The sequence below is a fragment of the Notothenia rossii genome (genome assembly GCF_949606895.1).
Source record: "Notothenia rossii genome assembly, chromosome: 8".
NCBI lineage: Eukaryota > Metazoa > Chordata > Actinopteri > Perciformes > Nototheniidae > Notothenia > Notothenia rossii.
The window spans coordinates 45,550,567-45,621,007 of record NC_136906.1 but is presented as its reverse complement, the minus strand read 5'-3'; the positions used below and the strand labels follow the sequence as shown (position 1 = coordinate 45,621,007).

Below are 70,441 nucleotides of genomic sequence, written 5' to 3'. Positions count from 1 at the left end.
CAGAAGATAGTGGGATGGCTCACTTGTTGATGTTGAAAGATGCTATTGATGACATTGTGAAAGACAGAGAAGTAAGTGTACCGGGTTTGCCACATGTAGAACCACACTTAGAGATAAACACAGGTAACAACACTAAGCAGATATCTGAAGCTGAGACAGATCTCACCGCTTCTCCAGTCAGTTTTAATGCTGTAGGTGATAACACAAATACTGGGTTACTGGAAATGCTCAATAGCTATGAAGACCTGGGCAAAAGGTTAAGACAAAGCATTTTGGCACCTGCAACACAGACACTAGAACCAACCCCACTGTCACCAGCACACACTAATAAGTCTCATAACAGCCCACACTCAACAGCTCAGTCTGCTGCCCAGTCCGGCCCTGAGACAATGATCTCCTTAAGAGAGCTCTCCTACCTCCAGAGGAGGGAGTTTAAGGTGCAAGGGGGTCAGGTTGGTGATCATTCTTCGGACATAAGCTATAACAATGTCTGTAAGCAAATCGAGGAAGGGATTAGAGAAGGTGTCCATGACGGAGACATAGTTCGTGGTGTGCTCCGAATCATAAAACCTGGAACTTTCAAAGACATGCTAATAAATAAGGATGACCTGACAGTGATGGAGCTCAAAGGCTTTCTCCAGGCCCACTTAAGAGAGAAAAACAGTACGGAGTTATTCCAAGAATTAATGTGTGCTAGACAGGATGATAATGAAACACCACAACAGTTTCTCTACCGAGTGATAGGGTTAAAGCAACGTGTCTTATTCACCTCCAAACTGTCAGACGCAGGCATTAAATACAGTCCAGCTACTGTTCAAGATGTGTTTCTACATACGGTCTTGCAGGGACTTGGATATAAACACAGTGATGTACGCAGAGAACTAAAGCCTCTTCTGTCAAGTGGTGAGGTGAGTGATGAAACAATATTACGCCATGTAATGAGAATCACCAGTGAGGAGAGTGAGAGACAGAAGAGGATAGGTCCTTCTCGTCGGCAGGCAACAACTAGTGCTCATAGCGCACAACTTGAGCTTAACACAGTCCAAGAGTGTGGCAACAAACAAGAGAGCACAGCACACAAAACAAAAACAGACCCAATAAAAGAGCTTGCAGCTAAGGTAGATGAGCTAACCAGCATGGTTGAGGCTATGAGACAACAAAAGCAGCCACATCCGGCAGACATGATTAACCATAATCAATACTCTCAAAACAGAGTGAGACCCAGGAGAGAGAAACCTTTTGGTTGTTCAAAATGTGTCGAACAAAACCGGCCAGATTGTAACCACTGTTTCTATTGTGGGGATGGAGGGCACAGGGCTGTGGGCTGTTTAAAGAGACAAGAGAGTCAGGGAAACTCAAGCCGGTCACTGCAGCGGGGTTGCCAGTGATCGGATCCACAATACGACCCCAAGCTGAACATTCTGGTGAGGCAAAAGCGCAAACCAGTTGTGAGGGCAAAACAGTTGAAGTAGCTAGTGCACAGAATAGTTACCAGCAAGATGAATCCTCGACTCAGTTTTCTTTTGGTTCACCAGGGGTGAAACGTAGAACTGTTGCCAAGCTGATAGGAAAAAAATCGCTAATACAGTGTAATCTAAACGGATTGGCAGTGACTGCATTGCTTGACTCCGGTGCTCAAGTCAGTATCATAAGCCGAGCCTGGAAAGAACAATATCTGCCTAATCTTGATGTTCGACCAATATCGGAGATTATCGAGGATCTGGACGAGCTAAAGGTGTATGCAGTTAATGGCGAGCTTATTCCATTTGATGGCTGGGTAGCCATTATGACCAACCTGCCAGGAAATGAAGAACCCAGTCTTTCCATCAGTGTTCCATTCCTAGTCACAAGCTTGACCATGGAGAGACCATTGGTTGGTTTTAATGTTTTGGAGGAAATCATTGAGGGGCAGCCAGAACGATTGATATGCACTCTGGTTAAACTGCTTCGTGATGCCATCAGTGTTCCGGTGGAGAAAGCCGAAGCAATTGTGAGCTTTATTCAGGCAGTTGAACCAAGTGTGTCGCAGGGACGCCTAAGAACAGGTGTAAATGACATCGTCATTCCGGCTGGTCAAGTCACCTGGGTGAGGTGTCGTGTTCCCCAAACCCTGAACCCCTCTGATCGTCTGGTGTTGTTTGAAGCTGATGAAGACAGTCATCAATTATCGCAGCTGGATTTAGGGACAGGTTTGTTTGAGATACAGAACCCTGCAAAGCCTTATGTCACAATTGCAGTAGGCAATAACACCAAACATGATGTCACCTTACCACGCAAGACAGCCCTGGGCGTATTGCAGCACATTGAAAGGTTTGTGGATGCTGAATCTCCTGACAAGACAACATGTACTACAACAGTCAATGAGGTCTCAACTCAACCCCTTGAACCAATCCAAAAAGCTGAGCCGATTCCACCCCTGTGGCACCCCCCAGTGGACCTCAGTCACTTGGAGGAGGAACAACAAGAGATTGCCAAGAGAATGTTGTACGAAGAATCAAAGGCTTTTGCGAGGGACGGAAATGACATTGGCTGTAACCCTAGCCTACAAATGGTGATAAATCTGAAGGACGATATTCCAGTGCAAAGGACGTATACTTCCATACCAAAGCCGCTGTTGAGGGAGGTCAAAGAATATATTCAAGACCTACTGGTGAAGGGATGGATTGTTAAATCCAAGTCTTCCTATTCTGCCCCTGTTGTGTGCGTGCGGAAGAAAGATGGCTCTTTGCGCCTTTGTATAGACTATCGCCTGCTCAATCAGAAAACTGTACCAGACCGACACCCACTGCCTCGGATACGGGACCTACTGGACACCTTGGGGGGATACTCTTGGTTCAGCATCCTTGACCAGGGTAAGGCATACCACCAGGGTTTTGTGGCTGAAGGTTCATGCCATCTGACCGCCTTCATCACACCCTGGGGGCTTTATGAGTGGGTGAGAATCCCGTTTGGTCTTACGAATGCACCAGCAGCTTTTCAGAGGAGTATGGAGGAGATGTTGAGTTCTTTGAGAGATGAGTGCTGTATACCTTACCTGGACGACATCCTGTGTTACTCCCAGACCTTTGAAAATCATGTGGAGGTGGTTCGGAAAGTGCTCCAAGCGATACAGAGTCAGGGAGTGAAGCTCCGCCCTGAGAAGTGTGAGGTGTTCAGGGGAGAAGTTCGCTATGTCGGACGCCTGGTCTCTGGTGAGGGTGTTCGAGTCGACCCCAAAGATCTAGAAGCTGTACTGGCCCTGAAAGCGAAAACACCGAAGACCGTAGGTGACCTGAGAAGAGTCCTCGGCTTTCTCAGTTACTACAGGTCGTACATACAAGACTTCTCAAAGATAGCAAAGCCATTATACGAGTTGCTCCAAGTGAAAGTCTCAACACAAGCTCGACAGATCAAAGCTAAAGGCCCCCAGCTGTCATCCAGGGCGCCTATAGAGTGGACTGCTGTGCATCAGACTACACTTGAGGAACTGGTTGACATGTTAACTCATCCTCCAGTTCTCGGATACCCCGACTTTGACATGCCATTTGTCTTGCATACCGATGCATCGGAGCAAGGACTGGGAGCAGTTCTTTACCAACAGCAGGACGAAAAGCTGCGAGTCATTGGCTATGGGTCACGAACCTTGACACCGGCTGAAAGGAATTATCATTTGCACAGCGGCAAATTAGAGTTCCTTGCGCTAAAGTGGGCAGTGTGTGAGAAGTTTAGAGATTACCTCTTTTATGCTCCTCACTTCACCATCTACACTGACAACAATCCACTTACTTATGTTATGAGCACGGCCAAACTCAATGCGGTCGGTCACCGTTGGGTGGGGGAGTTGTCAGACTTCCGCTTTAACATTAAGTACAGACCTGGAAGAATGAACATTGATGCGGATACACTGTCCCGTATCCCTCTTGATATTGACCACTACATGTCAACGTGCACAGAAGAGTTGTCGCAAGATGTGGTGAGTGCAACCTGGGAAGGAGGTCAAGCAGCTCAGAGAAAAGATGTTGCCTGGGTAGCTGCCCTCTCTGCCTCCTCCCTTGATGTTATCCCACAGCCGTGCACACCTCTACAGGAAATAAGTCACAATGAGTTGGTTCAAGCCCAAAGGGAAGACCAAACGATTGGAGAGATCGTAAGGCTAAAAGAAGTTAGTGATAAACTTTCAGATGATATGAGGAGGTCAGTCAAGGGAACCGCGTGTAAGCTTCTCCACGAGTGGAACCGTCTACACCTTGAAGATGGAATCCTATATCGGCGGACACCAGAGAGAAAACAGCTTGTCCTACCTCTGAAATATCAGTCTTTTGTCTTGAAGCACCTTCATGATAACATGGGACATGTAGGCACAGAGAGAGTCATTCAACTAGCCAGAGAAAGGTTTTACTGGCCTCATATGAAAAGATTCATAGAGGATTATGTGACAAAGAAATGCTGTTGCATTAAACAGAAGAAACCAACGGTCCATGTGCGTGCACCAATGAGCAGCATGAAGTCTAACTCACCCCTGGAACTGGTCTGCATTGACTACTTGCACCTTGAGAAAAGTAAAGGAGGCTATGAATATATCTTGGTGGTAGTCGACCACTTCACAAGGTTCGCACAGGCCTATGCAACCAAAAATAAATCCGGACGGACAGCAGCAGAGCGGATTTATAATGACTTTATACCCCGTTTTGGGTTCCCCAACAAACTGCACCATGATCAAGGAAGAGAATTCGAGAATGATCTCTTTCGAACACTCGGGCAGCTAGCTGGAGTAGGTCACTCTCGAACATCTCCTTACCACCCACAAAGTAATCCAGCTGAGCGGTTCAACCGAACTCTGTTACAGATGCTGCGAACGCTGACAGACAAAGAAAAAGAGACATGGAAAGAACATCTTCCACAGGTTATACACGCGTATAACTGCACACGTCACGAATCGACCAGTTATTCGCCTCACTTTCTGCTCTATGGTCGTCAACCTCGTCTCCCTGTGGATCTCCTATTCGGCCTATCAGAGGAGACAGATCCAGTAACACACAAAGGATATGCTGAGAAATGGCGCGACAGGATGACAGAAGCATATCGGATTGCTACTGATAACAGTCTGGCGTCTAGTGCAAAGGGCAAGTCCTATTATGATCAGAAGGCGAGGGGAGTGGTTCTGAAGCAAGGGGATAGAGTGTTAGTCAGGAACCTAAGTGAGCGCGGAGGGCCTGGTAAGTTGCGTTCCTATTGGGAGAAGAGGATATATGTGGTAAAGGAACAGGTTTCAGATAACCCAGTATATGTCGTCCATCCAGAAAGTGATGCAAAAGGGAAAATCAGAACCCTGCACAGAAACCTGCTTCTGCTTGTCAATGACTTGCCAGTGGAATTCCCACCACAGTTAGTCAAACCAACCCCAAAGCCATCACAGAAGCAAGGAAGCCATCCAAGGAGACAAAGGGATGTGAGAGACCAAAATGCTGAGACATCTGATTCAGAGGATGAGTCAACAGGAGGTTACTGGTTGCGGGTACCAGCAAATCGGGCTAGGCCTATCATAACAGGTACTCCAAAGAGACCAATTATGTTAAGAAGAGAGCAGAGACCAGTGTTGGAACAACAGCCTTCTGAGGAGATGTTTGGAAAGACTACCAGGAACTCTGGTGTAGAGAGACAGTTAGAGTTCCAAACTTTACCTGACATGGACATTGCGCAACGGGAAACTGGAGGACAGGCTAGAGGTCTTTGTGAAGAAGAGTACTCTTCAGACAGGGGTGAACTTCAACTTGAGGATGAACCGGAAATCTCTCATCAAACTGACTTAGAGGAGGACAATGAGCAGACAACCCCCAATGTACCTCAGAACGAAGATGAGCAAGAGTTGCCTCAACGTGCATGTCCCGAGGAACGGGTACAAGACCCTGAACCTGACTCACCTGTCCCACTGAGACGGTCTACTCGGGAGAGACGACCAGGTCACATCCTCACCTACTCATCTCTTGGCCTCCCAACATACCAGTCGGGTCCAACAGTAAATGCTATGGATACATACCTCATGCCCTACACTCACCTTTGGTATTCACAAACATGCCCACCATCATTCCACTACACACCCCTCATTCCATATCCCCATTCACCATTTACATGTCCCATACAAGGTTATTGAAAGGTCACACACAGTGTTAGTCCTAAGGGTCATACATTTTGAGGTGTGATAGTTTGGACATTGTAAATATTTGTGTTTTATGAAGATGTTAAAGTTATCTTGAATAGGAATATGTGATTTCAAGTAAGTGTCGGGAGCCACTTTTGTTGTCGGGGAGCGTGTGGCACCCCTGGGATGTGTGACCACATTAATATAATTATTATTATTATTTAGAGTTAGAACATGCATTTATTTTGTACATCTGTTATTTTCATGTCATTAACGGGGTTGATAGATGCAGTGAGTAGTGAGGCGGAACGTTTGTGTTTGATTCAATGGTTCCGGGGTACCGATTAAAGCGACGGACGTTCCCGGGGTTTCCTCAGAAGTAATCTGGAAGGAAACCGAACACAACGTGTCCTCATTACTTCTGTTTCACCTGCACCATACAGGTTGGTAAACTGTGCATAAATCACAATGAATCCCCCATAAGGTTTGCAAAGATAATATGTAATGGCCCGCTAACAGTTGAAGACTTTGTAGCGCTGTTTACATGTGTAAAACTGTTATATAGTGTGTGTGTATTAGCCTAGCTTCCCCGGTACGGCGCCATTTTGGGGACAACGTGATCTGACGCAGTAAGGAAACAAGTTTGTCAGTATATCTGAAGGCTCCCACACACTGAGTATTTACATGCATGTATAGTGATTGTGAGTTTGTAATAAATATGTACTTTGTAAGGGTTATAAGTTAGTTACTGTTGATAAAAGAGTAAGGTTGTTTGTTACACTTAAATATGTTTCAGTAATGCATTTTAGTGACCTGCCATTAATGGCAGAAGGTAAATAGTCAACATGACAGGTTAGAGGGGTCATGAAATACTACTTTTAAGTGAAAGTAAAAAGAAGAGTAGTATTAAATACAGGTTAATACTGTATACAAATGTATTTAAGGTACAACAAGTGTTATTGAATGTGAAATTCAATTCGAAATATGTGTTTATCACATAAAAGAATAACATACAGACAGAGTGAAGGTATGTGAATGGTTATCAAGGAATGTAAGTCGAAACTGAAATGTATAAGATAAGTAATATGTTTATATGATTTTGTGTAATAAAACAACCGCAGAAGTAATCTGGAAGGAAACCGAACACAACGTGTCCTCATTACTTCTGTTTCACCTGCACCATACAGGTATCATCACTGTTACTGTGGTCCTCATATTGGGGACCCGTAACACTTAGTTATAAGGAAATGATGAAGAGGAACAAATTAATTGGTTTGAAAATTATCTCTATGTAGGTGCTGACGCTGTTGGCTGTTCGAGTGTTCACAGAAATGTCAATTAAATATGTGTAATGGCAAATGCCATATAGGATTTTCTTACCTGGAATCCTGCCTTTTTGAACATACTTTTTGAGTCCTAGCTATATTGTCTACAGTTCTGGGGTTAATATGAATCTAATATGATTGTCATCAGTCTAAATTAGATTTCAAATGATTAACTGTGTATGTAATGAAGATCATAGAGTGGGTTGAATCCATTTTCATAACCACTGTCTTTTAACTGATTTAAATGCGGAAACTGGGCTTATTCATCAGAATTTCGTATGACTTGACTTGACTTGCTTGACCTGAGCAATGACTTGACTTGACTTGCTTGACTCTTACCACAGTGACTTGGGACTTGCTTGATACTTGTAGGTCAAGACTTGAGACTTGCACATGTACAGATGTAGCACTGCATTTCAGACTCCAGCTTACAGCTTCCTGCCTACGACCTGCCAAAGACCAGTATAGAGGAATGTTAAGCCCTCCCACTATTTTCCAAGAGGGCGTTGCCAGATTTTCTATTTCAGGTTTTAACCAGGAGATGGCGCTTCATTCACAAATACAGAAAGGATGTTGCCTTTCGTAGTTGACAGAAACTGCTTTGAAGAATATTTGAAAATATAGTCTTTATATATTAAATAATCATAATAATAATGTAAATGTTTACATTACATTAAACCATGCATTTTGTAATGTCAGCATTTCATTTAGAAGAAAAGTAGTGATATTTGATATTTATACTCTATTCCAACAGATTAAACCATTTCCGCACTGTAGGCCGATGCATGAAATTCTTACATTTTTGCCAGTTATATTATGGAGCCGCTGTAAAAAAGGATTTGATCATTAAGTTATTGAAACTTTTGTCTTTAAGTTACTTTCACTTAACATATCAATTTATGCAATTTCTACTTAATTTCATAAATTGTTATTATTTCAACTCAGCTCTGTAAACCAGTTCAATGACCTCTACATTCTATGAAGTCAATTTGACTGAACAGTGAGTTGTGATGTGTAATAATGTTCTGAAACTTTCCATGGCCTCTTAACATAGCAGTAGTGTTGACATATTCCTGCCCGGTGAAAATAGTCCTGGTCTCATAGTTTTTTTCATTAATTGAATGCATTTAACAGAGACATGAGTTTTTTATTTTTTTACGATATAGGCCTACAGCAAGTGAACCACAGAGTTTGATTCGCCATTATCAAAAGAAGAACTTCCACCGGACAGATTGATGACTACGAAAAGCTAAGCGGCGGATGAATACGTTTTTGTGAAGCGATATGTCAGTGATTTCGGCTGATGAACCACTGACGGACAGGCAAAGTCAGGTGAGTGGTTGCATATTTAATGGTTTCAGGCAAAACGAAAAGTAGCTAAATGGAGTTAAATCCACACCTAACTGGTGTTTGAATGTTTATAAAAGAGATTTTATTTCAGGGCAGTGTTATGAAAATGTCGGTTAACCAAGCTAACTTTACAGGATTATGATTATCTAAACTTTTATTAAATAAATAAGTTTCAAGTATTCTTCCTCTTATGTATGACGCTTATGAATTTTTAAAAGGTTTAAATGGTAACTGCCTATATTTGTAGCTTAATTTAGAGAGGTTTTGTTTGTTAGTTCCAGTAATTAGCCTTGTCCCGGCTCTGTTCGGCTAAATATTTAAGCTAAATTAACGTGTTTTGGTGAGGTTGTGTGTGTTCCTGCCAGTAATTAGCTGTGTCCCGCTGTTGCAGTATAAGTTGAGTCATGACAACTGGCGACATTCTATTATTTTCGTCATAGGAATCCGGGGCGGGTACATTGAGGACCCATTGTTGATTTACCAGGAAAGAAACATCGTTTGTCGTTGACGTTCATCTTTTGCTATATCTGCCTTCCTAAGATCACTTTGCTGCACATTCAGTACTCGTATGTGAGGTTGTGGGTGAGAGGCCGATATCGTGATGCTTACAGGGAGGTATCGAACATTACAAAGTAGGTGACTGTGTGGATGCCTGTTCAAAACATTGCAAACTTCAATAAATCATTTAAATTATATATTTGTGTCCGACTTTCATTTGTTCATCGTTCTTAATGTGATGTATAGTAGCTTTGATAGCTGTCCATACCTTCAGACAGCCTAAAAGTAAAACACAAGTTGTTTATTCACAGCCCGAACGCTCATCGAGATGACTGGATCAGTCATGACAACTTGTGATCAGCTTCGATTAAATTGTGATATCAATTCTGTAGCTAACCTCCGGGGAGCACGTTTATTTTATGAAATACCTGTATCCCTCTCATCACAACAAGACTCTACACTGTGCAGGAAAAACAATTACATACATGAAAATAACCTTGATGCATGGGAATTAAACACACAAACTATCTTACGTGGCTATACTGATATGTCACAGTCACGTAAAACCACAGAAAAGTAAGTCCAGCGGGGCACAAGTTGAATACATATAATACGGTAGTTCTATTATGCCTTTAAGCCTATACGTTTAACCCATAAGAACCCGGCGGACCCATTTCTACTTTTGGGGAAATTAAGGGGAACGTCATTTAGACAGCCTGTCCTCCTACAAAAAACGACCAAATAGGTCGATTGTTTAAGCAGTGTTGATCACGATATTACGACCCATAGCCACGTAGCTTTCCCATTATTCATTTCTAGCAGCAGTTTATTACAACCTTTTGTCACGTTTTGTCACGATCGTAATCCCGTGAACTTTAACCTTGCGCATCAATAAAAGTGCGACGAGCCAAGAAGATGAAGATGAAGAAGAAGATGAAGAAGAAGAAGGATTGTTAAAGAGCGTCAGAGCTTTACAAGTGGTAAATCTGATTTCTGTATTTCATTTGATTTGTTTACGCTTTTAATTAATTCTGTCGTTTTTCTACTAAGCATGTTTAACCACGATATTTCAGTTTTACGTTTTAGGGCTGGCCCGTGGCATAGGCAGTATAGGCGAATGCATGTTGTTAGCAATAGCATGGCTGTAAAGGTTAGCGCTTAGCGCTTAGCTTATATGCGCTAACGGATATGTATTGCAATATAAGAAGGTTCGTCTACAACAAGTTGTAGGGAGAGTTTTCTCCTTCGCACAAAAGGAGCTAAAATCTTGCCTAAAAACAAAACCCTTGGTAGCACGTGACATAACACATAACAATGGCAAAAGTATGTATATTCAGCTAACCAGACCAGGACATGATATGAACGTAAACAATGCGAAAGGAAATGGCACTTTAATAATAATAATAATAATAGTTGACATTTACATGGCGCTTTTTATAATGCACACACTTTTTCTTTCTTCGAAATGTCACCTAACATGTTGCATTAATGATAGTTAGGGTAAGTTCAACACTTGAATATCATCAGGTCATAGTTGTTTTACTACTTTAAACATTCGCTAATTCAACTTAAGTTTTGTGAAAGCATCACATCTAGTTAAAAAGAGAAATATATTTCCCTGTAATTACTGATTTACCTGGGACTTGATTGATTTTGGTGCCTGTAGTTTTATTTTGGCGAATGCTTATTTATGAAGCAACAATTAAATTACATGGTAGCACAGCTAATCTGAGTTCATCTGTTTGGTTTTTTTCAGGTCATCTATCAATTCAATTATATGAAGTAGCCTATTATCATAAAAAAATCAACGGTTCTTTTCAGAGCCATATTCCTCTTCCTACTCTCTTTCACCCCTCTCGTTTTCTTGTCTTTTGTTTTGTTTTTCTCCCTCCCTGTATGTCAGTTCATCCTTTGTTTGTTGTTGCCCTTTTTATCCTCACTTAAAAATGGCATCCAAGCAACTGAATGAATGGCTAGAGATAGGGAATGCCCTCGCAGATGAGTTGGCAAATAAGGCAAGTACAACATTATCCAAAAATGTATTATAACATTTACTCAAATGATAACAGACACACACATTACAAAGATGTGTGTGCAACAATTAAGGGAAATATATAATCTCTTTTATATATTTATATATTAAGATACCAAAGAAACCAAAGAAACCGAAGATACAGAAGATACCAAAGAAAATAACGCAAGGATCAAATGTTTCCTGGAGGAAGAGGGACCTGGATGGGAACATTATAGCCCAACATTGGAATAAGAATCGATCTGGTCTGTAAAATATAATCTAGTTCTAGTGTTTCATTAAGTTTTAATATCGTTGGTCGGTCCTCAATAATGTTTCCCATAAATTCGTACTTTGTTTTATGCAGTTAAACCTTCCAGCTCTCAGAAGTCCCCAGAGGTCGAGGAGACACATGAGATTCCTCTACAGGTCCCAAGTCTTGGTATGCACAATGAATTCTTAAATTATCCTTCAACTTGAAATGTAGGTAATTGTTTGTAGTATGTAATAGCTTTGTTCATGATACATTGTAAAGTGAAAAGCCATGTATGGAATATCTTTTTTAAATTAAACTAAATTCCATGATTTGTTTTATATTTTGTTATTTTAGATCAACATCTTCAGACACTGAGAAACCTGTTGGGTTCTCTCACTGTCCCTGCATCATCAGAAGAAACACCCACTGCATCAACATGGACCCAAAGACAGTTGAAACGTGAACAAAAATTCAGAGCTGCAATGCCAGAGCTCCTTAATTTGAAATTGGCTGCAGAGATTGTCACTACACGTTCCTGTCTCCAATGCAAAACTGCTGATGCTGTGGTCCGGTGCTTGGACTGTGTTCCACCAGGAACTCCCTTTCTTTGTCCGGCATGTGACCCTATTATCCATGGTAAACATGTCTTCCATGACAGGGAAGCCATGTTTGATGGGTTTTACAGACCTATTCCTCCCACATCCTTAGTGGTTGTGGATGAAAGTGGCCAATATGGACTCTGTGAACAAGGTGGGTTCAAATAAGGTATTACATATTCCCTTACCATGGTTTCCTAATGTGCACTACATATACAGCGGCATCATTTTCACCATGTCGGAAGTTTGCTTTAACAGTTAAAATGTCTTAATTTGTATTGACTACATTTCCTAACATGTCCTAACATGCATATGAATCTCTGAAATTGTCTTTGCTGCAGTGTGTCTGCTTCCAATTCCTCCGCCATCCCAAATCTGCTTCTGTGGTCCAAGCCAAGATTTCACCATCATCCCAGGAAAGCAGACCGTGTTGGTGACTATCAATGGTTTGTTGCCACCAGAAGACGATCAAGCAGAAATACAGGATTACTATTATACTTTTGTCCTACATTGCATAGATAGCTGTCAAATTGCACATTTATATTTTTTCTCAGGTCCATACAACGTTCGTCTGCCTTCTGTGTGCTGCCCAATTTGTTCCGCCAAATGGTCCCCGAGCATAGGTGACTTGCTGGGATACAAATACTGGCCAGCAACCGACAGCTGCAAAATTATTTTTAACTTTGATGTGTTCACATCATTCGAGCAAATGAAATTGGCCAGCCCAGCATTATCCCAGCAAGTATTTATAAAAATGCTTGAACATCGATCGTTTTCCACAGGAAGGGTAAGAATAAAATGTGGTTTTCAAGATTTTTGAATACCAAACTTTTAATTAACCAAATGAATACCATTCTTTTTTCCAGACAGGCAGAATCTGTAGCGATATCTTCCACAGAGTCTTTCGGGAGTTTGCCTTCTGTAATTACAGACAAGAAGATCTATGCCTGGTGGAGCCCTTTAAATGCCCAGCATGCACACCTGACATGCTGGCTATTGCTGTAGATGGCAATAGAAAGCATTATCGCTTCAAGAAGTCCAGAGGGTCAGTGAAATCATATTCTCATTTTAGTTGTTGTTTTATTGACTAAGCTGAATGTCTTTGCTGAAATGTCTAACTTTCCCCAACTCTGCAATTTCTTTTTCCAAAGTTTGTAGACCATCAGAAAACAATAGTTGGTTTGAAATTACACATAATTATATAAATCCAATTCATAAAAAATATTATATATGACGCCTGTAAAGTTAACTCAACTTTAAAATGTTAAATGGTTGACGTTAGTTGGATATGTTGGAGCTAAGAACCAGTTTTGGATATAATCGCTTCATGAAAAATGTATTAAATTGCCCAGGAACCTTTTTCTATGCCTTCCTCTGCCCTATTCCATGCCCATCAATATAAAGGATGTACTTTTATTTTTACCTTTTTACAAGAAGTCAGTAAACTTTTCACTAATGTTAAATAATGGTGGCAAAAGACTTTACACAGAATTACAGATCAAATTCACAAAGACCTTTTCCACATTTATGAAAATGTTATGGCAAAAGCAAATTGGCCACATTAAATAGAGGACACAATCAAACTTATGTATGTATGATAATGTTGCTTACAATGTCTTTCTCGAATTTCGCAGGACAGATGAACCGTCTCTATTTGATGGACTGTTCATTGCCCAGGACAGTAAAGTGTCTGCCTTTGTCGACAAAATCAGGAGCCAGATGACGATTGTAAGAATCTATTCAATCCCTTAACCCTTTATTTATTTTTCTTAGCACAGGGTTAAATGTAACAGATTGTGTCTATTTCAGAAAAGTGGTCGTGATGTTTGTGGACCGGCAACATTCACAGCTTGCAGAGAAACCTCACACAAGTCCAGGGCCAAGGTGGATGAGGAAGGACTGCAAATAGCTGTGTGCAGACATGGCATCTTACTACAAGGCCTAAATCACTACCGTGGTGAAATATATGCCTACCCAATGTTCCTGCAGAAGGAGCTGGCTGAAGTTGCGAATGCAACATTCTTTTGTATGGATGTTGCCTGCAGGTAGTTATAACTATTGCAAAATTGGAAGTGTTTGTGGGAAACGTGTTATCTATTTAATTCTTGCACATCCAGTAGATGTAAAGCAAAAAAAACATTCATTTGGATAAATGCTGATGTTGGTTACAAGGATTGTACTGGTAATTTTAAGGACCTGGTTTATCTTTTTACTATTATGCCATCATGCAACTGGAAAAGCTAATTGATTTTGTCATTACAGGTACTGGCCTTATTTGGAGAAGATGGCAGCAAAGTTGCCTGAGCTCCAACCACTTACAGAGATGAAACCTTTTCTCTCTGTAATGCACGCCAAGGCCCACACAGGCAAATGCGAGGTACAGTATGCAAGTTAAACATTTGTGTCACTAGATTCAAATGTTTTAGAAATTGTAGTGCACATAAGAATATCATGTAGTATATTCTATTCAAGCCTGTGGAATAATTGTAATAGTTACAAATGTTGACAAAATTGTTACAAAACAGACTGTCACAAGGATAGGCTTCCAAAACCCATTATGTTTATTTTAGTAAATATATCCGCACTGTAGAAATAATGAATGAATAGAGCTTCAAATAACTGCAGTTGTGACATTGTAGTTCAAAGCATAATTCAATATCAGAACATTTTAACTTTCTGAAATTGCTCCTGACACTGATGATAACTAAAGATGTACAGTACAAGAAATTATAATATTGAACTAAATAGCTAGATCTCATTGTTTATGATTCTGAGCAGGTGAAGTGGGGTGGCAGAAGCCAGGAAGGTGCTGGAAATACTGTCGGCGAGGAAGTGGAACAGGTTAACAGCTTCCTCTCAAGGGCAGCTCTGACAACAAAATACATGACCAAATCAGGTTGGTAGAGGAAAACAAATAGTTTTAAGTAGTGCCACATTGTAAAGCTCATATGAATGTTCATGTTTTTGTGTTTACAGCTAGAGCAGATATGATAACCGTGCTGGCTATGCAATGGAACCACAGGAAGGTGGAGAATCTCCACAAGACACTCTCAAAGAGATTTGTCAAAGTAAGACGTCCATGCTGCATTTCAAAATGTATATTAAGACTATCCGAGTTTGTTGTTGTAGTAATTTAACACCATCCTTAGCTACATGTTGTTGAATTGAATGTATTCTGCAATCATTTCATTATGATGGTGCTGCCATGGCACACTGTTCTGCCAAGAGAGTCTCTGTTCTGTTTGTTTTTAATAAAGCACTATAGGTTGATTCATCTGAATTTCTGGATAATAATAATAATAATAATAATAATAATAATAATAATAATAATGTTAATCCTGCTTGATCTTGAAAAAAAAGGGAAACTAAGGTGATACTTGCCAACCTTGAAGAGAAGGTGTTTAGCATTTCATGTTGTTGTCTGGTCAGTTAATGTGCATAAAGGAATTCAGTAAAAAACAACCTTCTCAACCAACTGGAACGCATATTCACTTTTTCCTTTTAAACATTCTAACCAGACTACACAGAGAGCACAAACTGAAGTGGACAATCTTGAGAGTCTCAAGCAAGAGCTGAACATCTCCCTGGAGGACACGGAGCAGTGGGTGTTGGAGGTCAAGCAATGGGCAGCCACTGGTATGTTATATGATCACTGTGGTATAGATTTGGTTCCATATTTCCAAACATTTGGCTTCATGTTTTATGATTACACCTTGTTGTTTCTGTTTTCAAGAGAAACATGGAGCCCAGAGTAGCCAAGAGGAGCTCCAGAGAGAAATAGATGAAATTATTTATTCCCTCCGAAGAAAGAAACACGACCTCTATCGACAAAATGGTATTTATTATTACGTTATCTAGAAACAATATTTGTTTCTTGTTGTTGTTGTTTGTATTATTAATATTAGTTTATTTGTATTTTGTTTTACTTTACAGACAGCAACCAAACAAGGCAACGCAAACGGAGAAGACTGACAGAGCTCAAGAAGAAACTCAGAGAGAGGATACTGCAGTACAACACCATTGATGCCTGTTCAGAGAAAATTGACACAGAAGCAGCATGCGGTCTGTCTGAGGATGTCATTCTGCCCTGGGAGGCGCAAGGAGATGGTAAGAAACAACTTGTTTTTGTTTGCCCTAGATATTCCATAAATTCAGTTGAAGTACTAGAATACAATCACCAATGTAACACAGAGCTATCAACATAGGTGTCACAAATCATCATGATCACAACAAATCATTTTAAAATAATTATATTGAAAGGTCTGTATGATGTTGCCCTATCAAGTCTTAATAGTCTAGTCTCACTGGGACAGGCATATCTATGGAAACAGTAAAACCCTTCCTGACCACCCTGAACTGCATACTAATGTTGAATCTCAAGACATACTGAATGTAATTCTGCCAACATAGACAGAATTGAAAAAATTCAGCAAGCGGCGAGGTTGAATTTTTTTTTACCAGATTTTAAGGTTTTGGTCAATTTAATTAAAAAAGATTGAATACAAACTGATATTATTTGTTTTATTAGCCTTACCATTGTGGTTGTTATATTTTGTGTTTTTTCCATTATAGTGGTGAACCTGCGCACAAAGAGGCGACTTTTTGACCAGGTTATGCTGGTCAGGCGTATGGAAGAGGAGAAAGTCATCATTGTGAAGGAGATGACCCAGCATTGTCAAAATCTGAGGCAGGCACTGGACAAACTGGACCGCCTCCTTCATCAGACAAAAGACGACATCAGAAACCAAAGTATGTTCCACAAATACCGATTTATAACATTTGCCACTGCCCCCCTCCCAGTGTCAAATGTCTATCACTGAATAGCATCTGTAATGATTGCATTTTTTCTGAATCACAAATCTTTTTAGCTAATATACAGCCTCGGAGTTAAACATTCAAATTGCTTATATGGAACCAACATCAATGCTAACTAAAAGTTGCCTTACATAGACTGTCATTTTGTCTTTTTATTTTAGTTTCTCCAAGCGATATAACAGAAGAGGGATACAGGGGACTGCACTGCTGTATTTTACACCATCAATATCTTCTGGAGCAGAAACTGAGCAGAGTCACCAGCACCTACAGCTGTATTGGCTCGGACTCGTCTTTTCTCATGATGGAGGAAGACATTGAAGACGGTAATGAGGACGACGAACAGGACGGTGATGAGGACGGTGGTGAGGACAACGAACAAGACGGTGATGAGGACGGTGATGAGGACAACGAACAAGACGGTGATGAGGACGGTGATGAGGACAACGAACAAGACGGTGATGAGGACGGTGATGAGGAAAACTAACAGGACGGTGATAAGGACAACAAACAGGACAACGAACAGGACTTAACAAGTCTATTGTGTTGTATGCATGTCAACGTATTAAAACGAGTATTACGATTGAATGGCTTGTTTATTACCTTTTTTTTTATATGATCCTGCTTTGCATTTACTATGTCTGGTATTCAAGTAAATGCCATTAGCAGTTATCAGTCACCTTCAGATCCGAGTTACCTCGAGGGCCAGAGGTTCCCCACCCCTGGTATAAGGTTTTGGTGATCACCCTTATTATCATCATGTCATTTAATCATGATCTGTTTAATTAGCCAATGCTTACATCCAAAGAATGTGTCTAGACTTTACTCCTACAGACACACACTAACAATACAAATTGAGCTAAGTAATACACTCACGAGCCACTTAATTAGGTACACCTTGCTAGGATGGGTTGGACCCCCATCTGCTTTCAGAACTGCGTTAAGTCTTCATGGCATAGATTAAACAAGGTACTGGAAGCATTCCTCAGAGATTTCACTCAATATTGACCTGATCGCATCACACAGTTGCTGCAGATTTGTCGGCTGCACATCCATGACGCAAATCTCTCGTTCACCATATCCCAATGGTGCACTGTAGGATTTGGATCTGATGACTGTGGACTGTGACATTTGAGTAAAATTCATTGTCATGTTCAAGAAACCAGTTGGAGAATATTTGAGCTTTGTGACACGGTGAGTTATCCTGCTGGAAGTAGCCATCAGAAGATTGGTACACTGTTGTCATAAAGGCATGGACATGGTCAGCACAACCCGGTATCACGGCAAGACGTGAACATGTGACGATTTACCATGATGGGAGACGTGAAGCTGTCACGATTTCGTCCCTTCAAACGTGACAATTACACAGTATTGTTAACGTGGCCCAACCAGTGGAGATATACCCGGAAATGCCAAGCAAATGCTACCCCGACGGTCGGTTGTTATTATTATCAATATTAATATAATAATGATTTCATTTGTAATAGTCACACTCAATTTCGCCAATTTTCTGTTGCCCCAGCTGGTCGGCACCTCTTTTAGCAGATACAAAGGCTATATTCATTTATTAAATCGATGTGTGTGGATGTGGAATTAACGGACGTGACGTTGCACGATTGCGTTACCAGGCAACAGCTTCGGTTCATGTTAATTTATAAACTCTTCAACTCGAACCGTAGTTATATTTTAAAACATTTTAGAAAGCCTCATGAAATATTTTAATGTACATTTTAATTTAAATGTGAAGGAATGTGTGTATAACAAAATACATCCGTCAAAAACAATACCGGAAACAGACGTAGGCAAGATCCTCGGTTATGGCTAGAAAGGATCCTTCTATTGTAAATATGACGTCACGTTCTCGTTGTAACTCTCGTTGTAATCGGAGCGGCTCGGAAACACATCTACAGCAGTAACATGATGCAACATACACATTAATGCAGCAGCAATATTAATAGAGAAACATCAGACATAATAGTAAAACACTGCAAGGGAACATTTTATTGCACCAGGAGCTATCTTGGGACTTTTACTGCGACAACGTTGACTTGCCTGTGAATAAAAAATAAACCATAGTGTTGGTGATCTACAGTGTTGTCATTCTTCTTTGAACACCAGCAAGACCGCTTTTCAACGATCACACTCCCTGTCATTGACATAATTAATAGATAGTTTAGCTTCTCACCATCATTTGCTGTGGCCAACTGATGTTAACGATCCTAACTGAAAGGCTGCCTGCCAAACGTAAACATTCAGCCACGTGACATTCAGCCGAACTCTCGCGAGAGTTTTACACAAGACGGATCCTTTCTAGCCATAACCAAGATCCTCAGCTCGGTGATTCATGGTTTAGCCGCAATGCACGTTGGGAAATGGTGTTTATGCGATGTGAAATCCGAAAACATTTTAAAAAATAATAATAATACTTTATTCCGAGTTTGCTTGCTTTTCTCTTTGGAGCTAATCACATAACGGCATTGTAATACATGGTTCGGCTGCATTACATATTACATATCTGCCGTAGTTATCTATTTATAGAGCCCTGATGAGAAGACTTCTATACAAACAGGAAGAACTGCCGCCAAAACTGAAAAAGTGACGTGGATCACAAATATATCAGCCATTTAACAACATCTTAGATTTATTTTCACACAATATGTCTCCTTGCAATATCAACAGTAATTCGGCTGACTTTTATATTGGATCCAATTGGTAGATAGGCAGTATTTACACCATAACGGTGCACAGCTGATAAACGGGCACCTAGTGGTTAAAGCATGTTATTGAATTTTATTATTATTATTAACTAACAGAATAAGAGACCTGACAGGTGATGGTCAGACGTTGACCTGGCTGCACAGTCACAGAAGCTGGCTTTGTCAACTGTTCACACTTCACACCTGTACAAATACAAAAAAAAGTTATATGACAGATTATCCTGTTAAACAGCAGTATAATAAGTGTTGACTCACTTCCAGCTGCCAGCAGCAGCAGCAGCAGAGAGAACATGATGATGATGACTCTCATTTCATTTAATTTCAAACCTTTATTTATACAGGTGTATCCCATTGAGATCATTGATTTCTTTTTCAAGGGAGACCTGCTCAAGTAGGTTCCACACGAAACATAAAAACATAAACAGAACAACAAAAGGACATCATACAGCACCATTTACATAACTATCCACATAAACAGGTACCAATAGCTTCCGATTGAGTAGCATCCAACCGAGCTTTAAAAACATTTAGTGGCACCAGATTGCTCAGTTTCCATTTAATTTGCAGACTATTCCAAGACAGAGGAGCTGCGCATCTAAAAGCTGTCTTCCCTAAGACAGTCCTAGCAGTTGGCACATTTAATAAAACCACAGCATTCGATCTCAGGCAGTAGCCACTTACAATTTTCCGTGAGATCAGGGAGCAGATATAAGATGGAAGTTTCCCTAACATGGCTTTGTATATAAAAATGTACCAGTGACTGAGCCTCCGTACAGTTAGTGAAAGCAAACCAGCCCTTGCATACAGGGTACAGTGATGGGTTAATGCTTTACAGTTTGTCACAAATCTCAGTGCACTGTGATACGCAGCATCTAACTTGACCAGGCAATTGGCAGGTGCATTCATATAGATCAAATCACCATAGTCCAGCACAGGTCAAAAGGTCACAGTGACTAGCCTTTTCCTGGCCTCAAGCAGAGAAACAGGACTTGTTCCTGTAGAAGAAACCTAGCCTAACCCTCAGCTTTTTAAGCAGGTTATTGACATGAAGTTTAGAAATGTGAGACAATCATCAAGCCAGATACCAAGGACTCTGAGAAGACGTGAGCTCCTGATCCCCTTTAATCTCCACTGACAGTCTCTTGTGAAGGCCTTATAACTGTATCACAATGGATATTACTGAGTTTGCATAGAACCAAACGTGTTCACGTGTGAATGTGAACATTAATAGAATATCACCTCCCATCTTCAGAGCAATCTGACTATTATAACATTAGCGTTAAGAAAGCTTAATTAAATATCTGCCACAACATAAGTAACTGGATCAAAGTAACAGTACAGTCCGCGGCATCACATCATAATGTATCATATATCTCCTTATCTGAGTCAGCTGAGCCGTATCTGGCCGTGCAACACTTACAGTGTCACATACTGTATGCAGAAGTATTATTTTAAGCAACACATTACGAAACACTCGAGTCAAATGTAATTAAAGTCAGATCGTGTCTTAGACGGGGCATATCATAAACCTGTTAATGTACGCATTCAAACACTTTTTCTTTTACCAGCTGTGTTCACCTTGCAGGTGCAGCTATGTGGCTTTTATCCTGGATAAAGTGTTTGAGTCATGGATGTTTAAAGTCTTCATATTTGTCTAATTATATAGTTGACTTTTCATTCAGGAAGTATACGCGCTGCGCTGTCAGTACGCTTCTCCATGTTTGTGATTGGTCGAATGCTCCAAATACTACCCCTTTTATGTGAACGCGCACCTAACTAGATAGGCACGGCTGGCTTGAGCGATCCACTTGATAACCCGTGTCGTAGTGCCGTTTAGCGAGAGGGCGTATGTTTTGGATTAGGCCAACCGGCTAACTCAAACATATCCAGGTTAGGTTGAACCAGTTTCGTGGAATACCCCCCAGGTCTTGTCCTGACTGAGCACAGGCACCTGTAGCCTTGGCTACTGTGCTCTCAGTGTTTTGTCTCCCTGTTCCTGCCTATTGGCGTCAGCTGATAGAGGTGTTGGTTTTATCTTGTTATGCACAATGTTGATTCTTCTCTCAGAACTAGCTAAATATGGGTCTGGGGTAGAGATCTTCAGAATTGGTTTGGCATCTTTTGTGTCAATTCGTGGCACACAACATGTCTTGTGAATAAACCATCAGTTTGCCATCAAAGTTCCTGCTCTCCTCGTGTCTCTCTGACTCCTGTTTCCATTGCTTCAGAAGTTTCCATCGCATATGAAAGATTTTCACATGTTTGTAAATTATTTTGGTTTCAGTGTGTGTGTTTCACATGGGTGAACAGTATATTTATATGTTATGGAATGAAATACAATGTCAGATTAGGGGAAAGTTAGGGGAGTGCATGTTAATGTGTCTGGAGGTGGCGTGTTCCAAAAGTGTTTGGGTTTGTCTGCCGTGTGTGGGCTGCGTTCCATTTCAAATTGCCGCCTGTACAATGTATGCACCAGTCTGTGATATGCCGATGTGCAGGCCCGCCCCTCCATACACGCCGATCACACAGACTGCGTCTGCCTCTCGCCCTCATCTTGTGGAGGGAGCCTCATCTGATGCGCAAATGCGGCGCAATTGAGCGCGCCACAGTTTCTGCTGCGAGGCTCCACTAGCTGTAATCGGCTTGGTGTGTCCAGGGTTTACACACCACTCCCCCGTCGACGCTCGCGAGGGCCTCATCACATCACAGCCCTGCCGATGTGATATAATGTATAGGACCTTTTTCCTCATGGGTGTCATTCACAACAGACCAATCATGACAGTTTTAGAGAATGAGTTTGTATGGATACACTTAAAACATATTTGTATTTGTCTTGGCTTCAGCTCACTGATAACATAAGAACACAAATAGGCACAACACTTACATAGATGTTTTTTTATATGTATTTTATTACTCCAAAATAGAAAAAAAAAAGTCAGCCATATTTAACTGGAAAAGTTTTCCTTTGGCTCCCAGGAATTTTTCCACTTCGCCCCACTGTAAAACAGAAACAGTCAATCAATCAATCAATCAATCAATCAATGTTTATTTATATAGCCCAATATCACAAATGTTACATTTGTCTCAATGGACTTCACAGTTTGTACAGAATATCAGTATGACAATACTGACACAGCAAAAAGTATTACTTTTTGGAATATGTAGTTCTACAGTATGTTGACAATGCTATTTCAAATGAGAAGATATACTAAGTCACTCAAAAATATCATGATGAAAGTGCAGTATAATGTATATATTTATATATAACACGTACATCATATATAATACAAGGTACATTTTTTATTTCAAAGTCAATGTTTCATTTGACCAATTCTTTGAATTTGCTGTCTTATCAATGCCCAAACATACAGCACTAAACTTAGACAACTGCCTGCAAGACTGCACACAGAAATAATACTACTTACTACTACTAACTATACTTATAGTATAATTGTTAAGAACAAATGTAACAAGTCAGTAATTACAAAAGAGATCAAATACCATCCAGCCTCACATATCAATCATTTAACCTTTAGTGATATTGATCAATGATAAACTCTATTGTATATTTTAATTTCTATTTCAATGTAGGCTACTTCCCTGCTTATGTGTTACAATCAGACAGCGTTTCTAGGGCGCGATGTCTGAATGACGAAGGGCAGAGAACTTGGATGTCTTACTTTATGGCGCAAACGTCTGATAGAGCCATTGATGACATGGCTCCCCACCCCCATGTGATCAACTAAATTCAATTTACTGCTGAGGAACCCAAAATGTTTAAGTTAGTGATCTCAGGGTTGATGAAGTTGGTTGGTAAGACTACTTTGTGGCCCCTGTTCTGCCAGACCCATCAGCTACACTGAAGGAAACTTCAGATTAGATACATACCATCCAGAGCAAGACTGCCACTGCACCAACACCTCGGTATGGCCCTGAGTAAAGAAACACAGATTTTAGGTAAACTTCATTTTTTTCAAATGTCATACATGTAAATACAAAAAGTCCAGTGAAATCAAATGATAATTTGAAATAATAGTAGGTACGATTAACTCAAACATATGAAGGACTGTAACATAGTCAATAGCATTTTCCCCATCAGTTTAATATTTTGGAATACTATTATTATTTAAAAAAATATTTGTACTGCCAAGAATAGGAATTCACCTACAAAGGATTACAAGAAAAAATGTAATATATAAATAAATGGCTGGACATGATGCATTAATGCGACATGAAGCATTACACAAGTACCTCAACCTTAAATTAATAATAAATTATTGTTACTGTAATTTCAATATTTACATTAGCAGTCATGCTTAAGACTGAAACACTCCTTTTAAACAAAGTATACGAAAATCCAATAAGATAAGACTTGGTTCCACGGAAACATTATTGTCATTGTTTATTTATTTAAAAATATTTTCTAAACAAACCTCCCTGATTCGTTCCCTCAGTAGTTTTTTGTAGGGGAAAGTGTCTGACCCTTGATGAATGGGACATTCTGCAAGGAATTAAAAGATGGTAATAAGTCGAAGTTCAGCAATAACCTCCTAAACATTGCCTAACATCACATTGTGCTCAATTAAACTGTTCAAAATGGCACTGAGACTTTTGATACTGCAAAGTCTTAAACAAAACAAAAGGTGGTGTATTCTAATTGTACCGATGATTGTTTTCTCTCTCTTTAACTAATTCAATGTGCAAAATCAAACACAGTTTCAGTCGATGTAAATAAGATAATTACTAATTAACCCGCACATACCATTAATTGCCACTTTATTCCTCGTTGGTCTTCTTTTCTGTGAGGAAGACACTGAGGAGAGAGCAGGAGTCAGCCCGGAGGAGAGAGCAGGAGTCAGCCCGGAGGAGAGGGCAGGAGTCAGGCCGGAGGAGAGGGCAGGAGTCAGGCCGGAGGAGAGAGCAGGAGTCAGCCCGGAGGAGAGAGCAGGAGTCAGGCCGGAGGAGAGAGCAGGAGTCAGCCCGGAGGAGAGCGCAGGAGTCAGCCCGGAGGAGAGCAGGAGTCAGCCCGGAGGAGAGAGCAGGAGTCAGGCCGGAGGAGAGAGCAGGAGTCAGCCCGGAGGAGAGAGCAAGAGTCAGCCCGGAGGAGAGAGCAGGAGTCAGCCCGGAGGAGAGAGCAGGAGTCAGGCCGGAGGAGAGAGCAGGAGTCAGCCCGGAGGAGAGAGCAGGAGTCAGGCCGGAGGAGAGAGCAGGAGTCAGCCCGGAGGAGAGAGCAGGAGTCAGCCCGGAGGAGAGAGCAGGAGTCAGCCCGGAGGAGAGAGCAGGAGTCAGGCCGGAGGAGAGAGCAGGAGTCAGCCCGGAGGAGAGAGCAGGAGTCAGCCCGGAGGAGAGAGCAGGAGTCAGGCCGGAGGAGAGAGCAGGAGTCAGCCCGGAGGAGAGAGCAGGAGTCAGGCCGGAGGAGAGAGCAGGAGTCAGCCCGGAGGAGAGAGCAGGAGTCAGCCCGGAGGAGAGAGCAGGAGTCAGCCCGGAGGAGAGAGCAGGAGTCAGGCCGGAGGAGAGAGCAGGAGTCAGGCCGGAGGAGAGAGCAGGAGTCAGCCCGGAGGAGAGAGCAGGAGTCAGCCCGGAGGAGAGAGCAGGAGTCAGCCCGGAGGAGAGAGCAGGAGTCAGCCCGGAGGAGTCAGCCCGGAGGAGAGAGCAGGAGTCAGGCCGGAGGACACAGGAGTGAGGAAGAGAGTGAACTCAGTGTCAGTCTCGGTGGTAAGAGGTACAGACAAGTCTGATCCTGGGTCTGCGGCCATTTCTGCCTGTGTGGTACAAGGGCCCTCAGGTTCAACTGCCAAAGTCACTATTGAGAAGAAAAAAAAGTAGACGCATGGTGAGTAAATGACCAAGTATAATCCGCCATATACATTTATAATCTGAGTAATTACAGCTAAAAATGAAACAGCGGAACATCAGTGATTCTGTGTTACAATGGCGTTTGTTAGCAACCAGGAAATGACACCAGTAAGGACAAACAGATGAGAATGCTGCGTGGGGTCTGGGTGCCGTGTTGGCGGGACGTTGGGGGGCTCGCTGCTCCGCCCTTTGAGGCTCGAGGAGCAGACAGTGTGAGCTGGATTACTGGTGTTGTTTCCTGGTTGCTGTGTGGGGTCTGCGAGACAGCGAGGAACTCAGCCTGAGCGCACACACACACACACACACTCACAGCCAGGCTGTGAGTGTGTGCGTGAGGAGATCCGCGGAGCCTCGGCTGAGAAAAGATAAGGCTGAGTGAGTGTGTGTGTGTGAGCCGGTACGTCACTATGCCCGTTACGTCACTATACTCAGGAAGAAAAAAATTGAAAAAGAGCAGCATAGACAGGTATTTTCTGTGTTAGAGTTTTACTCGCTACAGGGTGTACTTTGAGGGTTTGTGACTCTGCAGACCGTTTACATGCAGGAAAAGCTTCATAACACACAAGGGGACGGGTAATAACCAGAAAAGCATGACATGGGCCCTTTAACTGACAAAACAAGACATAACGACATATTTGTACTATTTGGTAAACAGTGATTCACATTTTTTTACATTTAAAACCAGATAACTGAGCAACTAATTTACAAAAAATGTTAACAGATAAATTGCTGAAATATAGCATGCAGATTTGTATACTTTACCATTAATTAGGCTTTCGTAAATCCTCTTTATGGTAACAAGTGCATTGTTACCATCTTCTGTCTCGATTTGCCATGGACAGACGCAATCGGCAAAAACCATTTGTGCCTCTCTTGGCAAGAAGGAGGATGGGACGCCGATCTAACATTTTCCATTTGTGAAGCTGGAACACAATGGACACAAAAAAACAAGAAATATTATGTACACAACATCTCTAAACATTTTCACACACCTAAAGCCATTATAACTCCATTTATTTTGCATAAGTGAAAAATGCACTGATGTGATACGTGTGCACATTGAGGAAGGCACCCCACAATTAACCAGGTGTGATTTTAGACCCCTTTTAGGGGAGCCCCTAAAAAAGAACTGTAAAAAAAAAAGAAGTTTATCGAGCTCGGGTTCACTTTGAGTTTTTTTTACATGGGCATAGTTATTTTTATATGGGTTAGGGATGCCAGCGATTATTCTATTTTTCGAATATTCGTTACAGTCTCCATAATCGAAAATTATTTTTAAAATTCGATTTTATTTATATATATTTTTATTATTATTTATGTATTTCTTTTTTTTCCTGGCTTAGTTTCAATTCGGCGGCGAATAATCAATTAATATTCGCCAGGGCTGTCCGATTTTGATCATGGTCAGTTTCTGGCATGCCTAATATTTGTCCATTTAATTCTCACATTCAGATATCTGAATAAGCTACATTTAGCTTTGAAACATGTCAGCAAGCTATAACCTATATCATTTCAGGTTCAAAGTTCCGCATTAACAGCACTTCAGATGTAAAGCTGGTGTTACAGGGGAATTTTTAAATGACTGTTCGAACACGGCTCAAAGTCAGAGACTCTGGTAAGCTTAATGAAAGTGCTTTTAAGGGCCTCTTTATTAATACTAACTCTTTCCAGGTCTTGATTGTCTTTCAAGCACTATATTAATATGGGCTGGTTTTGATTCTGTGACATTCTTGGTTTTACCATTTATTCAAAAATGTATATGATATTTCATTTATTTTACTTTTGGAAACCATAGTCACATAATTATGTGTTTTCCATACCATGAAGTTCCAAAATAAAATATAAAACACCAAAATGCAGGTTTTTTTGTAAGATATAATTAGAAAAACATGTACATTGAAGCTCTGATTCTAGGAATTACCACTGGCCTGAACTATGTTACTTCTGGTTAAGAAATAATGTTTTACTAAAACTGGGTGCTTGCAAGTACAAACACTATCTAACATCAGTTCGAAAAAATGTGTTATGCCTTTACAGCTTTAAATACAACGGTGACAACAATTTTGCTTAACACATTACATGAAGTGCAGTAATCGTGCACTAGTCTGTACTTCTCACATAAACTTACTTAAGAAATTAGGATTATTTTTAAAAAGTAAATGAGGGCGACTGTTGGAAAGTATAAATCAATTCAGTAATTTAACAATTTGTATAAAAAGATTAAGATCAGGGATTATTTACACACTTTTTTATGATAACTGACATCTGCAAGAGAAAAAAGCTTACCAGTAAATGTGTCGAGTCATACACTTTGTTGACACTGTGGTTTTTCTGTTGCGTGGCCTTCCACTCCTGTGCAACCTTTTCTTTTTGCTTGGAGAGTTTCTCTTTGTAGGGTTGGATGGCACCACATTGTTTGCATTTTTTACTTGCTACTCCTATGCTTTGCCTGCATGTCTGGCACACTTTTTGAGTAGGCATCTGTAACAGAAACACAGATAATGTCAGGGAATACCAAAAATAAGAATACTATACTACAAATGTTTACAGGATTCATGTATTTTATTATATCGTGAAAAATCTTGTTAAAACAATGAACTCATGTTTTTTTATCTTTTAGATAGGATGAACAAAAATCACAAGAGTAAGGAAAACAATGTTATACAGAGTCAGTCACATGTTTAAATTGACTGTTATGGACAACCCTAATCTGTAAATATCTGGTTGATCCAAAAGTTGATGCTCCATCATCACAGAAAATAATACTAAAATCATCATTAGCAGGGGTGTATTGCTAATTCTATAAGTTCTGCACGTGTGCACGCGCAGTTGTGGCTTGTTTTGAAGCTTATGTAACTACTGTCAATTAACACTCCAGCCAGAATCAACAAAGAATGGTCATTTATTAAGTCTGCATTATTGAATAAATGTGTGATTCTTACAGTAAATGCTGCACACAGCTGCGTGATAGTTAAGTGATCAGTGAAGGACCTTTATAAACTAACTCCCTCCTGCTGAGGTACAAAGGTTACTATATAAAAAGTGTGCACATGTATTTAGTATCCTATCCATGTGAATATGTTTTAAGTGGGGGTGGACCTCATGTCCTCTAGGGGGGTCCGGAGGCCCCCGTGAAGTTAAATGCATCAATCTTGTGCACTTGAGGGCAAAATTAACTAAATCTATGGATACATCTGTCAACACCCATATGAAACTTAACTGTATACATTTCAATAATAAAAAAAATGATAAGAATAATACTTTTTTTAAATGTATCTTTGTGCATATTTAACTATTTACTGTTTTGTTTTTTTATGCATTTGTTGTATGTCCAATAGTATGAATTGTAATGATTTCATCGATGTTTTAGATTCATTCGATTTTTTTTAGGGTGCTGTGTGACGTTGAACCTGCGACCTGCAACCTGTGACCTATGAACCTGTATTTGTATACTACCAAAGGAGCTATTGAACCTAAGAACTTGAATTTCCGACTCCTATTGTGGAACATTACAATAATATAAAAGTGTGCCTTGGAAATATGTATTTCCATATATGGTGACCAAACTGTTTCAGACCCACTGAGATAACTTAGACTAAAGTTAACTGTGTAAACATTACATTAGGTACATTAGCCTCTTAGCCTATCCGTTATCATAGCTAGCTAGCACCAGATGCTAACAACCATCCCCGTTTTAGGTGCCGGAGCGGTGTTCCGGCAGTATTACACCCCTGGTCACTCTTCACTTAATAGATAAATAGTATTTAATATAGTTATAAAGAATGTGACGTTTGATAACATTTGGATCAACCGCATGAACCGATGGATCACATAACTTCCATGCTCACGTTAACGTTAGCTGATTCTACTTTTGGCTAATTTAGCTTTGCTATCATTATTCCTAGGTAAACATAGTAATCTTAGTCACTGTACTAGACGACAAAATAAAACAACATAATACATATCCCAAAATGAATATACTTTTGATATCTGACTACTCACGTTTATTAACTTGTCTGGGAAATAAATGGATGTTGTCTGATGCAGTGACGAGTCCAAAACCCCGGTGAGTTAGCATTTGACCACTTCCGGTTCCCTCGCGTCAGAACCAATGAGATTTCTCCATAGGATTTGGGAAAATAGCTCGAAATAAGGTCTGTGGTCGACACAAATTTAAGAGGCGGATCACGTTTTGTTCTACGACAGAAAGCCGTGATTTTTGAAGAGTGTACGTGTCTGAAAAACGATGGTTGTTAACAGAAGTTGTCGAGGACGTTGTACGTCATTACGCCGCCTCCCGTTGATTTAAAACGCGCCCGTGGGTCGTAAAGGTATACAGGCTGACGCACCCGTTGATTGAAAACGCTGCTCTGGGTCGTATTAATGGGTCGGAAAACGAGGAAAACAATCGACCTATTTGGTCGTATTAGTTGGAGGACTTGTTGCATTTAGACTAAATAGACACATTTCTGACAAGTAACCCCCCTAGTGTCAAATATCTGGGCTTTAATGGTAAAGTAACTCTTATTTATAACTTAATTAACAAGGATGATGTTTTGGTTTGCATTTGTTTGAACATACTATGAATTGAAGAATAAAGCATATGTTAACTAAATATAATTGAATCAGCTAAATTAACTGACCAGACCATAATCATATTTCTAATTGTGCATATATATTTCACTCCGGGTTTACTGTGAATGTTTAGGGTTAAAGTCCCGATGTGACACCATGTGTCACAGCAATATTTATGGCATTTGTTTCATATAAATTTCATCAAGAAATGTTTCCACAACAGGTTAAATGTAATCAGAATCAGAATACCTTTATTCGTCCCACAGAGGGGACATTTACATTTGTTACAGCAGAAAAGAGTCGAAGACAGCTTAATGTTTAACAAATGACATGTCATGTAAGCATTTTTATTCTTAAATGGCTTGAATATTAACTTTAGCAACAAAAAACCTTTCCAAATCTAGCTAGTTCTGTCACATGTTTTAGCCTGACACATGGACATCTTGGACATGTTGTTATGGGAAGACAAAAGCAAATGACAAGGACCATGACCCCAGAATGTTCAGTGTGTGTCACTTAGGGACTTCATGAGATAAAAAAGGCTAAAGCTGTATAAGGAACTTTCCAGAACATTTACATTTCATGTGACACCCGTGCAGTGGTGTAGTCCAGGGTATACGCAGGTATACGGCGTATACCCACTTATTTTTCAGACAGCATTATTTAGTAGTGGCTCAATGTCATTTCATAGTACTGTGAAGACTCATGACACAAACCTACTCTGCCTCATATTGGCTAACTCTATGCCTTCGCTGGTTAGATTGGTCAGGTTTTCAGCGCGAGAACTGATTAAAAACCAATCAGAGGCAGAGTAGGGCGGGTCTTAATAAGGGAAAAAAACTGCATATAGACAAATGTTAATTTACTTTCAACTATTTGCCATTACAAAAATTGTATGAACTGTTAAAATGAAGCGAGCCATTCAGACTAAAATTTCCTTTTACAATAAACGTCCTTGTGGAACTACATCGGCCAGCAGCTCAGCTACAGATAGTGAGGCTAGAACACCGGAGCTGTTAGCTGATAGCCCTGTTATCATCAGCCCTGACATCAGCCCAACACCTGCGCTCCCTCCGTCCCCCTCATCCGTTGAAGAGGATGCTGACAGGGAAGGAGATGAAGACGACAATAACGGTGGGTCTCACTTCTATATTTTAAGATTTTTGTAACAAATCGTAGCTAGTGTTAGAAATTAAAATCAATGTTTTAATGGGGAAATGTAGTTTAAACATGCCGTCAGTTTTAATGCTCTTTTATTCTGAAAAACCAGAAATTCTTGTGTACAAGCAGTTAAGCTTTTATTCTGAAAATCCTTCATCTCCGGTTAGCATTTAGCATGTGGCTAATATACGATTTCCTGAAGAGGTGAATTTAGTAGCGAAATGATATAGAGTGGTGCAAACCGAAGCCTACTGATTTAACACTACAACTATAGATGTCGAGATACTACCATGCTGAATATTAAATGAAGGTACAGTTTATTTGAATACATTATTGTTTACAGACGAGAGTAGCATGTGACAACATCCGGAATGACCGGAAACCAAACGAGCCGAGAAGTATTGTTTAGAGTATTGATTACAGCGTTTAGAATGTGTTAAATGAAAAGTGATGAAAGAGAATATGAGGAGAAACGACGTGTTAAGCATATATTGAATGTGAAAAGAACCTATCCTCTGTTTAAATGCAATAACGGACATTGGAGACGAGGTGAGCCGGCTGGCGGGGAGGAGCCAGCAGACGATATATAAACAGCACCGGAGGAGAGATCCACTCTCTTCTCTTCCCTATCGAGGAGAGCCAGATCACAGCTGTTTGTCTGACTGAACAATATCATGCTTGTGACCAACCCGCGCCTTTTTAAATTAAAGTACCCAATTGAACTTTCACAGAGACTCCATTTAGTCTCCTATTTTAAAGCTTCTCTCCTGGTCGGGAGAATAACGAACACAGTTAACAGTGTCTGCCCCAACTTTATTTTCCCGACATTTACATTTATCTTGTACACAAAATCCATCCCCATACACCAGAGATAGCCTGAAGGCTTTTCAAGAGCATAGCTAGGTACCACGCAATCTGAAGAACGTTAGCGCTTAGCTCACGTTAGCTAACATAATGCTAAGATCATCGTGTGTTTGGTGACGTGACACAGCTATCTGCTTAATTGTAACATTAGCTGTGGCAACTGAAGATTAGTGTTTTGGATTGTCAGCGTTTTCCTGTCAAATGGAGATAAAAAATTAGCTAGCTAGCACTAGCAGCTACATAATTTGAGGTCAAATGTAGCTAGTGCTAATTTATAGGAGACTGCACAATCTGAGGGTAGATGTTGGCTGCCAGTGGTCTCTTCTAATTAAAGACAGCCATTTATCCCGCCGATCTACCTCTTTTAGGATTGAATAAAGTCTTATATCTGTGTTACTTTGGCGACTGTTGTTTCAGCCAACAGCTTAAAAATAGCAAGGGCATTTTGACCTTGTGCGACGCACAGCCAGATTCGGGCATAGCGACGCTACGTGGAATCCACGAATTTGGATACATTATGAAAACGGGTACTTTTATTTTGAAGGCAGGATGCGGTAGGAAGTAAAAGACGTATATGACGGTAAAAGTTTAAAAGTGCGTCTTCCTCACGAAAGGAAACGTGCTGTTGTTTACCAAGGACCTGGTTGAAAAGGGCACAAGGTTTGTCTGTGTTTAGGTCTAATTTGTGTGCAACATTGAGTCACGTCATAACGCCTTTTCTTAGAAGAGTTTTCACACTTTGTATTGACACAGCCATGGATAAAGCTACAGCTAGGCCCTGTGTAATTGACTATTTGACTATTTGGGGGCTAAAATGAAAAAATCTAATAATGCAGATTATGAAGGTGACAACTTTACACTTTTGAATAGGTTATGGTCATTGTTTCCCTTTTATAGCCTATAATTCAATAACTTTTGTTGTTCTTCCCTTAGACATCAATAATGACTGGCCTGACCTGTGGACTGTCAATCAAAAAGAGGATTTTAAATCCAAGAACCCCTGGTTGGGATCCAAAAACAAAAAACTTGGTAAGTTTAGGTATCTTGTTAGTTTAGGTAGCTTCTGAAACAGTGGACACACATTAATATTGTGTGCGTGTGTGTGTCCTTTTATGTATATGGGAAAAATAGACCATGCACACATACAGCTGTGGATACAGTAGTTACATTGTATGTTTATGCTTCACAGGATGTCTGGTTTGTAGCAGTGTGAACTCCATTGGGATCAACAAGGAGCAAGGTGTATCACTCTCAAGAGAATGGATGAACTTTGAAATTCAAGTGTCTTCTCAGGGAAGTAGAGAAACAAGTCTGTCAGTCTTGAGAAATAAGATCAGGAAACATGCTTTGTCCAAGGCACACTCTCAGGCTGTGAAGGTGGCAGAACAACAAAAAGAATCGGCCATTGAGAATGCAGTGGAGGTTATGACTGAGTCCTACAAGAAGGAAACTGATGCTGTGTTCCGAACAGCCTACCATTTGGCCAAAAAGAACAGACAATTTTCTGACCATGAGAGCCTCATTGAGCTGCAGGAACTGAATGGTGTTAAGATGGGCTCAATACTTCATTCACGTTACAGTGCAACACAAATCATACAACATGTTGCCAGTGAGATGCAGAGCAAAATTGTGAGTAACATAATAGCATCATCCACGAAGTTAGCTGTCCTTATTGACGAGGCCTCTTCTTTAAGTCACAAACCTGTCATGACAGTTTCTGTAAAAGCGTCAATTGAAGGAGCAAGCCCTGAGTTCATTTTCCTTGATCTAGTTGAATTAGACAATCAGAGAGCAGATGGCATAGAACAGGCTTTACTCACCTGTTTAATGAAGGCTGGCTTTACAGAAGAGTGGCTTCTTGAAAACTGGGTAACATTTGTGTCTGATGGAGCCAGTGTCATTCTAGGAAAGAAGTCAGGAGTAGCAACCAGGTTGACCTCAAGATTCCCAAGGCTCTTTGTGTTGCACTGTATGAACCATAGGCTGGAACTAGCTGTGTCAAATGCTGTTGATGAGGTGACGGGTGTCAACCACTTTAAAATATTTATGCAGAAGCTATATTCACTTTATAGTATGTCGAACAAAAATGAGCGTGAACTCAAAGATGCAGCAGCTGAAGTAGGCTCACAACTTCTTCGCATTGGCAGAGTTTTAGATGTACGCTGGGTGGACAGTAGCTTTCGTACTGTTCGTGCTGTGTGGACATCCCTGGGAGGTCTTGTGCAGCACTTTAAGAATGCGTCTTCCGATGAGATGAGGTCCACCAAAGAGAAACAAATGTACAGAGGTTTATTATACCGTCTTCAAAGTCCTGAATTTATCTGTGACCTTGGGCTCATGTATGACACTCTCCATGAACTAAGTGTCCTGTCACTGGAGCTTCAAGCTCATTCTATAACTCTCCTCAGAGCAGAGCATCTGCTGAAACGCTCAATCAGAGTGATACAGTCTTTCAAAGAGAGTCCAGGTGAAAAATACTGTGAGGCTTTAGAGGCAAAAGAGGCTGGGGAGTATCGCTCTATAGCTCTAGTAGGAAATGCAAAGCTGAAGTCAATCAATCCAGGCCAGTTCTTACAAAGCCTTGTGAACAATCTTGAGCAACGCTTGTCTTTCGAAGATGCGGTCATCAAGGACTTCAGCATCCTTGATCAGAGTAAATGGCCATCAAGCCCCAGCATTCGCCATGGTGAAGACCAGGTTAAGCGACTGTGCAAGCGATTTCACTTGTGCACAGACCAAGCACTGAATGGGATGCGAGACCTACTGGAAGAGCCCAATAGTGAGCCCAAGGACCTAAAACCACTCATGAACTGTATGAAGACATTCCCTGTCAGCACAGCAGAGTGTGAGAGGAACTTTAGCCTTATGAACAATATAAGCTCAGACAAAAGGGCTGTACTACTGATCTCAAACATATCAAACTTGATGATGATTAATATCAACGGCCCCCCTACTTCTATGTTTGATCCTCAAAAGTATATGAGGACCTGGTTGAAGAGACACCGTGCTGCCACTTCTATGCGTTCAAGGCAATGCGGTGTGAAAACTCCTGCAGAAAGCAAGTCTGTCTGGAAAATACTGTAATATGAGCACTTACTTAGAAACCCAGCACTGGGTTGAGAGAGTCACTTTGGTTTTCATGGATATGTTGTAAAATGTATATATTTTTGTTCATTGTTAACTATATATTGTTCTTTTGTAACATATCGTTTTGAATTTATTGTTGAATTATTTGAATGATGATATTCAATATTTGTGGTGATATTTATTTATATATATGGTGATATTTATCTATATTGCCAAAAGTATTGGGTCACCTGCCTTGATGTGCATATGAACTTAAGTGACATCCCATTCTTAATCCATAGGGTTTCATATGACGTCCGTCCACCCTTTGTATCTATAACAGCTTCAACTCTTATGGGAAAGCTTTCCACCAGGTTTAGGAGTGTGTTTATGGAAATATTTGACCATTCTTCCAGAAGCGGCAACTGAAGTTGGATGAAGAGACTGGCTTTCAGGCTGTGCTCCTAATTCATCCCAAGGGTGTTCTATTGGTTTGAGGTCAGGACTCTGTGCAGGCCAGTCAAGTTCATCCACACCAAACTCTGTCATCCATGTCTTTATGGACCTTGCTTTGTGCACTGGTGCACGGTCATGTTGGAACATGAAGGGGCCATTCCCAAACTGTTTTCAAAGTTGGGAGTATGGAATTGTCCAAAATCTCTTGGTTAAATTACCTCACAAATGCGCTTCTGGAAGAATGGTCAAAAATTCCCATAAACACACTCCTAAACCTTGTGGAACGCTCTGCTTATTTATATAACAAATAATTCACTCATGAGAAGGAACGACAGATGTCCCGTAATGTAGTGGAGTAAAAGTAAGATATTTTACTTTGAAATGTAGTGGAGTAAAAGTAAAAAGTCCCCCAAAATGGAAATACTTAAGTAAAGTACAGATACTTCAAAAAAGTACTTAAGTACAGTAACGAATTACATTTACTTCGTTACTGTCCACCACTGTGTGTAAGTAATACTGAGTAACTATACTGGGTTAATATTTTTGGGGTGAACTAAATAGAGTATGTCACTATAAAACAGGGCGATAATCCTTTGCACTATGGGCTGCTTAAAAAAAATTGCAAAACTAAAAGTATACCCACTTCTCCAGGGACCACGACACCACTGCACCCGTGTCTAAGCAATTCTGTCTGCCTTCCGTGTTCCTGTTGTTATTTACTTCCTTTCTGCCATCTTCTGATGATTTATCTGTTAGTTTGTGTGTTTAATTCCCATGCATCAAGGTTATTTTCATGTATGTAATTGTTTTTCCTGCACAGTGTAGAGTCTTGTTGTGATGAGAGGGATACAGGTATTTCATAAAATAAACGTGCTCCCCGGAGGTTAGCTACAGAATTGATATCACAATTTAATCGGAGCTGATCACAAGTTGTCATGACTGATCCAGTCATCTCGATGAGCGTTCGGGCTGTGAATAAACAACTTGTGTTTTACTTTTAGGCTGTCTGAAGGTATGGACAGCTATCAAAGCTACTATACATCACATTAAGAACGATGAACAAATGAAAGTCGGACACAAATATATAATTTAAATGATTTATTGAAGTTTGCAATGTTTTGAACAGAAATCCACACAGTCACCTACTTTGTAATGTTCGATACCTCCCTGTAAGCGTCACGATATCGGCCTCTCACCCACAACCTCATATACGAGTACTGAATGTGCAGCAAAGTGATCTTAGGAAGGCAGATATAGCAAAAGATGAACGTAAACGACAAACGATGTTTCTTTGCTGGTAAGTCAACAATGGGTCCTCAATGTACACGCCCCGGATTCCTATGACGAAAATAATAGAATGTCGCCAGTTGTCATGACTCAACTTATACTGCAACACCGGCTCTCTGTTCGGCTAAGAATTGCAGCTTGTTAGCCCCCGCCATGGCTTTGAAATGGATGTCATTTGTGGATAAGTATAGGGGACTTGAAGATTGTTTTTTGTTAAGGCCGAGCAAGTGTTAAAGTGATTCTATCCTTGCAACATTTTTCTGGTTCAGCTCACGCTAAACCTGCCCAGATACAGAGGGGGTGCCTCGCGCCATTGAAGGAGTAAAATGCTAACTGTGTTCAGAAATAGCATTTATATTGTGTACAAATGCTATGTTCCACTCTTGAAATGGAGACAAATTTGTATTTCTGCTTTTTAGAAAATATTTTATAGAAAAGAAAGGAATATATTTAGTTTATTTTATTGAACTATGGTGCCCATAAACTACATGTCCCACAATGCATTTCGTTCTGTGACTTGCGCACTGAAGTGTCTTAATATCAGCCGTTTCTAGCAGCGGGAACAGTCGGTGTTCAAGGCACTTAAAAAGGTTGATCTTTGATTGATGAGATTATTGTTATTTAATCTAATAAATTAATGGGATGTATGTAATTATAACACAGGGAAAGGTTACTGTTCACCCACAATAATAACTAAGATGGGCTATGGTTGTAATTGTTAGATATTTATATTATAATAAAATTAATAATATTTATACATGAACAATAATTTTTCCTAAACTTCTGCTTTCAGAGGTAGTCAAGTTATTACTAAAAAAACAATAATAATCCACTGAATAGTCTATGGAAAATAACTGCAAGCGAATAATCAACAATTACAACCATTGTACAATTTCTTTTAAGTTTGGTTAAAACAAATAATAGTTTTTTCATTGATATATTTGGCATGCACGTAGACACAAAAATGCTCTATGTGGATGCACACTAACCTTTCCCTGTTATTATTACATGCATCCCATGAATTTATTAGATTGAATATGCCTCATCAATCAAAGATGAACATTTCAAGTTGTTTATTTATTTAGATGAAGTACTATTTAAGTCTTTATCATATGAATTAAGGGAAAATATTGTAATTGTGAAAGCCAAGGCTTGTAGTTTATGGGCAACGTGACTGTTGTAATTGTGTGCATCTTATTCTTTGTCATGTTCTCAGTTCTTATTACTTTATTAAGGCCTGCTTCATAATGTACCTAAATGTGTGTTCTCTATTACAGACAGATTTTCAAAGATTTCCATTTTGCTGCAACTGGATGAAGTGGACTTGTAAGATGTGCAGGTTTCCCAGTTACAATGAGAAGGCAACATGCACAGTTGCAGACTGTTGGTAGAATATTTTCTATATGTCTGTGTCTCCTCAGATTCAGGCAGAGTTCCAGAGAATTGTCACTACGGACCTGCTTTCATCGTTTCTGGATGGACTTGATGGCCTGGCATTGCTGGAGGTCTACAAAGGTGCATCCAGGACTGGAAAGAAGCCGGCACTAAAAGGCCTTTTGGACTGCCTTGAGAAAGATGTAAGTGGAGATGCTGATGACCATAATTTAGCCACCATTTGTTTGCTACAAATGTTTATATCCCACTGCATTTGTTGTCCTGCAGGACACAAATGAGAGGAGGAGGACTGCTGCTCTCTTGGGACTATCACACTACATGTCTGGCGAAAATCAGAAAAATGTCATCAGGATGTGTGATGTAAGATCATAACTGTCTTGAATTACTTTATGTAATTACATTACATTACATTACATTGCATTTAGCTGACGCTTTTGTCCAAAGCGACTTACAATAAGTGCATTCGACCAGGAAGATACAACCTTTAAGAAAACAGAATCATATAAGTACATCAGGTTTCATAGAGCCAAACATTTCAAGTGCTACTCAACTGGCATTTAGAAAGCCAGCCCTTTATTAGTATATAAGTGCTTTGTTAGTAATTCTATCGCTCGAAGTGGACTCTAAAGAGATGAGTTTTCAGTTTGCGTCGGAAGATGTGTAAGCTATCTGCTGTCCTGATTTCAATGGGGAGCTCATTCCACCATTTTGGAGCCAGGATAGCAAACCCACGTGTTTTTGCTGACGGGAACTTGGGTCCCCCTCGCAGTGCGGGTGCAGCGAGCTGTTTGGCTGATGCAGAGCGGAGTGCACGTGCTGGGGTGTACGGTTTAACCATGTCCTGGATGTAGGAAGGGCCAGATCCATTCGCAGCATGGTACGCAAGTACCAGTGTCTTGAAGTGGATTCTGCAGTTACTGGAAGCCAGTGAAGGGAGCGGAGGAGCGGTGTGGTGTGGGAGAATTTGGGAAGGTTGAAGACCAGACGAGCCGCTGCATTCTGGATGAGCTGCAGAGGTCGGATGGCACATGCAGGTAGACCAGCCAGGAGGGAGTTGCAGTAGTCTAGGCGTGAGATGACGAGAGCCTGGACCAGAATCTGCGCTGATGTCTGGGTCAGCTGGGGACGTATCCTCCTGATGTTGTAAAGCGTGTATCTGCAGCAGCGGGTTGTAGCAGCGATGTTTGCAGTGAAGGACAGTTTGTTATCTAGGACCACACCCAGATTCCTTGCAGTCTGAGTCGGGGAAACAACAGAGGTGCCGATGTTGATTGTTAGGTCAAGAGTGGGACAATCTTTTCCCGGAAGGAAGAGCAGTTCAGTCTTGTCAAGGTTGAGCTTGAGGTGATGAGCAGACATCCACCGAGAGATGTCTGCTAGGCAAGCAGAGATGCGTGCGACGACCTGGGTCTCTGAGCGGGGAAAGGACAGAATTAGTTGGGTGTCGTCAGCGTAGCAGTGGTATGAAAAACCATGCGGGCTAATGACAGACCCGAGCGAGTTTGTGTACAGGGAGAAGAGGAGGGGACCAAGAACCGAGCCCTGAGGGACCCCTGTAGTTAATTGACAAGGGTCGGACTCGGACCCTCTCCAAGTAACCCTGTAGGTGCGGTCGTTGAGGTATGAGGTGAGGAGGGAAAGTGCAGTGCCTGAAACTCCAAGTTCTTGGACAGTGCGAAGGAGGATCCGATGGTTCACCGTGTCGAATGCAGCAGACAGGTCCAGAAGGATGATGACAGAGGAGAGGGAGGCTGCTTTAGCAGTGTGCAGTTTGTCAGAGACAGCAAGGAGAGCAGTTTCTGTTGAGTGACCTGCCTTGAAACCAGACTGGTGCGGATCCAGAAGGTTGTTCTGATGGAGATAAGAGGAGAGTTGTTTAAAGACAGCGCGTTCAAGTGTTTTAGACAGGAACGGGAGGAGAGAGATGGGCCTGTAGTTAATAACATCAGACGGGTTGAGAGTGGGTTTCTTAAGGAGAGGGTTTACTCTTGCCTCCTTGAGACTGTTTGGAAAGTGACCAGAAGTTAGAGAAGTGTTGATGAAATGGGTGAGAAATGGTAGAATATCAGGAGCGATAGTCTGAAGGAGGTTTGAGGGGATAGGGTCCAGAGAACAGGTGGTAGGACGGGCAGAGGTAACGAGGGTAACAACCTCACTTGGAGAGAGAGGGGAGAAGGAGGTCAGTGTGTGGGTGAAGGGAGGGTCTGGTGACCCAGAGGTGAAGGAGGTCAGTGTGTGGGTGAAGGGAGGGTCTGGTGACCCAGCGGTGAGTAAAGGTGAGTCAGAAAAAGAAGAGCGAATATCATCAACCTTTTTTTCAAAATGGTTAACAAAGTCGCTTGACAGAAGGGAGGAGGGGGGAGGTGCTTTGGGGGGGTCCAAGAGGGTGGAGAAGATAGAAAATAGTTTTTGGGGATTGGAATAGGAAGATTGGATCTTATCTTGAAAGAAAGTGCTTTTTGCCTGAGAGATGGAAGCAGAGAAAGAGGAGAGGAGAGCCTGATAGGTTAGGAGGTCGTCATGGTGTTTGGATTTCCACCATTTCCGCTCTGCTGCCCGAAGGATGGTTCTATTAGCACGCAGTGCATCATTTAGCCAGGGAGCAGGAGGGGACTGACGAGCCGGCCGCGATGTGAGAGGACAGAGAAAGTCCAGAGAGGATGAGAGAGTCGAGAGGAGAGTTTTTGCAGCAGTGTTTGGAGGCAGGAGTTGGAACGAGTCAGAGGAAGGGAGGGCTGAGAGCACCGATGAGGCAAAGGTAGAGGGGGAGAGGGAACGGAGGTTACGGCGGACAGGAGCAGAGTTAGAAGAGATTAGGTTGTTATGTTTGGAAAGGGGTAGAGAGAATGAAATGAAGAAGTGATCGGATGTGTGGAGCGGGTTTACAGAGAGGTTAGAAGTAGAGCAGTTCCTTGAGAATATGAGATCAAGGACATTGCCAGCTTTATGAGTTGGTGGGGATGGAGACAGTGAGAAAGCAAAGGTGGTTAACAGAGATGTTAGTTCAGATATCTTCCCTGTCTGGAGGTTGAAATCTCCGAGAAGTACAGCGGGAGGGCCAGTTTCAGGGATGTGTGAGAGGAGATTATCTAACTCCTCCAAGAAGTCCCCCAAGGCGCCTGGTGGACGGTAGAGAACAACAATGGTTAATTGTATAGGATGGGTTACTGTGACGGCATGGAATTCAAAGGTGGAAGGAGTGAAATTAGGTAGCTTGAAGAGGGAAAAGCTCCATTTGGGAGAGAGCAGGAGACCAGTGCCACCTCCTCTGCCAGAGGGTCTGGGTGTATGGGAGAAGGAATATGCTGTGGAGAGAGCTGCTGGGGTGGATGTGTTGGATGGAGTGATCCAGGTCTCCGTGAGAGCAAGGAAATCCAGAGACTGCAGGGAAGCGTAGCCAGAGATGAAGTCAGCCTTAGGGACAGCTGACTGGCAGTTCCACAGGCCCCCTGAAACGAGATGTTGGATCTCAGTGGAGCATGTGGGATAGACGAGAGCAGGCCGGTGAGATCGATTAGGAGAAACACGGGGCCAGTGATAATTGCGAGAAGACACATGAACAGGAATGCAGAAAATACACATGATTATAGCATGAGGGGCTAGAGAACCCAAGAGAATTGAATAAAACTAAATAACACCAGCGATACTTGGCGCAATCAGAGTACGATTTGCCTCCTCTTTGCCTCCCACAGGACTCTTAATGTCTTTGTCAGTCTTCGTCTGGCTGACGCTGAAGCTGACGCTCCAGGAAAACGCAACCTAAGATGGATACCTGATTGCTCAGTTCTCACAGCTTTGGGGGCACGCCCCTGTAATTAGTTAACTATTTTCTGCTGATGGGCGACAGCAGAGTCTTCCTACCTATTGGAATGCACACTTGAGGGGCGTGACTCACTGAGACCTGAGTTACGCCTGGAGTTGAGCAGATCTGAGATTTTAAAATCTCTCAGAAATCGCCGTTTTAGCTACAATAACTACAGAACAATTATACAGAGTAGAATAAATGAAACAGAGAAGTCTATTTAAACAAGAATATAACTTACAGTGATTGCTGAGTCAGTATCGATAGTGTCCTCACCGAGTCTGGAAGCACACTGAGTTATTCTGATTTGAAATGCGCTATTTAAAATGTTTTTCAACTGGGAAGCGTGTTGCACTTCACGCAATCAGCAGAGTCTTCCTACCTATTGGAATGCACACTTGAGGGGCGTGACTCACTGAGACCTGAGTTACGCCTGGAGTTGAGCAGATCTGAGATTTTTTAATTGTACATTTTAACATAAATCACCCTGTGCACAAAGTTTCCATCAAAAGTAATGTTTACAATTACCTTAATTTAACTAAAATAATTGCAATAAAGAATGATACATTTAATATAAACAAAAACAGCAAGAAAACGTAACTATTAAATAATATAAATAAATATAAAGCTCAAACTGAAAAGAGAGGCAGTTGAAATGATGTTCCATCACATTGCACTTTTACACTGAACTGTAGATTTTAGCTTCTATGTTTATAGCAGAAGCCTCTTAATTAGCTTTGTAGAGAAAAAGTACTTGTAGTACACTGAGCTCACTTTTATTTCTCCTTTTTTAAGGCTCATGGAGACACTCTCGAGGAAGCCATGAAGGTGATGCAAGTTGGTCTACTCATAGGCTACGAAGGTGAATGGGATGCCTTTCCTCAGCAGATCTTCAATGTGGCAGTTGTGGTCGAGGAGAAACTTGTGCTCCACAACCTGAAAGATGTGGCTTTGCGATGCTTCTTGGACTAATATATTGCTTCAATCTTCAGTATACTCTGGAAATGAAATATTCATTTGAGTTTATCCAGAGGGTTGCTATGAAGATACAGCCAGACCAAGCCTCTGCCAAAATACATGGACTAAAAAACAAACCAGGTACGAGGTAGATCATCAAAGAGTGTAGAAAGTGAGCTCAATTTGGTGTTGTCCATTTGTATGTTCCAGTATTTTGTGTCTCGACAGTGACATGTTTTTAAAAAAATAAAATGTTTTAGGTTAGTGAGAATTCCATTTATGTTGGAAGTGTTATGAATAAACTTGCATTTTAAGAGGACATCTAATGTTCATTTCAGTATTTACTAGTGTCTTGAAAGAGTCCTCTCCTGCTGATGTTCAGAAAGCTCTCTATTTGTTTCGTACTGTTTGTGCTGCACCCTCTGTCCTATTTGTAAAATTAATAACATAAATGTGATAATTTGTATGCATGTATCTGTTGTATACTGTATGTTTATACTTGAAAAATAAAAATATTTCAGCATCTGAAGTAACTTCAAGCCTTATAGGTGATCACAGCTAACTGCCTGCCGTCAGATTTCATTTAAAAAACAGGTCTGATTTTAAACTTGTATCTTCAGTAGACTCGATTACTGCAATGTTGTATTCACAGGCCTCACTGCTTTCACACCGTCTACAGTTTGATTTGCATAGAGGGAGCTCTGGCTGAATAGCCAGCGATTAGGTGTGGCCCATTTATCATAGGTGATCAGAGCTACGTGTGATTCACATGGGGGGATGGGCACATAAGGCACACACACACACCTGTAATTGCCTGCCGTCTGATTTTAAGACTTTCTGCGCTCATAAAGAATGATAGGAATAATGCGTATTGAACTGGTTTCATTCATTAGTGAATTTATTTAACACTAGAACCGCCAATCGGGTCCATTTGTGTGATGTGGTGTGTGTGCAATGTAACTTTTTTCAATAAAATATTAAAGTCTCACAGTCCGTGACTTTTCCTGAAAGTGTGTTATGTAGCACCCTATGTTTTAAAAAATTGCATTCTAATAGCGGGATATGTTCATGGCCATGTTACCATTTGAAACCTATGAGAACATGGTCAGAATCACAAACTGGAGCGGGAACAAAGGGGAAATGCCCCTTCCCCTCAATGTGAGGCAGACACTTGAGTCCAGTGTCTCCCGTCGGTTCCCAGGCCTGACCACGGACCAGTGGCATAAAATTAGCGAAGAAGCATGGTTGTCATGGTTACCCTTCTGTTTATTATCCGCGGTGGGGGCCGAGCAAGCCCCCCAGGAAGTGCGCCGACTCTGAGTAGAATATTCGTCGTGGCCAAACGGAGGTACTACACTTCCTTTAGGTTGCTGGGCCCAGAAACACTTTTTCCAATTGACTTACATGGGGAAAGAATGGTCTGTAAATCGTTGGATAATTTTTTTTAAACTAAATAAACCACCCAGTATGAACACTTGTATAGCCCTAATAAAAAAAATTCGTTCCTCAAGTTGTAAAAATGTGCTAATAACGTTATTCTGAGAGTTATATATCCCTCTGCATTATGAACGCGCATCTAACCCACGGGACAGCACCGTCCGGCACGTTCATGTTACGTGTTCAGCACGTTCAGCACTACATGCGTTTATCTTTACCCATGGATGCACAATAACAACGGTCCCATATCGTCTCACTGCCATTCCACGGAGTTGTAATAATGGATATATTGCACATGTTTGCTGTAATTCCTCATTTGTAAAATATTATACTACATGGGCTGTATGATTAAATCTTGTACCGTAAATGTTGTATTAAATAAAGTTAATATTACCGACGTTAGATTAACGTCCCTGTAGCTACTTATTGCACTAAGAAGCTTATTGCACTGTATATATATATATATATATATCATCATATATATCATATATATATGTATATTAATATATATATATATGTATATTAATATATATATATATATATATATGTATATTAATATATATATATGTATATTAATATATATATATATATATGTATATATATATATATATATATTAATATATATATATATCATCATATATATCATATATATATATGTATATTAATATATATATATATATATATATATATATATATATATATATATATATATATATATATATATATATATATATATATATATATATATATATATATGTATATTAATATATATATATTAGGGCCGGGACTTTAACGCGTTAATTAAGATTAATTAATTACACAAAAATTAACGCGTTAAAAAAATTAACGCATTTTAATCGCACTTATTTTTGTACCGCGGAACGTTTCTCACTGGATGAGTTTCAGGGGTACCGATTACACTGGAGCACCAACTAACGTTCATAACTTCAGACAACAACAAACCACAGTGAACAATAGTCGAACGAAGAAGCTGATGAGACCGCTTTGGTTGGCCCCGTGGATGGGACATTTTGTTTTAAAAAACGGACGGATGGAAGCGTCGATAAGAGCAAGGTTGTTTGCAAATTATGCAAAAAGGAATTTGCATATCACCGCAGCACATCAAGCCTCAAGTATCACCTCAATGCAAAACCTATAGCAGCTAGCGTGGAAGCTAGTGTGGATGTTAGCCCGACTCGGAGTACAAGGACCCACACCCAATTCGCGTTGATCAAACAGTGGCCTATGCAACAGAGAGATTTTATTTTTCATCAGGATATTGGAAGAATAGGAGGGATTGAGGTCAATCACTGGCACTTTTTTATTTTATTTTAAATGGTACAGTACACTTTATGTTGAACTATTTATTATGTTGTTGGTGCAACTGGCACTTTATGTTGAACTGTTTATTGTTTTGGCCAAGGTTATTGAGAGAGTTGGACTGAAATGTATTAGATTTTTTAAATCAACTGTTGGTAAATCAACAAAGTCTGTTATGGCCTCTGAAGCAACAGAGAGATGTTTTCTAATAGTCAGGGTTTCCAATGTTCTGAATGTACTTGAAAGTATTGTGTTTTACTTAAAAAACAAAGTGTTATAGTTTACAGAAGGTCTACCTACCTATAGGCTACCTGAATCTCTGAATTGTACTATATTCCTAAATATGCTATTGCTACACTTTATGGCCAGTGTACCACCTTGAAAAAAATAAACAATGTTTTGTTGCTTAAGCTTATGTATTCAGTCATTATTCAATGGTATACTAAAATCCATGTGAAAAAAATTGCTTCTCACTGTTCTCAGGTCAAATATTTATATGTGATTAAAAATGCGATTAATTGCGATTAATTCATTACAAAGCCTGTAATTAATTAGATTAATTTTTTTAATCGAGTCCCGGCCCTAATTATAATCAGCTTATAACACTGTATAAGTATAGTTATAAGAACTCATTAATGCTCATAAATGAACTAGTTGATGTGGGATTCAACAATAGTAGGACTCAAGTGTCTCCATTCTCTTATGTAGGGTGTGAGCTTGCTTTACTGAACAGGACTATGAAGCACAGCTTCCCAGTATGTCTGTATGTACAGTATGATGTCTGCTTGTATATTGTTTTACAATTACATCCTGTCAGAGCCATGTGTACATTGTCAATGTAATCTTTGGGTACAGTGCAATAATTATTTGCATTTTGGTTAAAGTTGCGCATGCGCTATGAGCGCACATACGGGTACTTCTCAGGCATGCCGGGTAATCTGTGACATTTCGCTCTCTCAAAAGTTGGGCCATTTTATCATCATGCGCCAAGCAACTCTCATAGGAATGAATGAGGCCCCGCCTCCCACGCTGTATCCAGTTCTTATTATACATCCATGGGGCAGAGGTCAACGTGTATTAAAGTTGAAATCTTCCGGACAAAATTATAAAAAGTGCCGGTCAAAGGTCTTCTTTGTTATTTATTGAGCTTTAAAACAAATGAATAACGACTCTATATAATAATAAAATACACGGAGCCTCAGGGCCGTGGGAAGTAGGGGTGCTGAGGGTGCTGCAGCACCCCCTGGTGGAGGACAGGGGATCTGCACTTCCACAAGATATAATAAAAAAAAAACGAATTTTCAGCCTTGATGTAACAACATTCATAATCAAGTAAAGATAACACCCTTTTCACCCCGGTTACATTTTCCATTTGCCCTGTACGATGGGCGCTGTGAGTGATGAAGTGGGGGATGTTGGCTTAGCAGGCGCCCGCAGCTCACAGCCAAAGTGAGAGAGATAGAGAGAGGGGATACCGCGGTACCGGCGGGGATTGTTGTTAGCTTCTGTTGCGCTAACGGATATAAGAAGCTGTTTCTACAATAATGTGGAGGGAGAGTCCTCTCCTGTCAGACTGAGAGGCTCAGTGAGGTAAAGGACTCTGAGGGCTTAGATAGTTCACTTTAGTCGAAGTTATCTCAGTGGGTCTCAAACGTTTTGATCACAATTTATGTAAACAAATATTTCAAAGGCACACCTTTATAATTATTAGGATAAATAAAAACAGGTTTGAAATCATTGCAATGTATACTATAGGACAGTAAACCAAAAATATCGTTTAAAACTGGAGAGATTTTCTAAAATATACATAAATAAATAAATGTTAACTGGTAAAATAAGATATGAATGAACAACACAAATAAAATAAGTTACATGTATTTGTTATTTGCTATGGTAGGTTATTGGAAATGTTCACATACTTACTTATTTGATTAATAAAATGCAAACCGATCTTTTTCATATGGGTGTTTAGAGTTGTACCCCCTAGATCAGTCTCTAATTGGGCGCTCAAAGTGCACCAGATTGAAGCATTTTATTTTAAAATGATAAAAAAATTAAAAAAATTAAATTAAAACATGTTATAATATATAATACATTTGAAGCCTTGTTATATAAGCTGTCCACCATGTCAATATATTTCTCTTTTTGTAGTGTATTGGTCTTTTGTAGAGGTTTTTCATTGCCAGCTAAAATCTTGCCTAGCAGCACATTCGTCAGAACCGGCCCTGGTGTCATCCCCACAGCACCCCCCATTTGAAACATGTTCCCACGGCTATGCGGAGCCTCTCTTTTTCCTCCCTCTCTTCGGACAGCGTCAGTGTCTGTCTCATGCAGCAGCTGATCCAGTAATGAGTGACCTGGCCGACAGTAAAAATAAACATATTTATAACTAGTTTAGGTAGTTCGAGAGGTAATTAAAATAATTAAGGGCGATGATCTGATTGAAGTGTGTGTTTTACTCCGTTCCCCGCTGCATCACAGCGGGAGGAGCTGCAGGTGAGCAGAGCTGCGTGTCTCCGTCCTGTCAGATTAGACTTCACTCGCGTTTATGTCCATATCGAGAGAAAGATAAATAATCTGAATTCAGTGTGCAGTTTACTTTGACGCGGGGGTGAGCAGCAGAGGTGGGGAGAGGCGGGGCTATTGCGTCATCATTATCAGAACATGATCGTATAATTACTGAGTTTAGGCACGTTAATAACGTTTTAATGAAGTTGAATACAGTATATTCATATTTGTCAGTGATTTCATGTCAATTCGGCAAACATAAACATAAATGATCGTGATGAAGATGGTGATTAAATTAGGATTAAAAATCGAGAGCCGGGCTGCATTTCCTCCCGTTCGTTTTTTTAGACTAAATAACATTAAGTTCCGCTGTACATCCAGTGTACTGTACAGTATCTGACCTTATTTCACATGAGCTCCAGTGTGGAACCCCACTGCACCCCCTGGTGGATCAATGATCCATTGCAGCTGGCTTCATTATAATTACATTTATTTATCACGGGGGCGGTCTCAAGTCAAGCTAGAGGTTTTCCCTTGAGCGAGGGCAGATCACGTACCAATCACGGCCCTCGCATTTCAAACTGTCTGAAATTAAGTGCTACATCTGTAGGACTTACTCACACCTCTGGAAAAGTCACATGAGAAAGTGTTTAGCTTGCAATATTGAAAGTAGCAAGGTCAGGTGCAGAGACTGAGAGAACACAAAGAGGCAGTCAGAACAGCACATCGCACCGGCCTTGACTTTGTATGGGAGCCACGCTCCCCCGCAAAGCTAGGAAGCACCATTATGGTTTTCCACTATATCTGAAGAAACGTTAGAGAAATGTTGTGTGTTAGAGACAGAGTAGGGAGGGACCTCGCCAGCCGGCCGAATGATGATTGGAGGATCGTGTTGCCAAGAGACTCTATCTGAGACTGTGCACCAACCAAAGAGAACCAAGTCTAAACCGCAGTATCTCTTCAGCTAGTCTTGACCAATCATAAATGTACGGGCAACGCCCTGTGTAATAAAATGTATTGTCAGACGAGGTTCGGGGCTCTTGACGGATTCGAGGGTTACAGATTATAGCTTTGCTGGCTGTGATTTCCGAGACGTGACGAGTCCTTGGCCAAGTGAATATATATTTTGCTCTCTTTACAATAAATACTTAAACTTAGAAGTTGTCTGTCTTTTCTGGAATTCTGAACCCAACAAAGTGGTGACCCCTGACGTGATTCCAAAAAGACGATTGGGGACTCCCGACTTCGAGTCCGAGGGACTGAAGGACAGGAGACCTCCTCCGGATTCCTGCCAATACTCACATGGGCCCAAACTAAAGGTAAGCAAAAGCCTGTTGTATAACTACCAAAATGCTGCATAGGTAGAATAGGACTGTTAGAACTGTGAGTGTTGGTGGATGAACAGAGGAGGTAATGTAAAATATATGAGACAACTGAAGTGTGGGGGGGAGCAAGGGATATATTTCTGATAAGTGTGCACATGATTTAGGTGTCCGGAACCTATGACAAAAATGGAAAATTCAACATAAGAGTTTGGTACCTATGTTAAGAATTAGTGATCGACATAAGAGTTTGGTACCTGTGTTAAGAATTGAACATAAACATACGAGTTTGGTACCCATGTTTAAAAATTCAACATAAGAGTTTGGCACCTACAGTGGGGCAAAAAAGTATTTAGTCAGCCACCAATTGTGCAAGTTCTCCCACTTAAAAAGATGAGAGAGGCCTGTAATTTTCAGCATAGGTATACCTCAACTATGAGAGACAAAATGAGAAAAAGAAAAAAAATCACATTGTCAGATTTTTAAAGAATTTATTTGCAAATTATGATGGAAAATAAGTATTTGGTCACCTACAAACAAATAAGATTTCTGGCTCTCACAGACCTGTAACTTCTTCTTTAAGAGCCTCCTCTGTCCTCCACTTGTTAACTGTATTAATGGCACCTGTTTGAACTCGTTATCAGTATAAAAGACACCTGTCCTCAACCTCAAACCGTCACACTCCAAACTCCACTATGGCCAAGACCAAAGAGCTGTCAAAGGACACCAGAAACAAGATTGTAGACCTGCACCAGGCTGGGAAGACTGAATCTGCAATGGTAAGCAGCTTGGTGTGAAGAAATCAACTGTGGGAGCAATTATTAGAAAATGGAAGACATACAAGACCACTGATAATCTCCCTTGATCTGGGGCTCCACGCAAGATCTCACCCCGTGGGGTCAAAATGATCACAAGAACGGTGAGCAAAAATCCCAGAACCACACGGGGAGACCTAGTCAATGACCTGCAGAGAGCTGGGACCAAAGTAACAAAGGCTACCATCAGTAATACAATACGCCGCCAGGGACTCAAATCCTGCTTAAGCCAGTACATGTCCCCCTGCTTAAGCCAGTACATGTCCAGGCCCGTCTGAAGTTTGCAAGAGAGCATTTAGATGATCCAGAAGAGGATTGGGAGAATGTCATATGGTCAGATGAAACCAAAATATAACTTTTTGGTAAAAACTCAACTAGACGTGTTTGGAGGAGAAAGAAGTCTGAGTTGCATCCAAAGAACACCATGTGAAATATGGGGGTGGAAACATCATGCTTTGGGGCTGTTTTTCTGCAAAGGGACCAGGACGACTGATCCGTGCAAAGGAAAGAATGAATGGGGCCATGTATCGTGAAATTTTGAGTGACAACCTCCTTCCATCAGCAAGGGCATTGAAGATGAAACGTGGCTGGGTATTTCAGCATGACAATGATCCCAAACACACCGCCCGGGCAACGAAGGAGTGGCTTCGTAAGAAGCATTTCAAGGTCCTGGAGTGGCCTAGCCAGTCTCCAGATCTCAACCCCATAGCAAATCTTTGGAGGGAGTTTAAAGTCCGTGTTGCCCAGCGACAGCCCCAAAACATCACTGCTCTAGAGGAGATCTGCATGAAGGAATGGGCCAAAAATAACAGCAACAGTGTGTGAAAACCTTGTGAAGACTTACAGAAAACGTTTGACCTCTGTCTTTGCCAACAAAGGATATATAACAAAGTATTGAGATGAACTTTGGTTATTGACCAAATACTTATTTTCCACCATAATTTGCAAATAAATTCTTTAAAAATCAGACGATGTGATTTCTCATTCTGTCTCTCATAGTTGAGGTATACCTAGGATGACAATTACAGGCCTCTCTCATCTTTTTAAGTGGGAGAACTTGCACAATTGGTGGCTGACTAAATACTTTTTTGCCCCACTGTATGTTTAAAAATTCAACATAAGAGTTGGGTACCTATGTTAAGAATTAAAAGCATAAACATAAGAGTTTGGTACCTATGTTAAGTGTTAATGTGGTAAACATAAGAGTTTGGGACCTGTGTTACACATAAGAGATTAAATCCTCTGTGGTGAGGCTCCACCGCCGTGTGGAGGCTGTGGTTTGGGGAAAACGAAGAATAGGGCAAGTGATTGGATTCAAAGTAAGATATTTATAGTAAGTGAAGACTCTTTACGGAGAGCCCGTCAAGACGGCATAGGTTTAAAAGGGTGATTACGTTAAGTGAGTGACGACAGCATAATTGTCTCATTCCTTCCTATGGATTTACTATATTATCCTAAAATGGTGGCAGGGACAGCTTAGGGCATTTGAACAGAAAAATATAGCATTTGGTTGTTCAAATACTAAGATTTGTACGTTGTTTTGGTGTAAAAGAACAGAAAAAATAGATGAGAAAGTTTGGAAAAAGGTTATGTGAGTGAAAAAAGGGAGTCAGAGGTAGTTGTGGCTGAAGTGAAGCTCATTCCTGGTCAGGTGCTGCCATCTGGTGGCCAACAGGGTGTGGCACAAAAGAAACAGAGATTAATGGTAAATTAAGGTTTGGCTCCATCTGGTGGACGACTCTTGTCATTAGAGGTTAAGAATCAAAATTACTAATTTACGCCCCTGGTGGACAAACACAGAATAGGCCCTCTAGGACGCCATCGTGTGGACATAGTACTGCATTGCAAGCCATAGCCATAGGGAATATAATTAGAACACACACACATAATCATAACTCAGAGACCCAAGAACAATGCACATTTAACAGTTAAATATTTCAGAGTGTTGATGAAAAATACAATATACGTTTAGCACAAACACAGAGATAATTGACACACATTATATGACACCTTCGGACGTGGGTACGAACTCATTGGGCGAAGACGAACAAGTAACAATAGAGGACTGCCGGCCATAATTGACCCCCCTGTGACAGAAACACCAACACCAACAACAACAACAACAACAACAACAACAACAACAACAACAACAGAGCAAGTGGCTACAGTAGAAGGAATTGTGAAGTGTAATAAAATTGTATCAAGCCTAACACTGACAGTGATGCTCCTACTATTGTTAGGATTAATCAGTTAAATCACTGTCCTTTTCTTTGAGCTTTTATAAAAATAAAAATAAATTATATTAAAAAAAAAAAAAAAAGAAGACATTTAATTAAAAAAATAAAATAATTAACACCATGGCCACATTACCAGAACCACACAACACAGAATGGTTATACGATCAGATCCTCAACAAAATGGAAGAAGCAGCTCCTGCAAAAGACAACAAATAAATAAAAAAGCAAGTCAACAAATTATGGGAGGATTGGACAACAAAGGGCTACGTTCCTAAATCTGGAGAGGTCGCACCCACCCTGGCTGCACGCAACACCATCATGAATTACGAGAAGGGCAGACTAGCAGAGAGGAAGAGTTTGTGGGAAAGAGCTGGACAGTCAAACTGGGGCCCCGCCAAGGCTAAGTATGACAAAGCAACAGACAGGAAGGAACGTGTTAACAGCATAGTGACCCTGATGAAAAGGCTCACTGCAACACCTGAACCACCGAAAGGCCCGCAGTTCTGCTTCCCTTTACGAAGCACTCAGTCAGAACAACCCGTTCTTGCCATCTCCACCCAAGGCAATACAAGCTCCACAATTCAAGGTAAAAAGTGGATACTTGGAGATGGAAGAGAGCACCCAGAAACCCCTATTAGAGGCAGTGAAGACGTTATCCTTAGTGACCACCAGCGCATTGACTGATCTACAGCAAAGTAACGAACATATGATAAGTATGGCCAACCGCCTATCCACACTGGAGGACTCGCTAAGGCACAACAGACTGCCATCACCAGTGGTCACCCAGAACGAAACTACTGCCCCCGACAATTAAGCTTCTGCACAAAGGTTGAACGTCCGGGACAGCAGGCGAGACACAATAAACCCAAAAGACATGGAGAAGCTGAAGAGACAGCTGGAAAGATTATCTAAGGACATAAAAGAAAAAAGGAGCACGACAACCTACAATCCGCCCCCTTGGGATCCCGAAGAAAACTACGACCAGACATTGGAAACATGCGGCAGCCCCATGGTCACCTCAACCCCAGGAGTTTGCCAGGAAATCCCATACTGGATGGAGGAAGATCCAGAAAACTAGACGCCCACACAGACGGGCGCCTTCACAGGGGTCATAGAGGGAACCATACACCCAACAATCCCTGAGAACACCAGCAGATCCTCACCAATGAGTAAAAGACTGCGACCCAGGGGTGCCAAGCACAATGATGTACCAACAACTGGAATGTTTCCACTACGTATTGCACACACAGGTCAACATGTATACCAACCATTCGCTCACCGAGATGTAGACGCACTAATCGGAAAGCTACCACCGCTTTCGGCTGGGGCTAATGCCTGGATAAATGCTGTAGAGACACACACGGCGGGAGAAACCTTGTGTCTGGGAGACATAAAGGCACTTGTGACAAGGTGTGGGGGCCTCCATGCCTGCAACCATTTCCTCGATACCGCTCATATCGCAAATAGAGCTCCTGCGGTCACGTGACTTTTGGTTATCAGCCACCATTTTGGCAGTAAACATGACGACCGGCGCCAGCGTTTTCCTACCGTGCGAGTATACATCTCATTTTAATTCAAGTGAAATTCGGCTTTATAGTACAAAATTAGAAAGATTAAATATAAGCGACCCATATAATGCACCCGGTGTGCTTTTCAAGAGCATAACCTCCTGCTCTGAAGACGATGTACCCGACTTGCGCTACGCGGACATCCACAGCTATCTTGTAAGCTTTCCATCAGTGTACTCAGGAGACTCCCTCAGAGCTTACAAAAGCTTGGAGGCTTACAAATGGTGTCAGTCCGGCTTCGTAAACAACATTCAACTGTGGAGTCTTACATCCAAAAACTTCGGCATCATCACTGCAAGGGTAAGTATTAAATTATTCCAGTTTGATAGGCAGTGTCACGTTAGCATTGTTTGTTTATTAGCTTGTCTAGCTACGGCAGTGTCACGTTAGCATGTTTGTTTATTAGCTTGGATAGCTACTGCAGTGCGTCTGAAACTAGTTTGTATTTTTGAACGTACTCAACCAAAGTGGCTGGCGTTTTTAACCTTTATTTATCTATTTTTGAATTTCATATATAGGTTAATCACTCCCAAAGGCTTAATGAAAGTCAACTAAAGCCATGGGTGGTGGTCAGGAACGACGGTGTTGTGCTGGGAGCCCACTGCAACTGCACAGCGGGACTCGGGGAGAGCTGCTCTCCCCGAGTCCCGAGGAATATTTTCAACACGGGTTTGTTTACCACTAGCTTGCTACAAGCTAACTGGCTAGGCTGCACCAGAGCCACACTTGTTGAGTTAAAAAGGGACATCACAGAGTCCGTTAGCTATAATAACTGGGTGCTAGATTCTACTTCGGTAAAAATTAAACTGACCAGAAACTTTTTGTAGCATTGTACTGTATTCCTTCACCCACCTGATATGAAGTGATCACTGCATAAGCGAAAGCAAACGGCCGGGGGGTCCCATCTTTCAGTCTTGTTCAGACGGCTCCTGGCTCTTTTAATCGCTGCGATCCACTTTTCCCTCCTCTCCGCGTCTTTTGGAATGCGATAATAAGATACACCTTTCTTCTTCCCACGCCTATTTGTGCAACCTGGTGCACAGCAGTTATCCACCATCCTCGACAGTCTGCCAGTGCCTGCCAATGAATTTACTGACGCGATTACTGCCAAAATGGCTGCCCCCTTCGTTTCTCGTCACGTGACCAGCATATGTGACATCATCCGCAGGAGCTCTATAGGCCCGAAACTCTACCCTTATCCCAGTGCCGTACTGCCATGTGGGCCGCCTTGAGACACCATTACCCGTCACCACGCAACCTCAGGGCCCTGAAAGATCTTACCAAGAGATCAACGGAATCAATGCACGACTACCTGAAACGTGCAGGTGAATTGTGGGAAGACAGCACCGGGGCGCGACACAACAACTCACTGGAAACTATGGTGTTATGGAGAGACCAAGTCATACAGGGTCTCCCAAAGCCAGTACAGACGGCATTGGAGGATGTCATAAAGCTGGAAACTCAACCGTTCCATGACTGGAAGCAGACGGTCACTCATTGGTACACAAGACACCAAAGGAAGATAGACCAAGAAGATGATGAAGTTAAGATTCTCACCAAATGACTCCTGAAGGCTCAAGTAGCCGAAAAAGATAACGAAGCAAACGTGAAAAATGCCAAAGCCGTGCCCCAAATGTCCGCAATGAGCGACCTCCATGTTGACATACAAGATATCGTTGCACAGCTACTTTTGGAAGACAAGGAAAAGCAGCAGAAGCAAACTGTGACTGCACCAACTGCTCCACCAGCACCACGACCTGACTGGTTCGTATGGCCAGTAGCACCATACGCCCAGCAACCATATTACTCTGCACCTAGAGGAGGATGGCCCAGAGGCGGGCCCAGAGGTGGGCCCAGAGGATGGCCCAGAGGCGGACACCAAGTCAGGCACGAGAACTGCTTTAACTGCGGTGCCTCAGATTACTGGGTCCATGAATGCACCTTGCCATACGGGGGAGGGTCCCAGGGATCCCAGGGCTCTCACGGCTCTGCATACAGAGGTCGGTGGGGCCCTAGAGGGGGATCATTTGGAAGAGTCCAAGGCTGTGGCCAACCTCCCCATGCCAATCAAATGCCAGTGTCCGCTTGGACCCATGAGGACCAGTGGGATCCCAACCAATCATACTGAAGCTGCCCAGAGTCCCCTGCAGGTCTTCTCATACCAACAGAAAATGAGCCAATGGTGACCTGCACAATCAATGGTAAAGACTACACCCTCATGGTTGACACTTGAGCTTCTGCATCATGTCTCAATGATCTGGGACTGATACCACTACCTCTATCAGCCAAAACTCTGACCATTGTGGGATACTCGGGACAGCCTCAAGTACAGAATTACACACAACCATTGGCCACTCAATTTGGCTCCCAGATCATGTACCACCAATTCCTCTATGCCCCACAGTGCCCTGTCAATCTCATGGGCACGGACCTGCTTACAAAAACAGGTATGGCCATACACTGCACTCCCAGTGGACTAAGACTATGTGCCCCCATGGGACACCCGACTCCCTCACATGGCAACAAGATCACGCTAATGTCACCAGCTACCACGCCAACAATTGAACTCACAAAGGTTTTCTGGTCAAGACTGCTGACAACGGGACCTGATACCCCAGAGGTACAAAGAACCTACATGGGATGGAAACCATGGATCAATACTCAGCACCCTTACACGTCTCCAATTGACCCCCTTCATTGTACCTATATGTGACGATATAGTTCACGATGTGTTATGTTTATTTTTCTTGTGTCTTTGTGCCAACTATGTATGAATGTTTGCATGTTATGTCTACTGTTGAAGCAGGGTTAGTTGGTGCATGTAGTTGCCTGTTTTCGCCACAAGGCTCCGCCTGAGGGCGTGAAGGTGAGGAAGAGCTTTTCTTCCTCGGTGGTTGAGAGAACTGTGACAGAGTTTTTTGGTCTGATAATAAAGTTGCCACGAGTGAGAAAAGTCAAGTGATGTCCGCTTGAGTCCTTGAGTGCAACATATATTGGCGAGCCAGCCAGGAGATTAGCTCTAAACGGATTAAAAGAGGGCTTTTATCCTGAGACGAACCAGGAAAAGAAAGATAACACTGTACGGTGAGGAAAATATGGATTTGGAGATTCTCCTAGATCGCGCCACCATTGCTCTGAGTCAGCAAAACCGGGACCGGATGGTGGGGGTCTGTGAATATCTGCATTTTATAGAAGATGAGGAAGAAGATACTTTTGCTGATAAAAACAGACGAACATTATTTAAAATAGCAGAAAACAAAATTGACGAAATTGAAGAAAAAGCAGATGCAGAGGAAGCATGTAAAGCAGTGACCACCAACTGGCGGCCCGCGGGCCACATCCGGCCCGCCAGACATTCTCATCCGGCCCGCACGACGGGGGTGACAGTGCGTTGGCGGAGTGGTTACTGCGTTCGCCCCCCACCCATTTATTTTTTACAACGTCTCGTGAGTAAGGTGCAGTACCGGAGTCCAACAGAGAGGCAGCAGCTGCGGGACAGTAGACCGCGAACTGCAAAACCTTCCCTTCCTTGAAGAAGAAGTGATCCTTCGTTGTGAAAAGTCTGGTTAATGCGCTCCGCACCACAGCAGTAGCCCCGCTGCGACAGAGTCCAACAGAGAGGCAAGAGCTGCGGGACAGTAGCTTAGAAGCAGGGTTGGGTTCTAACGGAATACATGTAACGGCGTTACGTAATCAGAATACAAAAATCAAGTAGGCTAACTGTATTCAGCTGATGTTACATTTGAAAAACGAGTAACCTGATAACAGTTACTTTCGTAAACCTGAAGTGAATACATTTTGGAATACTTATTGGAATTGTTGGTGGAAAAGATTCCTCACAAAATGTAATATTCATTACCTGCAGAACTGTGTGCACACTGCACAGCGCTGCAGCATGTCTGTGAGCAAGAGAGAGATGCAACGTGTCTGTGAGGCCCCGCCCCCGCACAGAGATTAGAGAGATCTCTTTTAATTTATATTGGAAGTTAGAAACGGAGATGGATAGATAAAATGTGCAAGATAACGTTTATGTAGCATTTCTTTATTTTTGAAATTATGACATTTCATAACAGGATCAAATCAAAGTGAATGGCCTGCTGCTGCTGAATGCATGGGGCAAGTGACTGGAAAAAGTTTTAAAAGTTATTACATCGTTTCAGATAATAAATAATAATGATAATTTATTCTATTTAGGGGCGCCTTTCAAAGCGCCAAGGACACCTTACAATTCATAACATATTCCAAGGAAAGGTTTTAAGACAGTACAAAGAATGCAGTCCGGGTGATGTTTTTTATGCGGGGTGCAGATGAGAGAGCTGCTAGTTTTCATGGAGGGCCTGACAGAAGACGGAGACAGAAAAGCGCGCGAGCGCCGCCATGACACTGAGATGAGAGATAAATATATGGAGCTGCAGCAGTCCCGAAAGAGTTTGGAAGACAAAATAAAGTTGCTGGGTGAAAAACTAAACATATCAGATGGCGTCAGCAGCAGCACTAGTGAGCCACTATTCACAGCTAAGGTGCCAGAGGTAACCATCAGGCGAGATTTCCGCATCTGCGGCCAAATCGGTGAAGGAGGGCAGCGTGACAAACTATCATATACAAAGCTAATACACCAGATAGAGAGCGGGCTTCGCAAGGGTCATGGTGGGTCGGAAGTAATCGAGGCTGTGATAAGGGCCATTAGCCCTGGCTTAAAGCTGCGTGACATGCTAGAAATAAAGACTGAATTGACTCTGCCTCAGTTAAAGATCATATTAAAGGGGAATTACAACGAAGATGACACTTCAGATCTGTACCAACAATTGATCAGCATGTCCCAGGGGCCGAAATAATCAGCACAAGAGTTTTTGTTCAGAGCTATTGAACTAAAAGATAGACTGCTGTTTACATCCAAGGACAGAGGATGCAGAGCTCCACGCCAGGCGCAGGGAAACTTCGGAGGGTTGCTGCAGGGGGAACAGCAGTAATCCAGCAACAGCCGTCAGGGTCCCACCGCTGCAACAACTGTCTACAGGAGGAGGATGCAACCAGGAGACTTGTGACATGTGCAGGTTGTTCAAGTACAGTTTATTGCTCCAGGTCCTGTCAGAAGCATCATTGGCCAGAACACAAACCTCTGTGTAAAGCATTAAGTTTAGTTGCAGAACACTTAGCAGAAACCAAGAGACATAAGAACAACTTTCCAGACACATGCAAAGTTAATTACCTCTCAGCTAAAGAAGATAAAAGACTTATTGAACTTATTGGCAAACGGAAAATGGTAAAATGTACTTTTGATAACGTACCGGTGACAGCATTGTGGGATACGGGTGCTCAGGCAACAGTAATAAATGAACAATGGTGAGCTGAACACCTTCCACAGAGCACTATCAGACCTATAGCTGAACTCTTAGGGCCAGAACCACTAAATGGACTTGCTGCAAATAGAACAGAAATCCCATTTATGGGATGGATACCAGTAGAGTTCCAACTGAGCGGGATAGAGACTTCTATTGCAAGTCTGCTGGTGCCAGTTCTAGTTTCAGTGATCAAAATGTGGCAGAAGACCCTATAGTTGGCTTTAATGTAATAGAGGAAGTAATCAATTAACAATTAAAGCAACAGAAGGGCACAGCAGGAAGTGACAGCACTACAGCAGTTGTGAGCGGTGCTTTTGAAATGGACTCTTATGCTGCACACACTTTTATCCAGCTAATACACACTCAGCAAGCTACTTCTGAGGAGACCAGAGTAAAAACAGGCAAGGATAAAGTTGTGTTACTCCCAGGTGAAGTTACCACAGTGAAATGTCGCACACGCATGCAGACTGAAGAGGACACTGTCATGTTGTTCAGCCCAATTATGAACACCAGCTTACCTGGGGGATTGCACATCCAAGAAGTACTGTTCACTATGAGAAGAGGTAACTCTGCCACTGTCCCTGTTTCAGTTATTAACACTACAGCACACAGTGTCACACTAGGCCCCCGAGTTAGCCTCGGACACATTGAGAGTGTGAAGGCTGTGTACCCAGCAGCTACAGAACCAGCGGCACAAGGACAGACACAACCAGGTCCCGACAATAATGCACAGCAAAACACAGACTGCTCAGGTACAAGCTGCCCCACTACTGACTGTGATGAAACCTGGGATCCCCAAGTGACTTTAGATCATTTGACTAGTGACCAGCAAACCTTAGCAAGAGAAGTGTTAAGGGAGGAGTGTAAAGCATTTTCTAGGGATGAAAATGATGTAGGCTCCATACCCTCTCTGCGTATGTACATCACCCTAAATGACCAGACACCTGTCCAGAAGACTTATATCAGTGTTCCCAAGCCATTACATCAGGAGGTAAAGGAATATTTACAGGACTTGATTAATAAGGGCTGGATCACTAAATCAAGGTCACCCTATTCGTCACCTATAGTGTGTGTAAGAAAAAAATCAGGGGAACTGAGACTGTGTGTAGACTTCCGTGAGCTAAATAGGAAGTCAGTGCCAGATAGACATCCTATTCCTCGCATACAAGATATGTTGGACAGTCTTACTGGGAGTTCATGGTTTTCTGTACTTGACCAAGGCAAGGCGTACCACCAAGGCTTTGTAGATGAGATGTCAGCCTCTCACTGCCTTCATCACACCATGGGGCCTTTATCAGTGGGTGAGGATCCCCTTTGGCCTGAGTTCAGCTCCAGCTGAATTTCAAAGAAGTATGGAGGAGTGTTTGTAGGGTTTGCGTGATGATATTTGCCTGCCTTACCTTGATGACAATTTAGTCTACAGCAAGTCCTCATTGACCACGTTGAGCATGTAAGAACAGTCCTTCGCCGATACCAGCAACATGGAGTGAAGCTCAAACCAAAAAAATGTGAACTGTTGAAATCCAAAGTTAGGTTCTTGGGCAGGATAGTGTCAAAAGAGGGGCATAGCATGGACCCGGCAGAGGTGGCTCCAGTGCAGGCCCTGAAGGAAAGACGCCCTAACACAGTGGGAGAAGTGAGACAGATTTTAGGCTTCCTGTCCTACTACAGGACATACATACAAAACTGTTCTGTCATAGCAAAGCCCCTGTATGAGCTGTTGGCAGCCCAATCCCCTGTTCCTGCTTCACCACAAAACCACAATGTGGCTAAAAAGGGAAAAGTTAAGAAAACAAAACACGGGCAGTTGACCTCATCATCACCAGTCACATGGACTGAAAAGCATCATCAGGTTCTGAGCCAACTAGCGGACAAACTCTCTAACCCTCCGATCCTAGGCTTCCCAGACCTGAATGAACCGTTTGTTTTGCACACTGATGCTTCACAGGCAGGACTTGGTGCAGTGCTGTACCAACGCAGTCATAGCAAGCTGAAGGTGATCGCTTATGGATCCAGAACGCTCACCCCTCCAGAGAGAAACTACAACCTGCACTCTGGTAAGCTGGAGTTTCTCGCACTGAAGTGGGCCATCTGCGAGCGTTTCAGAGACTATCTTTTTCATGCTCCCTCTTTTGTGGTATATGCTGATAATAATCCACTGACATATATACTGACAACAGCAAAGTTAAATGCCGTGGGACAAAGATGGGTAGCAGAGTTGGCAGATTTTAATTTCAAAATGAAGTACAGACCAGGAAAAGCAAATGCAGACGCAGACGGCTTATCCAGAATGCCACTTGATTTTGAAAGTTATGTGAACCAATGCACACAGGTTGTTTACCAGGAAGAAGTAAGTGCAACAGGGCAGGGGATTTTGGTGCATCCGGAAGAGAACAGCCCATTCCTACTCTCAGTCTCTTGTAATGCTCTACAGACACAGATAGACATAGGGAATATGCTCAGTGCCATACAGCCATTCTCCAGGGAAGAAATAAAGACAGCACAGCAACAAGATCAGGTGATGGGCAAAATGTATGAACACAAAGAGAAAAACAAGCGACCCACTGTACAACAACTGAAACACGAGGGCCCAGAATTTAAAGCTCTAGTCAGAGAGTGGAGTAGGCTTGAGATCAGAGAAGATGGAACTATGCACCGCAAAACTCACACAAAAAGTCAGCTTTTGCTCCCAGATATATATCGTCCACTTGTTCTGAAGGAGCTCCACAACGAAATGGGACACTTGGGAACAGAAAGGACAGTAAACTTGATAAGAGAACGTTTCTTTTGGCCCAAAATGCAAAGAGACATAGAACATTTTGTGACAAACGTGTTTGAGTGTCTAAAGAAAAGAAAACCTAACAGACACGCACTCGCACCTATGATGAGTATCACCCATTCCAGCTGGTCTCTGTTGATTTTCTACATTTGGAAGAATGTAGGGAGGGTTATGAATATGTACTTGTCATAATGGACCATTACACTCGGTTCGCACAAGCATATGCAACTACCAACAAATCAGCCAAGACTGTTGCAGACAAACTGTTTAATGATTTCTGTCTCAAGTTTGGTTTCCCAGAAAGACTGCATCATGATTTGGGGAGGGAATTTGAGAACAAGCTGCTTCACCACCTGAAAACACTGTCAGGCATTCGGGGGTCTCACACTACTCCTTATCATCCCCAAGGAAATGGACAGACAGAGAGATTTAACAGGACGTTGCTGTCAATGCTGAGAACACTTACTGAAGAACAGAAGCATGACTGGAAAAATCACCTCACTAAAGTCGTACATGCCTACAACTGCACAGCTAATGAAGCCACCGGCTATTCTCCATTCTTTCTCCTGTTTGGTAGGCCACCCTGACTGCCTGTTGACCTGCTGTTTGGAATTGAAAATCAGGACTGCACAGGCTCCTACCAGGACTATGTGGACAAGTGGCGAAAGAGGATGACTGAGGCCTATGACATCGCCTCCAGAAATGCTTCCAAGTCAGCTGATAGGGGGAAAAAACAGTATGACAAGAAAGTGTATGGCCCCACACTGCAGGTTGGCAGTCGTGTCCTGGTGAGAAATGTGGGTGAGAGAGGAGGACCAGGTAAAATCCGCTCCTACTGGGAAGACAACATTTATGTTGTCAAAAGTCAGAAAGGTGACATCAGTCCAGTGTTTGAGGTAGTGCCTGAAAGTGGTGGAGGTAGGACAAGGATCTTCCACAGGAATCTACTTTTACCATGTGACTTCCTCCCAGCCACAGATGACAGATATCAGGCTACCATCCCAACTCGAACAAAGAAAAGAAACAATTACACAAACAGACACACATCTGTGACCAAGTACACACAACAGACACATGTTGATGAGGAATCAGATGATGACTTTAATGATGTAACATTCACCTGGCCTTCAACTGCAGTGAACAGCAGCTTGTGTATCTCATTAAGAAGTGTTTTATTCAAAATGGCCCATTCTCTTGTCTTACTACCCATGTAGTTGTTTAAGACTAGTAGGTGTAAAGGAAAATGTCGAGACAACATTTTGTAAGTGGGGGAGAGTGTGACGATACAGTTCACGATGTGTTATGTTAATTTGTCTAGTGTCTTTGTGCCAACTATGTATGAATGTTTGCATGTTATGTTTACTGTTGAAGCAGGGTTAGTTGGTGCATGTAGTTGCCTGTTTTCGCCACAAGGCTCCGCCTGAGGGCGTGAAGGTGAGGAAGAGCGTTTCTTCCTCGGTGGTTGAGGGAACTGTGACGGAGTTTTTTGGTCTGATAATAAAGTTGCCACGAGAGAGAAAAGACAAGTGATGTCCGCTTGAGTCCTTGAGTGCAACATATAACTACATCAGATCCCCTGATGAGTCGTATGAAGAAGCATGGAAAGGGGAAAAGGAGGACACTAAGGATGAAATACTAATTTCCCACATCTACGTAGGAAAGAAGGGTGTCGCAGCCCACTGTCTCCTCACCAAAGATCAACAACAGTGGTATGAACTATCAAAAGACTCAGAACCCCATGTCACCCTGGCAATAGGCTTCGGCTTTGAGGCCAGGTCATTGGGACCAATGGTAAAAAAGGCAACTCAACTTACTTGGCACGCAACCGCATCGCCTAAACTTTCTGTCTCCAATGATGGCACCATGTGGAAAATCACACATGCCAACACAGACTTGGGCCTGTTAGAACAACAAGACCTCGAAAGAGACCATGGGCGAGAACTCACCAACCACCCAGATACCGAACACGCCTTGGCCGCAGTGCCGGACAGCCTGTGGACGTAAGGACCATATGATGTTGGATGTGTTCAGCATCACCAGGTCAATGTCAAGATTCGCAACCACCAGGTGCCAGTATGCAGACCACAATACAGGCTGAAAAATGAGCAGCTATCCGGTATCCAAGACACCATTGGAGGACTCCTCACGGCAGGTGTCCTCAGGCCCACATGTTCAAACTGGAACACCCCTCTCCTTCCCGTGCCACAAGCAGAAAACAAAGGTTTGAGAATGGTGCATGACCTAAGGGCCGTTAATGATGCAACATAGCCTTTAAGCAGTCCGGTTCCAGATCCGTACTTGGCACTACAGAATTTAAACCCAGAACATAAGTATTTCACTGTAATTGATCTGGCAAATGCCTTCTTCTGTCTCCCATTACACGAAGATGTACAAGACATCTTTGCATTCACCAACCAAAATCAACAGTATACTTACAACAGATTGCCACAGGGATACAGAGACAGCCCAGGGCTCTTTAACAAAGCACTCAGGACTGACCTGGCCCCCTTGCAACTACCAGCCGGAGTTGTCCTCATACAATATGTGGATGACTTACTCCTAGCCGCTCCCACTGCAGCAGTTTGCCTTGAGGCAACAACACGCCTGCTCCTTCTCCTTGCAAGTAGCGGCTACAAGGTAAAGAGAGAAAAGAAACAGGTCGCAAGACGTACGGTCACGTTCTTGGGCAGACTAATCTCAGCTGACTGTCTCACCTTAACCAACGCCCAGAGATCCTCCATTCTTTCCCATGGTAAACCAACGACTGTACAACAAATGTTGGCATTCCTAGGTTTGACAGGCTACAGCAGAAATCATGTACCACGGTATGTCGACTTAACACAACCACTCAGAGACCTGCTAAGCATCGCAGGAAACAGAAACCTCACTGCCACCCTAATATGGACCCCAGAAGCTGAGGAGGCGTTCACATGCACCAAACAAGCATTGGGACAAGCCACTCACCTGGCCACACCTGATTATGACGACCCCTTCTATCTGGATGTTTCTGAAACAGGAGGGATAGTAAATGCTGTACTGTTTCAGAAAAAGGAGGGAGAGAGAAGGCCACTGATGTACCACAGTTCAAAATTGGACAATATTGAACAAGGACAGACGGGCTGCGCAAGACATTTAGCAGCATTAACGAAAGCCATTGACAAAACTGGACACATTGTGATGTGCCACCCACTTAAGATAAATACAATACATGGAGTGATGGCATTCCTGGGCTCAAAGGCATTCACAATTTCCATGGCCAAGAAAATCAAAATTTCAGAGGCTCTAAGCCAACCACACATCAGCTACAAGACAACACATGTCAACATGGCCACAGGAATGACATCAGGATAATCTACCACACAACTGCGAAGATGTCGCAGCAAAAGACCTCAAACTCAGAGAAGACATGGCTACAGAACCTCTACCAAACGCAGAGCTAACACTCTACAGTGATGAATGTTGCTACAAAGGACCGGACGGAAATGTTGCATCCGATGCCGTGGTGCTACAAGAGGGAAACCAGATGACAACACTCGAAGCAGAAATCATTCCTCAACCAGCCTCTTCTCAACTGGCAGAGATAATTGCACTAACAAAAGCTTTATAAATTGCAAAAGGGAAAAAGGTAAACATCTATACAGACTCTGCATATGGACATGGAGCTGTACATGTCGATGGACCACAATGGATGAGAAGAGGATTCCTCACCACGGCCCACACCCCAGTGAAACATGCCACAGCACTCCAAGAACTGCTGAACGCAGTGCTACTCCCTGCACAAGTTGCAGTAATGAAGTGTAAAGGACACCAGAAAAACAACACACAAATTACCAAAGGAAATGACGCCGCAGACAGCGCAGCAAAAAAAGCTGGAGGATACACAAACCAAATCATGGTAGTACAGACTACTCCCCTCCCAGAACTAACTGAAGAAGACATAAAGAAAATTCAAGAAAAAGCAGGAGCGTATGAACAGAACCAGTGGCTAATAGGCGGAGCCACGAAAAAGGAAGGAACATGGAGATCCCATGACGCCTAGTTGCACCTGCAGAGCTCTTTCACCTGTTGATGAAGCAAGCACATGGCCCAACACATATCGGCCAGAAAATCACGCAAAACAACATTGAACACCTCTGGTGGCACCCCTACATAAAAGCGTTAGTAGAAAACTACGTGCACGAATGTGAAGTATGTAACGCCCACAACAACCGACTACCCCGTACCAGATGCTCCCTTTAAGGAAATAACAATAGATTTCACAGACATGGGGGCTGAAAACAGGGTTAGGGGGTACAGATATCTGTTGGTCATGGTAGATAGATTCACGAAATGGGTAGAAGCTATCCCCTGCAAAAATGAAACTGCAAAATCAGTTGTGAAATGGTTAAAAAATGAACTAATACCTCGCTATGGGGTCCCCAGACACATTAAAGCAGATAATGGTTCCCACTTTAACAACAAAGAACTAGCCAAGGTAGAAGCAGAACTAGGGATTACACACAGGTTTGGGTCAGTGTATCATCCCGCTTCCCAGGGACTAGTAAAGAGGGCAAACCAAACGCTGAAAAGAAAGATGGCTAAAGCATGTAATGGCTCAAAGCTAACTTGGTTAGACGCTTTACCATTGGCTCTAATGTCTATGAGATGTTCACCAAATGGTCAGACACACTTATCACCCCATGAGTGGCTGACGGGTCGGCCCATGCCTGGTCCTCCAAGGGAGGCGGGGCATGGCCCAGTGTTGGATGTGTGGCAAATTGAGACGGACGACTACATGAGAGTTTTAACTGACCTTACCCAAGTTTTGTCCACACAGGTCCAACAGGTGGGGAAGGACCCAGAAGCACCGAAGGGCACTACTCCTGTACAACGAGGTGACTGGGTGTGGGTCAAGGTCCATAAGAGAAAGTAGGCTGACCCAAGGTGGACAGGACCATGGGAGGTAACTGAATGCACCTCACATGCTGTCCAAGTAAAAGATAAAAAAGGAGCAATTTGGCACCACCTTACACATTGTGCACCTGCTGATCCTCCTTCTCTGACTTTACGAGAAGTTAGAACTGATTTGAAAGAGTTGGCATCAAAACCTGTAGAAACCAATTTGACCGGTAACTAAGCCCAACACTTAGGCTAATATCATGTACCGGCTACTAAGTCCAAGAAAGCCAATAGAGTTCTACGGAAACCCCAAGGTGATATGTGCGTTAGCATTAGTAGCCTCACTGATTGTATTTCCCTTAATCTTTTGGGAAATACAACAAATTAAGTCAAAAGGCCCAGACCGAAATGCAACCACAACACCCCAACTGAATGTGACCAGACCCCAAGCTAACTCAGAGTCCCACAATCACACTAGAATAAGGCGATGGATGAGCATTACCGAACCAACAGGCATACCGCGCCCTCCCATCGAGATAACATGTACAGAGAACACCCCATGTGTAGCATCCTTCGACCTATGTGAAATAACAATTTGTCCCCCGAATTTTATGATGGTAACACGCTCCGATAAGTCTCTATGTGATAACCCGTGTGGCGGCTGGGTGGTATATTCGCCAATGCTGCGCATGACAGATTTCAAAACACAGAACATCGCTGGTTTTGAAAAATGTTCCTCATTGCCAAAAGTGTTAACAGCCTGAACAACGGCCCCCCCAAAGACAACATATGGCCAAAGTGTAACCCCATAATAGTGTCCATACCAGAACCTATCATTGATATGACAGGGAACTATAACATCAAGTTATATCGTCCAGGCCATCATTACCTTTTTAAAACCAGAATTACGGTTGAAGAACAGGTCCTGACTGCAGCCCCTAGCTCTGAAGATAGTCTAGTCACCTACATAAGCGTCGCTAATGTTCAGCAGACAATGGCCATAGAGACAGGGTATACAGACACCAATACATGGGTAGACTGGATAGTGTATTCTGCTAAGGAAAAAAAACATGAAGACTGTGTGGCTTGTGCCACTGCGAGACCAAGATTGGGCACAATGCCTTTCCCACTAACCAAGACCAGGGACCCCCAAGGACATGCATGCATGATAGGGCTGTATGACCCAAAACGGAAAACACCAGCGGAATGCGCCAGTATTGCACTACAGTTCCCAGCGTACCCCAAATTTGCTAAACCCCCAGCGTTCAGTCCATACATAGGAGAATATGACTGTTACCACAAAATTAGCAATGGACCAACGGTGGGAGTGCTAGACCCATTATGGTGCAAAAGCAGTTTCCAGATTCCAAAAACCGACACCTCCACGCTGAATAATTTCACACACCCTCTAGCTGACATTTGGTGGTATTGCGGCTCAATAAAATTATATCCCACACTTCCCCTCAATTGGGCAGGAGAGTGCACACCCATTCAGTTAGTAATCAGGGTATATGCAGGTATCCTGAAGTCAAATTTAATACCTTTTAAGACCTTTTTTAAGACCCTTTCCATACATTTTAAGACCTCATCGCAACTTTGAGTTCTAACCGGTTACATTGGCAACACACTTTACCTCACATATACTATATTGATTGTAAGATAGCAAAACTAAACAGAGTGCAGACAGACTACTGAAGCCTCCTTTCCACATGAACTTCATCCTCTCTGTGAAGGTCAGGTTTAATGCAGTATGTTGCTTTTTTGCTTCTGTAGACTCTGTGCTCTTTCATTCCAGTAAAACTCCTCAGAAACCATTAGAAACCAGTATTTGACCAATAAACAAAAACAATTGACAAAACTTTGAACTATGAAATATGTTAAACTTTAGTGAGCTTCAGCGGGGTAATGCCATATAGGAGCTCCCTCACAAATACCCAGGGGTTAAATTGGGCTGGGGCTGTCCGGGGTTAAGCCCTGGCACATAGGACGATGCTCTGACGTCATCACCCTCATACATTTGTCATATGTTTACAAAAAAGGATATAAATGTTAAGACTTTTCTCGTTCTTAATATAGACTATATTTAGGGTCTATATGTGTTGACTTTACTTTAAAATAGCAGATCTCTGTGACCGGATATAGTTTGGCTTAGGACGCATACGGTAAAACGCATACACAAGCGCAAAAAAGGCTTCCGTTCACAAGCATTCGATTCATTAACGTGTCCGTTCACACTAGACCGCTGGAAATGCTGGAAACGATGTAGTACATATGTCAGGCCTGTAAGTGGCGCTGCTGCCGCCCGAAATACACCAAAAGCAGCGAAGAAGACCCCGGAGCATGGTTGCCATGGTTGCCCTTCTGTTTATTCTCCGCGGTGGACGGCGTGTTCTCCTGCTGTATCTCTCAGGTAGTCCACCAGCAGATGAAAAACACCCACCTCTCCGCCTCTTCGAAGGAACGAGGGGACCCTGCGGCAGTTTCCGTAAAAAAAATGTTCCGCCGGTCAACATGTCCGTTAAAGTTTAGATCTTCCGTACAAAACTAGAAAAGTGCCGGTCAGAGGTCTTCTTTGTTATTTATTGAGCTTTAAAACAAATTGATAACGACTCTGTTCTCTGTATAATAATATAATAATATTTAATAAACGTTGAATGCCTCTCTTTTCCTCCCCCTCTTCTGACAGCCCAGCAGCAGCAGGAGACGTGGGGAGAGGGGAGGCGGGCTATTTCATCGTTATCAGAAAATGATCATATAGGGCACACCCCCCCACACAGAGCGGAGCAAGGCAACGAAACTTAAAATAATAAGCAGCATTTTACGGCGCGCTATGCATGGGGCCGCCTTGTGGGGTTTCCCGACATGTCGTTTCAGTAAATTAAAGTGTGTTTCATGTTGTCGTTGCTGTGAACCTTCTTAATACCTTGGAAAATGCCATTTAATACTTTTTAATAGTCTTAATTTTCGCTAAATTGATTTATCAACTTTTAATACTTTTTAAGACCCCGCGGACACCCTGGTAATGCCCTTTGTAATCGTTCCCGTTACAGCAGCCCAATTGACCGCCCCCAGATCAGGACTGACCAGAAAAAAGAGAAACCCAGTGCCTCCCTTCGTGACCCCCTACGATTCA

General features: G+C 42.1%; 2 protein-coding genes across 6 annotated transcripts; both read left to right on the top strand.

Moving 5' to 3' along the window:
- The first annotated feature begins 10,024 nt into the window (after positions 1-10,024).
- On the top strand, positions 10,025-17,554 carry LOC307015790 (uncharacterized protein). Of its 4 annotated transcripts, none has more exons than XM_079644625.1 (18): positions 10,025-10,271; positions 11,195-11,306; positions 11,436-11,568; positions 11,670-11,744; positions 11,913-12,308; positions 12,496-12,600; positions 12,709-12,941; positions 13,021-13,199; positions 13,789-13,882; positions 13,964-14,199; positions 14,417-14,531; positions 14,933-15,050; positions 15,131-15,222; positions 15,673-15,790; positions 15,888-15,989; positions 16,088-16,261; positions 16,727-16,903; positions 17,131-17,554. In XM_079644625.1, exons 2-18 carry the CDS (start codon positions 11,238-11,240, stop codon positions 17,451-17,453), a joined length of 2,739 nt encoding a protein of 912 aa, XP_079500751.1. In that variant the 5' UTR covers positions 10,025-10,271; positions 11,195-11,237; the 3' UTR covers positions 17,454-17,554. The 4 variants fall into 4 exon arrangements, with proteins under 4 accessions (XP_079500751.1, XP_079500750.1, XP_079500749.1 ...); XM_079644624.1 differs by having other exon boundaries at positions 11,048-11,306; XM_079644623.1 differs by lacking the exon at positions 10,025-10,271 and having other exon boundaries at positions 10,333-11,306.
- A 13,275-nt stretch (positions 17,555-30,829) lies between these two features.
- On the top strand, positions 30,830-43,666 carry LOC307014676 (uncharacterized protein). 2 transcript variants are annotated; one of them, XR_013801291.1, is made up of 6 exons: positions 30,830-31,248; positions 33,073-33,168; positions 38,226-38,274; positions 38,370-38,525; positions 38,611-38,703; positions 42,941-43,666. XR_013801291.1 is itself a non-coding variant. In XM_079642747.1 (5 exons), the coding sequence occupies exons 1-5, from the start codon at positions 31,580-31,582 to the stop codon at positions 43,115-43,117; spliced, it is 528 nt and encodes a 175-aa protein (XP_079498873.1). In that variant the 5' UTR covers positions 31,405-31,579; the 3' UTR covers positions 43,118-43,666. The 2 variants fall into 2 exon arrangements, 1 of the variants encoding a protein (XP_079498873.1); XM_079642747.1 differs by lacking the exons at positions 30,830-31,248; positions 38,226-38,274 and adding an exon at positions 31,405-31,585.
- Positions 43,667-70,441: the final 26,775 nt, after the last annotated feature.

Coding starts and splice junctions, on each gene's coding strand:
- LOC307015790 (XM_079644625.1), top strand. CDS start 11,238: ATGGCATCCAAGCAACTGAATGAATGGCTAGAGATAGGGAATGCCCTC. Junction 11,569..11,669: donor TTGGAATAAGAATCGATCTG/GTCTGTAAAATA, acceptor TGTTTTATGCAG/TTAAACCTTCCAGCTCTCAG. Junction 16,262..16,726: donor CTGGGAGGCGCAAGGAGATG/GTAAGAAACAAC, acceptor TTTCCATTATAG/TGGTGAACCTGCGCACAAAG.
- LOC307014676 (XM_079642747.1), top strand. Junction 38,526..38,610: donor TGGACTGCCTTGAGAAAGAT/GTAAGTGGAGAT, acceptor GTTGTCCTGCAG/GACACAAATGAGAGGAGGAG. Junction 38,704..42,940: donor ATGTCATCAGGATGTGTGAT/GTAAGATCATAA, acceptor TCCTTTTTTAAG/GCTCATGGAGACACTCTCGA.